This window comes from Blennius ocellaris (genome assembly GCF_963422515.1).
Source record: "Blennius ocellaris genome assembly, contig: SUPER_13_unloc_2, whole genome shotgun sequence".
Lineage (NCBI taxonomy): Eukaryota > Metazoa > Chordata > Actinopteri > Blenniiformes > Blenniidae > Blennius > Blennius ocellaris.
The window spans coordinates 559,133-631,221 of record NW_027662312.1 but is presented as its reverse complement, the minus strand read 5'-3'; the positions used below and the strand labels follow the sequence as shown (position 1 = coordinate 631,221).

Sequence of the window (72,089 nt, the reverse complement as noted above, 5' to 3'; positions counted from 1 at the left end):
ACAATGTCCAAACATCAACCTGGTCAAATACAAATACAAACAAAAGACTTTTGAAACATACAGAGAAGAAGAAATGCATTAGGGGGATGCATAAAATAGAAAACTTTCACCAACCATAATGTTTCCATGGAGGAAAAACTCAGGAGGAATCCAGGGGATCCAAGCGAGTCTATATTCATGAGCTGAAGTCTATGTTTTCAAACATTCAGCAATTTACAGGCAAAACCCTCACAAATGACGTGTGATCAGGATGTAGTTTGCACTGATCCTCACAGAGCCGTTACACTTTATTGCTGATGCTGTTTTTTGTTTCTCTTCAATTTACACTGTGTGGGACAAACCTCCTACCTTTCAACACGTTCATTTGAACACACCGTGTTAATCATCCTACATAAATGAAAACTTTAATAAAAAGGTTTTTTTATACTTGTTCCATCCAGCTGTTACTTTTGATTGTAAAATCTTCACATTAAATGCCGTTAAGAAGCTTTGAAGCTGCAGAGAAAAACGTGTGTGTTCATGTTGTGACTCTGCAGCTTGAAGACACACAGACTGAAAGATTCCTGCTCATGAAGCTCTAAAACAAACACATGAACAATTTCCTGATTGAGTCAAACATGTCATGAATCTGACTGCTCAGTTTCCTCTTCCATCAGATCTTTACTTGTTTGGGACAAACTGTCAGAACGTTTCTTTAGGTACAAACTGCTGCTCAGTGAAATCCTAGAGTTGTTCACCATGGATCACAGTGAATCGTCACTTTCTCACCACTTTGTTCATTGTTGGTGACGTTTCATGATGAAAACTGATCAGACAGTTTGATTGACAGGACAGATGATCAGAGGTGCAGAGTTTTTACCACCATCATTACGACTGGGACAGAAGATTGGGAGGAGTTTGTCAGTGAAGCAGCAGCCAGTGAAGGAGGTGATCAGAGCTGCAGCTTCTACGTCATAAAAAGAGACCAGACCCTCCTCATAATCCACAAACACCCCCACCTTCTCAGGAGCAAACCTCAGAGAGAGACGAACTGAAGGCTCTTTACGAGCCCAGTACTCATTTCCATTTATCAAGTATATTGTCCAGAAACCTTCATCAGGGCTCAGTGTGAACTTTCCCTTCCTGGTGATGGACTCTTTGATCACTCCTAAAATCCACTCAGTCTTTCCTTTAACCTGAACCTCAAAGTAAAATTGACCTGAAGAGAAACTCTGTTTTCCTAAAACATAAATATACTTAGAAAATCTCTCTGGGTTGTCTGGAAGCTTCTTCCTCACGTCACCACAACTCACTTGTTTTCCATCATCAGACAGGATGAGATGAGGATGAGCTGTATCAGGATCAAGAGTCACATCCACTGCAAACTGCTGCTTCCTCTTCAGCTCAGGATCAAACACCTTCTTCTTCATGTCTTTGCTGAGAGTCTCCTCCAGCTGAGCCACAGCTCTCACCACAGTCCCCTCATAGGATGATGGAGGGATGCTGACCTCCGTCCAGTCCTGGGTGGGTGGAGCAGCTTTCAGGGAGGAGAAGCCTTGGAGGAGGTGGAGGTGGTCTTCAGAGTGAAGGAGCTGCTCCACCTCTGAGCTCCTCTTCATCAGCTCACTGATCTCCTCTTCCAGATGTTTGATGAGACCTTCAGCCTGTTTCTCTCTGGCTTTCTCTTCCTCTTCCATTCTCTCCATCATCTGGTTCAGATCTCTCTCAACACGCTGCATCAGAGCAGTGAACACCTCAACACCTTCTGCTTTCTCTCTGTCTGCAGCAGCTTGACTCTTCTTCAGACACTCTTTGATCTCCTTGATCTTCACTCGTCTCTTCTGGACCATCTGCTGCATTTCAGCCTCAGTCTTCCTCAGCTCCGTCTTCTTCCCTTCACATTCTTCACTCAGAGGAACTAGCTGGTGAGTCTTGTGCTCTAAAACACTGCACATCATGCAGACACACGTCTGCTCGCTCTTACAGAACAGCTCCAGAGGTTTCTGGTGCTTCGGACACATCCTGCCTTCCAGGTTCTCCACAGGCTCCACCAGCTGATGTTTCTTCAGGCCTGACACTGTCAGGTGAGGCTCCAGGTGAGTCTGACAGTAGGAGACCAGGCACACCAGGCAGGACTTGAGGGCCTTCACTTTGGTTCCAGTGCAGACGTCACAGGGAACTTGTCCTGGTTTGGCAGCTTGTTGCTCTGAGCTGCTGCTGGCTTTGTGTTCAGCTTCATGTCTGAACTGAGCAACAACCTCCGAGAGCAAAGTGTTGACCCTCAGCTGAGGTCTCTTGTAGAAAACCTCTTGACACAGGGGACAGTCACATATGACCTTGGAGTTCCAGTGTTTAGTGATGCACTGGTTGCAGAAGTTGTGTCCACATGGTGTGGAGACTGGATGAGTGAACACGTCCAGACAGATGGAGCACAGGAAGTGATCTGGACTGGCAGCAGACATCTTCACACCCTGACGACAAAAGACAAGAGTTGATTGAAAGATTGATGCATCATTGTACATGTGGTTCTTTGGCCTTCTTGTAGTGGCTTTCTATAAATTATGCCTAAAACAACATTTCATCTTATAAAGAAAATTCCCTCCAGGATAAATCATTTAGATCAGGACTATTCAACTCTATTTTTGGGAGGGCCACATTTTCAGAAAGCTAAGGCCCCGGGGGCCGGACAATTCCCTGAGCTATTATTCCTGATCTCAACCTGACACGATGCTCTGCCACATTCAAAAGTCTTTTATTTTGGTACATGGCAAAAAGTACAAATCACTGACTTTATACACATCATAGTGTTTTTGTTTTGGAACAAAGGCTGTTTCAGCCCCATAAACACATATTTGAAACATCTGAAAGATGATGTATGTCTTTCTGTATAATGTTGTAAATTCTGACATCTCTACTTGTAATTTCTTTCAACAATCCACAGAAGAGAGCAAACAGACGATCAGAATTGAAAGATTAGCTGAACTTGCCAATGGATTTCATGTCACACAGTAACTGAAAATGTTGAGCATCTGACAACAAAAGCTGTTTATCGAACAGACTTAATACCACGGCTTTTTATTTTGTCTTTTTTGTTTCGTTCCATTTTTCTCTTTTCCTTTTTTTTCTTTGTTATAAAACAAACCTTTTGTTTTTGCTTTTGCTATAATTATTGTGATTATTTTGGTTTTTGCTCTGTTGTTGCTCAGGCTGGTTTCATCTCATGGCAGTTGGAAAATATTTAGATCACTGTGATTATTGTGTTATTAAAAAGAAGAAAAATGTATGTAGCACTAACAAGGGTATTGTATGTTTCTCCCCACCAAGTCTTTCTCTGTCTCTCCTCTCCTCTCCTCTCCTCTCCTCTCCTCTCCTCTTCTCTCCTCTCCTCTCCTCTCCTCTCCTCTCCTCTCCTCTCCTCTCCTCTCCTCTTCTCTCCTCTCCTCTCCTCTCCTCTCCTCTCCTCTCTTCTCCTCTCCTCTCCTCTCCTCTCCTCTCCTCTCCTCTCCTCTCCTCTCCTCTCCTCTATCCTTTCACCCCAACCGGTCCACAGAATTCCTCCACCTCTGACTCTGGTTTCTACAAAGTTTCTCCTTGTTGGAGGAGTTTTTCTTTCCACCGTCACAAACACACCTGCTGCTCATGTGGATATGTTGGGCTTTTCTATTTTCTCTATAAAAGCACATTGGAATGACTGTAATGTATTTTAAATGTCTTTCTTTAAAAAAAAAAAAAAAAAAAAAAAGTAAAAAAGTCAACAGAACTGATCTGCGGCCGGTCTGATGTCATCCGCGGGCCGGAGTTGGCCCGTGGGCCGCCAGTTGAATAGGCCTGATTTAGATTCTATTCTACTTGAGCCTTCAGAACAAGACAGTAAACATACAAAGGTCCCGATAGAAAAGGAAGGTCTGGAAATACTAGGAAATTAGCCCACATAGTCAGCATGCACATGATCCAGTCTAGAAGTTGCAGAGCCAAATGGCCCATGAGGCAAAGTTAATGCAAAGCGTGTCATGGCCTCTAGAGGGCGCCACAAAACCTAGAAGAAAAAAACATCTTCAATAAAATTATTAAAACGAATTATTACTATTAAATCTTGAACTAGAAAAGCTGACATTGATTCAATTGTAAAGCTATTATTATTGTTGTTGTTATTAATTATTATTATTGTTGTTGTTATTAATTATTATTATTGTTGTTATTGTTGTTGTTACTCCATAACGTAGCATTCGAACATGCAATATTAAATTGCAGTTTACTGCTTATCAACAATTCACTGTAATGTCAATAAAGTTGTACTGAATATGTCTATATCTATAATATGCATCAGAAAAAAATAAATTTTATATTACACATGCCTCATAAACATGTATCTGTTACGTCGTTCAGCCTGTGCAAACGTTAGGCCATCATCAACAGTAATATATATATATATATATATATATATGTGTGTGTATGTGTATGTATAAATACACACACACACACACACACGCATATATATATATATATATATATAAAGATAAGATACTTTATATTGCTTTGTATAGCGTTATTATATTTGGTTTCGTATATAGTCTGTAGTTTACTGTGTGCAAACTCTGGATATTTGAAATGTTTGCTCTGCTGATTATCTATTACTATAAATATTAATATTACGTATTCACCTATTTACATCATCTTTATTTTGGGGTGTGCGTTTTCGTATTGATTTCTAATTTATTACGTTCAATTGACATGCTATCCTATAAATTAAAGACAATACTAATAAGAATGTCTTTCCATTTCTTTATTATTTAATCCGCCACATAAAATTGTTCTTTAGGCGCATTGGCTTCTTTTATAAACACTTTGCTGACATCTTAAAGTATGATCACATTGACACTTCCTGTTTTTCCACATTTCCAATCCAATCCACTTTTATTTATATAGCACATTTTAACAACAACGTGTTCCCAAAGTGCTGCACATGTGACTGCACATAAAAAAAACAATAAAAAAAAAAACAACTAAACAGTCCAACACTAAAAAACCATAAAATAAAAATAAAAACAGATTAAAAACTACAAACACATTAAAAAACTACAAAAAAGAATACAACAATTTAAAAGAATAAATAGAAATATAAAAATGCTTAAAAGGCAATAAAAATAAATAAGAACAATAAAATAAATAAAGGACACAGGGGACCACACGACTCACGCGGTGTTAAAAGCCTGAGAATAAAAGTGGGTTTTAAGACGTGATTTAAAACAGTCCACAGTGGGGGGGCTGTTGGGACGTGGAGGGGCAGAGCGTTCCACAGCGTAGGGCCGACAACGGAGAACGCTCTGTCCCCTCTGGTTCTACACTTGGTCTTTGGACCCACGAGCTGGAGCTGGCCCTCAGACCTCAGGGGGGGGAGGGGCTGGTACATTTTGATGAGATCAGTAATGTACTGAGGGGCCAGTCCATTCAAAGCTTTAAAAACAAACAACAAAATTTGAAAGTCAATTCTAAAATTAACAGGGAACCAGTGCAAAGATGCAAGGATTGGGGTAATGTGTTCTCGTTTTTTGGTCCCTGTTAAAAGTCGTGCCGCGTTCTGGACATTTTTTACTTCCGGTTTTACTGAAGCTGCGCACCACAATCACGTTTAATCGTCAATAACACGATTTAAGCGGTAAATAACAGGATTTTCTCAAACGTCATAAACTCCTATCAGTCTCTGCTTCACTCACACTTTAAGTTGTCGTGATTTTCTCTGTTGATAAAAACCTCACAACTCCTTACAAATTCTTTGCAAAGTTTCTGTCGATGAGTTAGAAACTAACCTCAGTTTCCACCGGAGCGACTTTACAGTTTGTACTTTTCTATTATACTTGAAAGTTGGTGGACTTTGAATTCAGTGTGCTTGTAGAAACTCACCAGTACGTGACAGACTCCAGGTGAACTCCGTAGAAAGTCCAAGTTTGTCTGAATAACTTCCTATTTCAGTGGCAGAAGGAGGAGACAGGTACCTCCTCCTCCTCCTCCTCCTCTCAGTTTTACAACTGCAACTTTGGAGCCACAAGTAGTTGAATCATTTCCAAAATGACTTTTATCGCTGGGATTTTTAAAAAGGTCGAATAAATAAAACACAAAGACATTTAAAAAAGAAAATGCTAAAATGACTACAATTTCTAAAAGTGAGGGGAATACAAACTTAAAATGTCAAGAAAGAAAAGTAAAATTGCTTAGAAAATAGATAAAATGATAAAACAAATGTCGTCTTTCCCGTGAGTCCATGACGCCTCTCTGTAATCAGTGTTTGCTGTGTTTTGGTTGATTTAATCATGTGCCGCCCCTTTAAGAGAACAGAGGCATTGTGAACTCCGTTGTGCTGTGTGTCCCTTCAGACCTACCGTAGTTTTTTCTCCACAAACACGGAGCTTTGAGTGAAGCTGTTGTTTTCATTGTATACTCATTCATGGTTTCTCAGCTGTACCCTGGAAGGCACATATGTCTGTGAGTATTGATTGTTCTTGTGTGGAGCTCGCCTGTTGAAGACTCAGAAACACTTCATATTTGTGTGGGAAAACTTTAAAAACGGAGCGAGGCTAATGCGTTAGCTTGTCAATGGCGTTTTCAATGCAATGTTAGCATTAAGCTAAACGCTAATTATTTTTTGTGGTTAGTTATTCAAGAATTTAATTTGTTTATCAGTGTTTGTGTTATGTTTGATCATTGTTGTGTTAAAGAACAAAGCCAAACAACCTGTAACATTTTATTTTTTATCTTTGTATTGCAGTTTCACAGTGTATCGTCAGTAAACATCCCAAAACGCACCTGCTGACTCTGTGTTTATTGGAGATCCCTGTTAGCTATCTGCCAAGTTTACCACGGCAACAAACAAGGGCAGAATAAATCATTTGTCTGCTTATATTAGTCTATTTTAAGCCTTGGACATATTCCTGTACTTGATATTCATCGTTATTTGGTGGAAAGTAACAAAATGTGGTTCTTTTGGGGACAAAGTTTGGATCGTTCATCTGACATTACAAGAGCGTACAGCCTGCAGACGCACATCATTCAGAGCTTTTCTTTTTGACATTGTTCTTTATTCCGGACTTCCCAGCACATGACGAACATGTAGCATGGTTCCCAGCAGGGGGCGCTCCAGGAGAACGCATCAGAGGCAGCAGCTTGTACTTTGCACAGCAGAAGATGGAGCTGTTGTCTTGTTGTCATGAGCTTCTCTCAGGCATGAAATAATCTGGACTTGTCATGGCGCTGTGTCTTCCCTTGGATTGTTTCCAAACTGACGCCAGCTGCAGTGAAAGCTGCCATGAGTTGAAAACACCTTCATGTTTGAGAGGACACACGCTGGCTGATGTTGGAATTCGTTCCCGTGTTCCCATGAATTCCGCGTGTCCGTTGATCCAGGAGAGGCAGAAACAGAGTTGATTCCTCCAGAGTGAATTTATTGATCACACAAGCAAGAGAATACAAAATGCATATAGCAGAGGTTGCAGAATACGAGCTGGGTCCGTTCTTCCGAGCAAACCCACAGCATGCACCCTAGATTAAGGTGAAGAAGGCCCCGACTGCTCTGTATCACGTCTTTTATACATCCCCAGTTCCCCTTCTTCACACGATTGGTCAGATACCTTTTAGAAGTACAGAAGTACGAACTGTACAGACAACTCCTACGCTCTGATCACTGAAGCCTGCTGTACACTGGTTTGCCCTTGGAACGTTTTGGTTTTTTGGCTGATCAGCTGACAAAAGATTTCAAAAATTCCTTTCAGATGGACGCTCGTGATCAGATCTTCATGTCACTGATGAAGCTCCGCCTACATTTGCTGCAGGACGACCTTGCTGAAAGATTTCATGTGTCACAGTCACAAGTCAGCAAGATTACATCTCTGTGGTTCGACATCATGGAGGAGAAGTAGGCCAGTGTAGGCTTTGTTTATTTGTTTATTTGTACATTAAAGTTCCTCCTGAGCTCCTCAGTGCATGTGTGGTCTCTTCCCATGTCGTTGTCTCCATGTTTCTGTGACACACAGTGAAAGACAAGTCATTAGCAGAGTCAGAAAAACACAGTTTTACAAATGGAAATACAATATAACAGACTATTGGTGCAACAGAAAGTATAATAAGAGATAAAGTAGCTGTACTTTAGTTTTTACATTCATGCTTTACTGTTCTCAGTTTTAGAATAGACTAGACTACATTATCATCATCAAATGTCTGGGCCTAAGGTGATGTAGTGAGCATTCATTAAAATCTAACCCTGCTACTCCATTGGCCTTTTTGTATTAATCTGCTATTTCATATTGATTTTGTTGTGTCTGCTAATAGCAAATAGCTTTATGGTTATTTCTGTTCCTGCAGCAGCTAAATATTTCCCGACATGGACATGCTGCATATCTTTACAAAGCATGTTTTGGGTACTTTTTACTCACTGGGTTTGTTTAACAGATGCCTTAATTTCCTAAGCAAGACGCGGCTTAAGAATCGCTAGACCGGCTGGAAGCTAACTTGTTAGCAACGTTAGCCTGTCGTCTTGTAAACACTGCCAACTCCGCGCTGCGGCACGATAATGACAGCATGTAGCACTGGACACACTCTGATTTAGACTGTAGTCTGTAATAAAGTCACTCTATATGGAATATTGTGTTTCCACACTGATCGTTGCTCTTTGCTCTCCTCAGTGAAGAGGAGCTCCGTACTGAGACACAGAAGGCAAACGGGCTCTAGAAACACCTCAAAGTCATTTTCAAACTATCAACAGAAGCAATGCATCCTTTACTCGCTGGTGTACATGATCAGAGCACATTTGGCGCAAAATAACCTTCCTTATATGATATTTTAGATGCAAGTCTTCCCAGTAGTTCTCCGCTGAAACGAATGCGATTTCGCTGTAACAGGAAGTGCGTTTCAAACGGAAGTGTGGGACAGAAGTAAAAGTGGGCGGGGCGGAATAAGGTGAATAGTCATGTGTGGAAATAGCGCTTTAAATACTTCCCAGCAGTGTCACAGTGACACCTGCTGGTGGAAAAGCGAGCATGCGATGACGTGTTTCCGTTTCCGGTGTAAACAACGCTGCCAATATGGCGGCGCCCTCATCGAAGTTAAAATGACAACAACTTTCCAACGAAAAATCTGTTATTTCTTTACAACAAAGCGTTTAATACAGTCTTAGAACATACTGTGTGATCCGATCAGTGATGACAGATGGAAAGTGTTGGCTAATGAGAGGGAAGCGCGATACTTTTCACCTGTTTTGAACTGAAAAGTCACTTTAAAATGATCTATACAGGTCAGTTTAGGAAAGAACAAAACAGCTTTTCTTATTCAAACTGTACTTGATTATTTATGAACCACACATTACAGCTGCGCTTTGTTATCTTTCAAAAACTAATTGTCCAAATGAAAAAGTACATTTATTTAGACTCTTGTCGACAACCCTGTATAATATTGGAACAAATTGGAGACGGAGTAGAAACAATGTCCAAACATCAACCTGGTCAAATACAAATACAAACAAAAGACTTTTGAAACATACAGAGAAGAAGAAATGCATTAGGGGGAGAAGTAGGATCAACTTATATATGTGTGTGTGTGTGTGTGTGTGTGTGTGTGTGTTGATACGGTCGTTTGAAATGTGGGAGGTTCTTTTTTGTTGATGTGTTTGTTTTGTTCTTTCTACACTAGTGTGAAATGTACTTTTTGTTGCTCTGAGTTTGGGGGTCGGCGCTCAGAAGCTTCTTGCTTCAGCCCACTCCTTGTGAGCAGAATGTTTACTGCTCAAATTAACACATAAATAAAAGATAAAGAACATTGAATGTGTTTCCTGGCTGCTTCCTGCACTTGAGCCTCCGTCCACCCCCATAACAGTGTGTTGTGTTAATGTGGACTTTTACTGTGAAAAGTTCAGGCAAACATGAACCAATCATCAACAAAAGAGGCGTTGAAGCCCCGCCCATCAAAGACAACGTTGATTTCCACCTTTTTTTGATTTTTGTCCAAAATCCAGAAAACAAAAACATCAATTCTCATTTTTTTATTTTCTGGCTCAAATGAGAAAAAGACCAGTTTTTTGGCTTCTGATTATTATTTGTGGTTTTTTGTCGACAAATCAAACTAACAAAATGTTCCTTGGTCGGACGAGGAGGGCGATCAATAATCGATTAATCTCCCTGTGGTCGTCTTTTGTGTGTCTCAGATTCTCACACACACACACACACACACACACACACACGCACACACACACACGCACACACACACACACACACACACACACACACACACGTGTAGTTTCATTACAGAAACAACCAACAGCACCACCTTGTGGCCTGTCATGCTAACATGCGTCATTTTCAGCGTTTCTGCCGTTTCCGTATAAACGGACATCGTTCTCAAAACGTTGCCGTGGCGACACGACACAATTGTGAAGTGAAAACACCAAAACGTTTTCCGCTTTCACTTGAAAACATTGTTGTGTGAATTGGGCTTGAATTCAGGGTCATGATGGTTCCAGGTGAACATGAGAGAACGTCAAACCACCGTGTTCATTTAATACGTCATCATGTAGGCAGAGATGAAACTGTGAGCAACATGTTTCTTTTCACCATTTGCTTGGATTTTAATGGTGATTTTCAGAGTTTGAGTGTCAATATTCAGCCAGCAGACGATCACTAGTGTCTTCTCTATATCTGAGCTTTTGACTCTGAGCTTAATTTGATCTCACACATCAAAAATGTCACAAAGACTGGTTTTTATCATCTGAAGAATATATCCAGAGTCCGCCCATTTCTCTCTCAGGCAAACGTGGAGGTGCTAATGCTTTTATCTCATGTCGAATTGACTATTGTAATGCCCTGCTCTCTGGTCTCCCCAAGAAAACTTTATCGCCACTACAACTCCTACAAAACTCTGCAGCACGAGTGCTGACGAGGACCAGAGGGGGGCCCACATCACGCCTATTTTAAAATCGCTGCATTGGCTCCCCGTTCGCTTCAGGATCGATTTTAAGGTTCTTTTACTAGTTTTTAAGTGTCTTAATGGTTTTGCACCCTCTTATTTATCCGAACTACTTTTATCATATCAACCCTCGCGGACCCTGAGGTCCTCCGGCACCGGCCTTTTAATTGTCCCTCAAACGAGGACCAAGACTCACGGGGAGGCTGCGTTCAGCTCCTATGGCCCCCGTTTGTGGAACAGCCTGCTGGGGAACCTCAGGGCTGCAGAGTCCATTGAGGTTTTTAAAAAAGGGTTAAAAACTCACCTTTTTAATCAGGCTTTTAACTGATTTTATACATGTATGTGTGTATATAGTTATATATTTGATCAATGTATTTATCTACTTCTATTTATTTATTTATTTCAGATAATTATCTAATTTTTTCCCTTCTTTTTTATCTCCAGTGGTTCCTCTAGGGGGCGCTACACTGGTGGTGGCCGGTTTTGCCGCTGGTGGAGCCGTCCCGTGGGTTTCCCTGCCCGGGCACCTGGCTGCTCCCCCACTATGTGGTGGGATTGGCTGGGGGGGGGATCTGTGGGGCGGCGCCCCCTGTGGTCGGAAGTTGTGCCGCCCCCAGTGTGGACGGCCCAAATATGTCCCTTTCCTCACCTTAGTCCTCAGTGTCCTGCCATGTCTTCATGTCACCTTAGTCCTCGGTGTCCTGCCATGTCTTCATGTCACCTTAGTCCTCGGTGTCCTGCCATGTCTTCATGTCACCTTAGTCCTCGGTGTCCTGCCATGTCTTCATGTCACTAGGCATGTCTTCACCTATGGTGTGTGTCTGCATGTGTGTTCATTTGCTTTTTATTCATCTATTTTATCTTTGCACTGTTTTTAATTCTTGTTGAAGCACTTTGTGTTACTTTCATGTATAAAAAGTGCTCTATAAATAAAGATTGATTGATGTTTGAGTTCATGTAAAACCTTCCTGACCAGCAGGTTTTCTGTGACACTTTAACAACACAGCAAATTTAAGAATCTTATATACATAGCTTAGATACGATCCCATCTGATTCACCATGTTCCCGATTCGACACGATTTGATATGAATTTGATAGAGATTCAATTCTACACAATGCAATACAAAGTGATTTGGTGCGAAATGATTCAACAGGATGTAAAGCAATTATACTTAACGTATACTAATGATCACATTTTGCTGATAATCTACTACAACTGTGTCAAACTGTTAACTTGGAACTCAAGAGTGTCAACAAGTGGTTCAAACAAAACAAACTATCTCTAAATCTGAGTAAAAGCAAAATGATGATATTCGGCAACAGTAATTCCAATTGGCAGGAAGCAGTTCAGATAGAGGGTGTTGTTATAGAGCGGGTGCATGAAATCACATTCCTTGGAGTTTTTATAGATGATAGAATTACTTGGAAATCTCACATTAAATATAGATCTACGAAAATTTCAAGAAACATTGCAATAATAGCAAAAGCAAAGCACATTTTAAATATCAAAGCTTTACACACCTTATACTGTTCTCTGATTTTGCCCTATTTATATTATTGTACTGTGGTTTGGGGTAGTACTTATAAAAACACAGTAAAACCAATAGTAATGTTACAAAAAGAGCTATTCCATTAATTCATAAAGGTTCCTGGACCACACAAAGTCATTATTTTTAAAATCAAAGATCATGAAGTTTAATGACATTGTGGAGTTCCAAACAGTACAGATGTTGTATAAAGTACAGATGTTCTATAAAGTACAGATGTTCTACAAAGTACAGATGTTCTATAAAGTACAGATGTTCTATAAAGCAAGTTACAGATTGTTACCAAGACAAATACAAAGAAGGTTCCAGATCGTACTGGTCGTTATGAAATACGTGAGGAATTCAACTTTAGGACTCAGAAACATAAACACAACCCTGAAAAGTTTTAATCCGACAGTTAAAGGTGAACAATTGTGGAACAAATTGGAGACGGAGTAGAAACAATGTCCAAACATCAACCTGGTCAAATACAAATACAAACAAAAGACTTTTGAAACATACAGAGAAGAAGAAATGCATTAGGGGGAGAAGTAGGATCAACTTATATATGTGTGTGTGTGTGTGTGTGTGTGTGTGTGTGTTGATATGGTCGTTTGAAATGTGGGAGGTTCTTTTTTGTTGATGTGTTTGTTTTGTTCTTTCTACACTAGTGTGAAATGTACTTTTTGTTGCTCTGAGTTTGGGGGTCGGCGCTCAGAAGCTTCTTGCTTCAGCCCACTCCTTGTGAGCAGAATGTTTACTGCTCAAATTAACACATAAATAAAAGATAAAGAACATTGAATGTGTTTCCTGGCTGCTTCCTGCACTTGAGCCTCCGTCCACCCCCATAACAGTGTGTTGTGTTAATGTGGACTTTTACTGTGAAAAGTTCAGGCAAACATGAACCAATCATCAACAAAAGAGGCGTTGAAGCCCCGCCCATCAAAGACAACGTTGATTTCCACCTTTTTTTGATTTTTGTCCAAAATCCAGAAAACAAAAACATCAATTCTCATTTTTTTATTTTCTGGCTCAAATGAGAAAAAGACCAGTTTTTTGGCTTCTGATTATTATTTGTGGTTTTTTGTCGACAAATCAAACTAACAAAATGTTCCTTGGTCGGACGAGGAGGGCGATCAATAATCGATTAATCTCCCTGTGGTCGTCTTTTGTGTGTCTCAGATTCTCACACACACACACACACACACACACACACACACACACACACACACACACACACACACACACACACACACACACACACACACACACACACACACGTGTAGTTTCATTACAGAAACAACCAACAGCACCACCTTGTGGCCTGTCATGCTAACATGCGTCATTTTCAGCGTTTCTGCCGTTTCCGTATAAACGGACATCGTTCTCAAAACGTTGCCGTGGCGACACGACACAATTGTGAAGTGAAAACACCAAAACGTTTTCCGCTTTCACTTGAAAACATTGTTGTGTGAATTGGGCTTGAATTCAGGGTCATGATGGTTCCAGGTGAACATGAGAGAACGTCAAACCACCGTGTTCATTTAATACGTCATCATGTAGGCAGAGATGAAACTGTGAGCAACATGTTTCTTTTCACCATTTGCTTGGATTTTAATGGTGATTTTCAGAGTTTGAGTGTCAATATTCAGCCAGCAGACGATCACTAGTGTCTTCTCTATATCTGAGCTCGTCCGCCATGAGCGCCTCACGTTTTACCGCCAGATGTTTGGTGGAATCACGCCTGTTGTTGTGTTTCATCATCAGCACCAGTGACTCTGCGGCTCGTTTTCAGCAGATTTAGAGTTGAAAATGATTGATCAGAGTTCATTCATTAACTGGTGTTTCCACGCCTGCTAGTTAAATATCCTGCAAGTTTAGCGAAGCTGTAACATGTTATAATATTATTAGATGGGCCTCAGGGTTCGCTCTTGTTGTCAAGCTCAAATATACGCATATTATACATATTATATGTGTTTATATACATATACATATTATAATATGTGTTTATATGCATAGACATATTATAATATGTGTTTATTTACATAGACATATTATAATATATATAAAAATACACCGTGAACAAGTGGGATTCTGCTTGAAATCAGACGGCAGAGTGGAGAATGTAGAGTTTTTTCTACTCGTTAGTGGAGAAAGAGCTTCAGGTGGAGTAACTCCATCAAAGTTTGAATCACATTCAGATCCTCTCAGAGCTTCTCCGTGACTCAGGAGAGATTTCTCCACGTCACAATGAGTCGATCCGAGCTGGACGAAGAGGGAATGTGAGGAAAGGAACAGGAAGTGCAGCTCAGTTTGCATGGCAGTGGAATGAGACAGTGATGGTTCAGTGACCTGTGACCTCTCACCTCCATTAGAGGTCCTGCAGGCACGGTGAAGGTCAGCTCCAGGGAGTAGAACCTGCCACTTCTCTACACTTAGATCCCGGAAACCTTCTGGAACACACATTTTAGGCAACAAAGACGCCCAACAGACAACAGAGATGATCATTCACACTCTTTTGTCCTTTCTTAGTTTGTCTCAGTCGCTGCTGACGGCGGAACAGGAACCTTCATGGGGATAAATGTTTACTTTTAGTTTGAAAAAGAAACGTTTTCTCCCTGTTTCACAGCACTTCTTTATGGTTTGAATTGGTTGTGAAGGAAACGTCTCACTAAAGTAAACAATGACGACTAAATCAATATTTTAATGAAACTTTGTTGTGCAAAATGTAGTGAAACGACCAGAAGACTTCTCCTATAGTGGAGCACAAAATATTCAGAGCATAGATAAGATTTGTTAACAACACTCCCGTCGTCTCTCTGTGGAAAACAAACCCTAAACATGGAAGAAGATCTGAGGAGTCTTTGGTCGCTTGGTAAAATGAAGAATATGTTGATCTGGTGAACTGTGCAAAGGTGTGAGTGACGACTGATGCAAAGCAAGGACACTCAGAAATAGAGGTTTTATGAGCACTTCATGGTTTAAAGATGAAGGAGTGGAGGAACTCCTATCTCTCCATGTATCGCTGTCATGGAGTGTCGATAAACATTAACGTAACTAGTGTAGTTTTGTTTACTTCTTGGTTTGTTTGTTTGTTTTCCTCCCTTACCGGAGCAGCAGAATGAGCAGCGACTCTGGATGCAGAACTGTGACGTCAGAGCAGCAGAATACCCACTGCAATAATATTCAGGCAGAAAGTTTCACTTTAAAAGTTCCCTGACGAATGATTGACAAAGTGAAAGTCATTAGCTTTACTTTGAAATAGGGCTGCAACGATTCGTCGACGTTGTCGACAAAAATCGATAATAGAAATTGTCGACAATGAATTCCATTGTCGACAATCGTCGCTAGACGGGTTTTTCCAACAGAGTGAGGCATCTTACTTCATTACAATCTCTGCCGAATCGCACATGCGCAATAGCGTCTCTGACGCGCGGTAACGTACACAGAAATAATGGCGGCGTCCAACACAGCAGCTGCGCGCACGAGAACGTCAGAAGTTTGGGAGCATTGTAGCTTGGATACGGCGAAGAAAAAGATTACATCCTGAGCCTCATGTTGATTTTAAACCTGGTCTGTCCACCAGGACAGGTTTGTGTCCAGGTTGTAGCACACTGTCCATGTTTTCAACATGAATGTGGACAACTCTGAATGCTTCTTCAGCGGTGTATCTACACATGTCCGTTGTTAAAACCGTTAGATTTCAGACTGTTGACAATTGTAAAGTTCTTTTACAACTGAATGCACTTCACAAAATGCACTTTATATTTTCTTTATTTAATGTTTTACTGCTGCTAATGTGCCCTTGGTTTACAGGAAAGAAATGTTTACTTGATTGTAATTAATTTTTTTATAAAACACATTTGCCTGTCCTTGGACAGAGGTTTATTTGGATTTATGGCCTATCAGCAGCAAAGTTGAATAAAAGATGCATTTTTCATTGAAGTACCCACCTTTCTTGTGTTTATTATCATTTGCCACATAATTAAAGCAACCTCATGCTAAATTTAAGAAAAAAATGATAATTATCCGATTAGTCGACTAATCGTTTCAATAGTCGGTGACTAGTCGACTATTAAAATAGTCGTTAGTTGCAGCCCTACTTTGAAAAGCCCAATTTTACAACTGCAGCAGTAATTCTGCAGCAAAACAGCAGGTTGCCATGTTGGCTGACCAGGAACCACCAAACTGGTGTGTGTGTGTGTGTGTGTGTGTGTGTGTGTGTGTGTGTGTGTGTGTGTGTGTGTGTTCTCTCTATCTCTGGAGACAATGTGATCGTACACATGATTCCTGCCTGGTTTTCCATTGATTGTTTGAAGTTTACAAATCAGTGACCATCTTTGTGCAGTGCAACACTTTTTTGTTTTATTTAGAAAATGGGGTGGGGGGGTGGGTGGTGTTGGAGGGGCTGGGTGGTGGGGGGGGGTGGGGGGGTCTTCTGGTCTTCTAGGAGCTGGGGTGGATGCAGGAACCTTCATCCTCCCCGGCGTTGATCATCTCTGCTTCACAAAGGATGAAAAGGACAATGAAACACCTGAAAGTGCTGAGCTCATCTTCACCTTCTTGTTCTCTGGACTCTCACAGCCTCCGTCACTCCTCTTCCTCTTTCTGTTCTGCTCTCTAGTGAACCTGATGGTGGTGGGAGTGAGCAGGGTGGAGGTGAACCAGCTGGACGGATCATAGTTGTGATCCTGACAACACACAAAGAAGATTGTTGCATCTTCAAACTGAGTGTTCAGACAACAACAACAACAACAAAGAGTCCGGATCAGTGATCTTACCTTCGTCCTCATGGACTCGTCTTCTTCTCTGAAAGTGTGAAAGAGAGAAAATACAGAGACATTCAACATGTTTGTCAAGAAAATAAAGTCCCTCATTGTATCTGGATCCAGTTTGATCATCAGCTGACAGGCAGCAGAGCTCAGCTTCACCTGGTCGCCTTCGCCACCGACCATATTCAATCTGATGGTGGTGGGGGTCAGCTGGGTGGAGGTGTACCACACGGTGGAGGGCGTCACCTCACAGTTGTGATCCTGGCAACACACAACACAAGATTGTTGCATCAACAACAACAAGGACAACAAAGAGTGTGACTGCAGGAGGTCCCAAAAGAAAAGCAAGGTGTGAATGAAGTGAAGGAAAACAGGGTGAATTCATGTTCCACACCTCCACAGTGACTCAGTGTTCAGTGAAGGTTTGTTGAAGGAGTGTGGATTGTACCTGGAAGCAGCGCCTCCTCTGGCCAGAGGACGACACCAGGAGGCGGAGGCCTCGGAGCAGCTTCTGCCTGGACCTGATGCCGTCCTCCGTTGTGGGCTTGGAGCGCTGGTCCACTTTGTGATGACTGGAGAGAAAAGACACAGGTTGACTGGAGGAAGTGGTGAGACATGAAGCACAAGAACAACTGAAGGTCACAGTGAACACGTCTTCAATTCTCATTTCCAGCCTTGCTGAACAAACCTTCAGCACCGTGATCAACCTGAGGAACTGTAGGAAGTGAGCATGGGAGAAGAATTCAGGTGAAACGTGGAACATCGTGGTCTTCTCAGTACAGGATTACTTTGAACCTTATTGTGAAAGTCTTCAGCCACATGGCTCCAACAGCCTCCTGTAGTAGCAACATGACTCTACAGAAACAACTCTATGAGCCTGTCGTCTGTTCAACAAGTTCCACTGCTGCACAAGATGAAGAATGACTCTTTGGGTTTGGCGTGGTTGTTAGTTTACGGACTAATCAACCTTCACTTCAAGTACAAATGAGCCTAAATTTAGGCACCAGAAAAACTTGGGAAAAAATAAAAGTGGCAAGTCAAACTGAGAAACAATATAAATACTAAACAGTTGATTATTGAGGTGCAAAAACACTATTTACTGTAGGTTTGAAATAGCCGAGTTATGAAACTAATGCCATTTACAAAAGTATCAAAACGTCTCAGAGACGTAACTGGAGTCTTTCAACTGAGAGCAACTTGAAGAAAACCACATGATTTAAAAACAACAGGACACATACTCAGCCAGAGGTTTTTCCTCCACCAGGAGGACCGGGTCTCGGGTGGACTTCTTTTTCAGAAGGTCTTTCAGGCCCTTGAACACGTCCATCCTAGAGATAGAAACATGGTTGGATGTTAGAATGAGGTTCAGAGTCACTTTAAAGACAAACATGTTACAAGAATAATGACAGAAACACTGGCACTAATAGTTCTTAACATCAGAAATGACTGAATTCATGATTTCACAGCAGTAAATATAAACACAGTTGAAAATACTTGTAGAGAACATTAACCACAATTCAATATCTGTAGCAACAACTAATACTACAGGATAATTCACTGTAAGATAAATGTTTAAAATATACTGAAACACTACAAATTGAAGCTTCTGAGTGAAAACAGTGTGAAATGTTGCTTTTCCCACTCTGCCAGTTAAAACTAGATTGTATTTGGAGTTTCAAAAGTGGACTCAATAATCTGAGTGTCATTTACAGCAGGATTGAAAAACAGAAGCTGATGAAAACACGGAGCCACAATAAGATGAAGTGACGAGAGTTGATCAGAGAAGTCCAACAATATAAACGTCCTGTGATTAGTGAAGCTCCGCTCTGTTTTCACTTCCAGTCATGTCTTTAGGCTAAAAGCTCAAACACCTTCTAACAGCTCAAGCTGCTCACAGGCCCAGAAACATGTCAACAGCTTCACCCTGATCACTTCTCATCTCAATGTTTGTAAAAGTGCTCTCACTGCCAGACTGCACCACTAAACCTTCTGGAAATGCTCCATTTGTCCTCCACCTTTTATAGACAGGTGGAGCTGAGTGTTGAAACACAAGATAACCAAGGAGATGAAACACAACTTGAACATTTCTGAAATGAATTTGGAGTGTGGCTGCTGCTCGGTGTTAGCTAGCATCTCTAGCTAGCATCTCTGACACCGAGTCAGTTAAGGAAACAATATCTCATATGAATGTGTCTGGGAGAGACATGATATATATATAAATGTGTAATAATGACAATAATAGTGGAAAAGTATCAATAAAGTACTAGTAATAGTCAGAACGTAGTCAGAAAACTACAGTGTTTATGTGTGTCGTCATGGAGACGAGGTGTAGTTAGCTTTAGCAGCTAGCAGGACGGGATTTGTAGCCTCAAATAAATGATTATAATTCGATAGCCGAGCGACCAATTGTAAGTGTTTTAGAACTTTTCATCAGAGTTGAACTGGTATTACTGTGTTAAACCATGAAAACACTTACTCTGGTTATTGTTGATCCTTTCTGGAGACTGGAAGTTCGGCTCTGCTGCTCGGCTGCGACGGACTGAAGCTGCAGGTCCCAGCAGCACATTTAAACGTCAATAAACTACCGTAAATTCTGGACTACAGAGCCACCTGATTAAAAGCCACATGCTCTAATTTTAGAAAGAAAATAAGTTTTGTTCTTGTACAAGCTGCAGGGATTTTAAGCCACATGTGCCCCACGTTGTAATATGAGATATTAGCTCAAAAACGTTCATCATGTCTTCTTACTATTGTAAACGTGTCTTTGTTCTCTCTATTAAGACATCAAAGTGAAAAGAGACACGCCACCTGCCACACGTCCAGCTGCTGTCACTTTCACTTTTAAGTCTCAACAGAGAACCAGAAACGTTTATAATATGAGGCATTTACACAGAAAGATACTACACCTGAGGATTTTTTAACTTTTACTTTAATCAGCATGGTAACATAAACAAATACCGTACATATTGTAGATTGTTGTCCTGTAACACGGCTCCTTTAAATATATGTAGGTATTGGTAACACACACATTACGTTGCTTATGCCTTTTTACTGAACAATGAACAACATTCTACTAGGAGATATCTCCATGACGACTGGTAACAATATATACGTCTACTGCAGCCTACCAGGAACCGTCCATGATGGTCTTCATCTTCCTCCTGCACTGAAACCATCAACGTCTCTAATTCACTGTCTGAATTAAACATCCTCTTCATCACCAGCAGTCCATCCTCTTCATCACCAGCAGTCCATCCTCTTCATCACCAGCAGTCCATCCTCTTCATCACCAGCAGTCCATCCTCTTCATCACACAGCAGTCCGTCCTCTTCATCACGCAGCAGTCCGTCCTCTTCATCACGCAGCAGTCCGTCCTCTTCATCACCAGCAGTCCATCCTCTTCATCACCAGCAGTCCATCCTCTTCATCACCAACAGTCCATCCTCTTCATCACCAGCAGTCCATCCTCTTCATCACGCAGCAGTCCATCCTCTTCATCACCAGCAGTCCATCCTCTTCATCACGCAGCAGTCCATCCTCTTCATCACCAGCAGTCCATCCTCTTCATCACGCAGTAGTCCATCCTCTTCATCACCAGCAGTCCATCCTCTTCATCACGCAGTAGTCCATCTTCTTCATCACCAGCAGTCCATCCTCTTCATCACCAGCAGTCCATCCTCTTCATCACGCAGCAGTCCATCCTCTTCATCACGCAGTAGTCCATCCTCTTCATCACCAGCAGTCCATCCTCTTCATCACCAGCAGTCCATCCTCTTCATCACCAGCAGCCCATCCTCTTCATCACACAGCAGTCCATCCTCTTCATCACCAGCAGTCCATCCTCTTCATCACCAGCAGTCCATCCTCTTCATCACGCAGTAGTCCATCCTCTTCATCACGCAGTAGTCCATCCTCTTCATCAGCAGCAGTCCATCCTCTTCATCACCAGCAGTCCATCCTCTTCATCACACAGCAGTCCATCCTCTTCATCACCAGCAGTCCATCCTCTTCATCACGCAGTAGTCCATCCTCTTCATCACGCAGTAGTCCATCCTCTTCATCACCAGCAGTCCATCCTCTTCATCACGCAGCAGTCCATCCTCTTCATCACGCAGTAGTCCATCCTCTTCATCACCAGCAGTCCATCCTCTTCATCACCAGCAGTCCATCCTCTTCATCACCAGCAGCCCATCCTCTTCATCACGCAGTAGTCCATCCTCTTCATCACGCAGTAGTCCATCCTCTTCATCACCAGCAGTCCATCCTCTTCATCACACAGCAGTCCATCCTCTTCATCACCAGCAGTCCATCCTCTTCATCACGCAGTAGTCCATCCTCTTCATCACGCAGTAGTCCATCCTCTTCATCAGCAGCAGTCCATCCTCTTCATCAGCAGCAGTCCATCCTCTTCATCACCAGCAGTCCATCCTCTTCATCACGCAGTAGTCCATCCTCTTCATCAGCAGCAGTCCATCCTCTTCATCACCAGCAGTCCATCCTCTTCATCACCAGCAGTCCATCCTCTTCATCACGCAGTAGTCCATCCTCTTCATCAGCAGCAGTCCATCCTCTTCATCACCAGCAGTCCATCCTCTTCATCACCAGCAGTCCATCCTCTTCATCACGCAGCAGTCCATCCTCTTCATCACCAGCAGTCCATCCTCTTCATCACGCAGCAGTCCATCCTCTTCATCACGCAGTAGTCCATCTTCTTCATCACCAGCAGTCCATCCTCTTCATCACCAGCAGTCCATCCTCTTCATCACGCAGCAGTCCATCCTCTTCATCACCAGCAGTCCATCCTCTTCATCACCAGCAGTCCATCCTCTTCATCACACAGCAGTCCATCCTCTTCATCACCAGCAGTCCATCCTCTTCATCACCAGCAGTCCATCCTCTTCATCACACAGCAGTCCATCCTCTTCATCACACAGCAGTCCGTCCTCTTCATCACGCAGCAGTCCGTCCTCTTCATCACCAGCAGTCCATCCTCTTCATCACACAGCAGTCCTTCCTCTTCATCACCAGCAGTCCATCCTCTTCATCACACAGCAGTCCATCCTCTTCATCACCAGCAGTCCATCCTCTTCATCACCAGCAGTCCATCCTCTTCATCACACAGCAGTCCATCCTCTTCATCACCAGCAGTCCATCCTCTTCATCACGCAGCAGTCCATCCTCTTCATCACGCAGTAGTCCATCCTCTTCATCACCAGCAGTCCATCCTCTTCATCACCAGCAGTCCATCCTCTTCATCACACAGCAGTCCATCCTCTTCATCACCAGCAGTCCATCCTCTTCCTCACCAGCAGTCCATCCTCTTCATCACCAGCAGTCCATCCTCTTCATCACCAGCAGTCCATCCTCTTCATCACGCAGTAGTCCATCTTCTTCATCACCAGCAGTCATCCTCTTCATCACCAGCAGTCCATCCTCTTCATCACCAGCAGTCCATCCTCTTCATCACGCAGTAGTCCATCCTCTTCATCACCAGCAGTCCATCCTCTTCATCACGCAGTAGTCCATCCTCTTCATCAGCAGCAGTCCATCCTCTTCATCACCAGCAGTCCATCCTCTTCATCACGCAGCAGTCCATCCTCTTCATCACCAGCAGTCCATCCTCTTCATCACCAGCAGTCCATCCTCTTCATCACGCAGCAGTCCATCCTCTTCATCACCAGCAGTCCATCCTCTTCATCACACAGCAGTCCATCCTCTTCATCACCAGCAGTCCATCCTCTTCATCACCAGCAGTCCATCCTCTTCATCACACAGCAGTCCATCCTCTTCATCACCAGCAGTCCATCCTCTTCATCACACAGCAGTCCATCCTCTTCATCACACAGCAGTCCATCCTCTTCATCACGCAGTAGTCCATCCTCTTCATCAGCAGCAGTCCATCCTCTTCATCACCAGCAGTCCATCCTCTTCATCACCAGCAGTCCATCCTCTTCATCACGCAGTAGTCCATCCTCTTCATCAGCAGCAGTCCATCCTCTTCATCACCAGCAGTCCATCCTCTTCATCACCAGCAGTCCATCCTCTTCATCACGCAGCAGTCCATCCTTTTCATCACCAGCAGTCCATCCTCTTCATCACGCAGCAGTCCATCCTCTTCATCACCAGCAGTCCATCTTCTTCATCACCAGCAGTCCATCCTCTTCATCACCAGCAGTCCATCCTCTTCATCACCAGCAGTCCATCTTCTTCATCACCAGCAGTCCATCCTCTTCATCACGCAGCAGTCCATCTTCTTCATCACCAGCAGTCCATCCTCTTCATCACCAGCAGTCCATCCTCTTCATCACGCAGCAGTCCATCCTCTTCATCACGCAGTAGTCCATCCTCTTCATCACCAGCAGTCCATCCTCTTCATCACCAGCAGTCCATCCTCTTCATCACACAGCAGTCCATCCTCTTCATCACCAGCAGTCCATCCTCTTCATCACCAGCAGTCCATCCTCTTCATCACACAGCAGTCCGTCCTCTTCATCACGCAGCAGTCCGTCCTCTTCATCACGCAGCAGTCCGTCCTCTTCATCACCAGCAGTCCATCCTCTTCATCACGCAGCAGTCCATCCTCTTCATCACCAGCAGTCCATCCTCTTCATCACCAGCAGTCCATCCTCTTCATCACACAGCAGTCCATCCTCTTCATCACCAGCAGTCCGTCCTCTTCATCACCAGCAGTCCGTCCTCTTCATCACGCAGTAGTCCGTCCTCTTCATCACCAGCAGTCCATCCTCTTCATCACCAGCAGTCCATCCTCTTCATCACCAGCAGTCCATCTTCTTCATCACCAGCAGTCCGTCCTCTTCATCACCAGCAGTCCGTCCTCTTCATCACCAGCAGTCCATCCTCTTCATCACCAGCAGTCCATCCTCTTCATCACGCAGCAGTCCATCCTCTTCATCACGCAGCAGTCCATCTTCTTCATCACCAGCAGTCATCCTCTTCATCACCAGCAGTCCATCCTCTTCATCACACAGCAGTCCATCCTCTTCATCACCAGCAGTCCATCCTCTTCATCACCAGCAGTCCATCTTCTTCATCACCAGCAGTCATCCTCTTCATCACCAGCAGTCCATCCTCTTCATCACCAGCAGTCCATCCTCTTCATCACCAGCAGTCCATCTTCTTCATCACCAGCAGTCCATCCTCTTCATCACCAGCAGTCCATCCTCTTCATCACCAGCAGTCCATCCTCTTCATCACCAGCAGTCCATCTTCTTCATCACCAGCAGTCATCCTCTTCATCACCAGCAGTCCATCCTCTTCATCACGCAGCAGTCCATCCTCTTCATCACGTAGTAGTCCATCTTCTTCATCACCAGCAGTCCATCCTCTTCATCACCAGCAGTCCATCCTCTTCATCACGCAGCAGTCCATCCTCTTCATCACGCAGTAGTCCATCCTCTTCATCACCAGCAGTCCATCCTCTTCATCACCAGCAGTCCATCCTCTTCATCACACAGCAGTCCATCCTCTTCATCACCAGCAGTCCATCCTCTTCATCACCAGCAGTCCATCCTCTTCATCACGCAGTAGTCCGTCCTCTTCATCACGCAGTAGTCCGTCCTCTTCATCACACAGCAGTCCATCCTCTTCATCACCAGCAGTCCATCCTCTTCATCACCAGCAGTCCATCCTCTTCATCACGCAGCAGTCCATCCTCTTCATCACGCAGTAGTCCATCCTCTTCATCACCAGCAGTCCATCCTCTTCATCACCAGCAGTCCATCCTCTTCATCACGCAGTAGTCCATCCTCTTCATCACCAGCAGTCCATCCTCTTCATCACGCAACAGTCCATCCTCTTCATCACCAGCAGTCCATCCTCTTCATCACGCAGCAGTCCATCCTCTTCATCACGCAGTAGTCCATCCTCTTCATCACCAGCAGTCCATCCTCTTCATCACACAGCAGTCCATCCTCTTCATCACCAGCAGTCCATCCTCTTCCTCACCAGCAGTCCATCCTCTTCATCACCAGCAGTCCATCCTCTTCATCACCAGCAGTCCATCCTCTTCATCCCGCAGTAGTCCATCTTCTTCATCACCAGCAGTCCATCCTCTTCATCACCAGCAGTCCATCCTCTTCATCACCAGCAGTCCATCCTCTTCATCACGCAGCAGTCCATCCTCTTCATCACCAGCAGTCCATCCTCTTCATCACGCAGCAGTCCATCCTCTTCATCACCAGCAGTCCATCTTCTTCATCACCAGCAGTCCATCCTCTTCATCACCAGCAGTCCATCCTCTTCATCACCAGCAGTCCATCTTCTTCATCACCAGCAGTCCATCCTCTTCATCACGCAGCAGTCCATCTTCTTCATCACCAGCAGTCCATCCTCTTCATCACCAGCAGTCCATCCTCTTCATCACGCAGCAGTCCATCCTCTTCATCACGCAGTAGTCCATCCTCTTCATCACCAGCAGTCCATCCTCTTCATCACCAGCAGTCCATCCTCTTCATCACACAGCAGTCCATCCTCTTCATCACCAGCAGTCCATCCTCTTCATCACCAGCAGTCCATCCTCTTCATCACACAGCAGTCCGTCCTCTTCATCACGCAGCAGTCCGTCCTCTTCATCACGCAGCAGTCCGTCCTCTTCATCACCAGCAGTCCATCCTCTTCATCACACAGCAGTCCATCCTCTTCATCACCAGCAGTCCATCCTCTTCATCACCAGCAGTCCATCCTCTTCATCACACAGCAGTCCATCCTCTTCATCACCAGCAGTCCATCCTCTTCATCACCAGCAGTCCATCCTCTTCATCACCAGCAGTCCGTCCTCTTCATCACGCAGTAGTCCGTCCTCTTCATCACCAGCAGTCCGTCCTCTTCATCACCAGCAGTCCGTCCTCTTCATCACCAGCAGTCCATCTTCTTCATCACCAGCAGTCATCCTCTTCATCACCAGCAGTCCATCCTCTTCATCACGCAGCAGTCCATCCTCTTCATCACGCAGTAGTCCATCTTCTTCATCACCAGCAGTCCATCCTCTTCATCACCAGCAGTCCATCCTCTTCATCACGCAGCAGTCCATCCTCTTCATCACGCAGTAGTCCATCCTCTTCATCACCAGCAGTCCTTCCTCTTCATCACCAGCAGTCCATCCTCTTCATCACACAGCAGTCCATCCTCTTCATCACACAGCAGTCCATCCTCTTCATCACCAGCAGTCCATCCTCTTCATCACCAGCAGTCCATCCTCTTCATCACACAGCAGTCCATCCTCTTCATCACCAGCAGTCCATCCTCTTCATCACCAGCAGTCCATCCTCTTCATCACCAGCAGTCCGTCCTCTTCATCACGCAGTAGTCCGTCCTCTTCATCACCAGCAGTCCGTCCTCTTCATCACCAGCAGTCCATCCTCTTCATCACCAGCAGTCCATCCTCTTCATCACCAGCAGTCCGTCCTCTTCATCACCAGCAGTCCATCCTCTTCATCACGCAGTAGTCCGTCCTCTTCATCACACAGCAGTCCATCCTCTTCATCACCAGCAGTCCATCCTCTTCATCACCAGCAGTCCATCCTCTTCATCACGCAGTAGTCCATCCTCTTCATCACCAGCAGTCCATCCTCTTCATCACCAGCAGTCCATCCTCTTCATCACGCAGTAGTCCATCCTCTTCATCACCAGCAGTCCATCCTCTTCATCACGCAGCAGTCCATCCTCTTCATCACCAGCAGTCCATCCTCTTCATCACGCAGCAGTCCATCCTCTTCATCACGCAGTAGTCCATCCTCTTCATCACCAGCAGTCCATCCTCTTCATCACACAGCAGTCCATCCTCTTCATCACCAGCAGTCCATCCTCTTCCTCACCAGCAGTCCATCCTCTTCATCACCAGCAGTCCATCCTCTTCATCACCAGCAGTCCATCCTCTTCATCCCGCAGTAGTCCATCTTCTTCATCACCAGCAGTCATCCTCTTCATCACCAGCAGTCCATCCTCTTCATCACCAGCAGTCCATCTTCTTCATCACCAGCAGTCATCCTCTTCATCACCAGCAGTCCATCCTCTTCATCACCAGCAGTCCATCTTCTTCATCACACAGCAGTCCATCCTCTTCATCACGCAGTAGTCCATCCTCTTCATCACCAGCAGTCCATCCTCTTCATCACGCAGTAGTCCATCCTCTTCATCAGCAGCAGTCCATCCTCTTCATCACCAGCAGTCCATCCTCTTCATCACGCAGCAGTCCATCCTCTTCATCACCAGCAGTCCATCCTCTTCATCACCAGCAGTCCATCCTTTTCATCACGCAGCAGTCCATCCTCTTCATCACCAGCAGTCCATCCTCTTCATCACCAGCAGTCCATCCTCTTCATCACGCAGCAGTCCATCCTCTTCATCACGCAGTAGTCCATCTTCTTCATCACCAGCAGTCCATCCTCTTCATCACGCAGCAGTCCATCCTCTTCATCACGCAGTAGTCCATCCTCTTCATCACCAGCAGTCCATCCTCTTCATCACCAGCAGTCCATCCTCTTCATCACACAGCAGTGCATCCTCTTCATCACACAGCAGTCCATCCTCTTCATCACACAGCAGTCCATCCTCTTCATCACACAGCAGTCCATCCTCTTCATCACACAGCAGTCCGTCCTCTTCATCACGCAGCAGTCCGTCCTCTTCATCACGCAGCAGTCCGTCCTCTTCATCACGCAGCAGTCCGTCCTCTTCATCACCAGCAGTCCATCCTCTTCATCACACAGCAGTCCATCCTCTTCATCACCAGCAGTCCATCCTCTTCATCACCAGCAGTCCATCCTCTTCATCACCAGCAGTCCGTACTCTTCATCACGCAGTAGTCCGTCCTCTTCATCACCAGCAGTCCGTCCTCTTCATCACCAGCAGTCCATCCTCTTCATCACCAGCAGTCCATCCTCTTCATCACCAGCAGTCCATCCTCTTCATCACCAGTAGTCCATCCTCTTCATCAGCAGCAGTCCATCCTCTTCATCACCAGCAGTCCATCCTCTTCATCACCAGCAGTCCATCCTCTTCATCACCAGTAGTCCATCCTCTTCATCAGCAGCAGTCCATCCTCTTCATCACACAGCAGTCCATCCTCTTCATCACACAGCAGTCCATCCTCTTCATCACACAGCAGTCCATCCTCTTCATCACACAGCAGTCCGTCCTCTTCATCACGCAGCAGTCCGTCCTCTTCATCACCAGCAGTCCATCCTCTTCATCACACAGCAGTCCATCCTCTTCATCACCAGCAGTCCATCCTCTTCATCACACAGCAGTCCATCCTCTTCATCACCAGCAGTCCGTCCTCTTCATCACCAGCAGTCCGTCCTCTTCATCACGCAGTAGTCCGTCCTCTTCATCACCAGCAGTCCATCCTCTTCATCACCAGCAGTCCATCCTCTTCATCACCAGCAGTCCATCCTCTTCATCACCAGCAGTCCATCTTCTTCATCACCAGCAGTCCATCCTCTTCATCACCAGCAGTCCATCCTCTTCATCAGCAGCAGTCCATCCTCTTCATCACCAGTAGTCCATCCTCTTCATCAGCAGCAGTCCATCCTCTTCATCAGCAGCAGTCCATCCTCTTCATCACCAGTAGTCCATCCTCTTCATCAGCAGCAGTCCATCCTCTTCATCAGCAGCAGTCCATCCTCTTCATCACCAGCAGTCCATCCTCTTCATCACCAGCAGTCCATCCTCTTCATCACCAGTAGTCCATCCTCTTCATCAGCAGCAGTCCATCCTCTTCATCACCAGCAGTCCATCCTCTTCATCACCAGCAGTCCATCCTCTTCATCACCAGCAGTCCATCTTCTTCATCACCAGCAGTCCGTCCTCTTCATCACCAGCAGTCCGTCCTCTTCATCACCAGCAGTCCGTCCTCTTCATCACCAGCAGTCCATCCTCTTCATCACCAGCAGTCCATCCTCTTCATCACCAGCAGTCCATCCTCTTCATCACGCAGCAGTCCATCCTCTTCATCACGCAGCAGTCCATCTTCTTCATCACCAGCAGTCATCCTCTTCATCACCAGCAGTCCATCCTCTTCATCACCAGCAGTCCATCTTCTTCATCACCAGCAGTCATCCTCTTCATCACCAGCAGTCCATCCTCTTCATCACGCAGCAGTCCATCCTCTTCATCACGCAGTAGTCCATCTTCTTCATCACCAGCAGTCCATCCTCTTCATCACCAGCAGTCCATCCTCTTCATCACGCAGCAGTCCATCCTCTTCATCACGCAGTAGTCCATCCTCTTCATCACCAGCAGTCCATCCTCTTCATCACCAGCAGTCCATCCTCTTCATCACACAGCAGTCCATCCTCTTCATCACCAGCAGTCCATCCTCTTCATCACCAGCAGTCCATCCTCTTCATCACACAGCAGTCCATCCTCTTCATCACCAGCAGTCCATCCTCTTCATCACCAGCAGTCCGTCCTCTTCATCACGCAGTAGTCCGTCCTCTTCATCACCAGCAGTCCGTCCTCTTCATCACCAGCAGTCCATCCTCTTCATCACCAGCAGTCCATCCTCTTCATCACCAGCAGTCCGTCCTCTTCATCACCAGCAGTCCGTCCTCTTCATCACGCAGTAGTCCGTCCTCTTCATCACGCAGTAGTCCGTCCTCTTCATCACACAGCAGTCCATCCTCTTCATCACCAGCAGTCCATCCTCTTCATCACGCAGCAGTCCATCCTCTTCATCACGCAGTAGTCCATCCTCTTCATCACCAGCAGTCCATCCTCTTCATCACCAGCAGTCCATCCTCTTCATCACGCAGTAGTCCATCCTCTTCATCACCAGCAGTCCATCCTCTTCATCACGCAGCAGTCCATCCTCTTCATCACCAGCAGTCCATCCTCTTCATCACGCAGCAGTCCATCCTCTTCATCACGCAGTAGTCCATCCTCTTCATCACCAGCAGTCCATCCTCTTCATCACACAGCAGTCCATCCTCTTCATCACCAGCAGTCCATCCTCTTCCTCACCAGCAGTCCATCCTCTTCATCACCAGCAGTCCATCCTCTTCATCACCAGCAGTCCATCCTCTTCATCCCGCAGTAGTCCATCTTCTTCATCACCAGCAGTCATCCTCTTCATCACCAGCAGTCCATCCTCTTCATCACCAGCAGTCCATCTTCTTCATCACCAGCAGTCATCCTCTTCATCACCAGCAGTCCATCCTCTTCATCACCAGCAGTCCATCTTCTTCATCACACAGCAGTCCATCCTCTTCATCACGCAGTAGTCCATCCTCTTCATCACCAGCAGTCCATCCTCTTCATCACGCAGTAGTCCATCCTCTTCATCAGCAGCAGTCCATCCTCTTCATCACCAGCAGTCCATCCTCTTCATCACCAGCAGTCCATCCTCTTCATCACGCAGCAGTCCATCCTCTTCATCACCAGCAGTCCATCCTCTTCATCACCAGCAGTCCATCCTTTTCATCACGCAGCAGTCCATCCTCTTCATCACCAGCAGTCCATCCTCTTCATCACGCAGCAGTCCATCCTCTTCATCACGCAGTAGTCCATCTTCTTCATCACCAGCAGTCCATCCTCTTCATCACCAGCAGTCCATCCTCTTCATCACGCAGCAGTCCATCCTCTTCATCACGCAGTAGTCCATCCTCTTCATCACCAGCAGTCCATCCTCTTCATCACCAGCAGTCCATCCTCTTCATCACACAGCAGTCCATCCTCTTCATCACACAGCAGTCCATCCTCTTCATCACACAGCAGTCCATCCTCTTCATCACACAGCAGTCCATCCTCTTCATCACACAGCAGTCCGTCCTCTTCATCACGCAGCAGTCCGTCCTCTTCATCACCAGCAGTCCATCCTCTTCATCACACAGCAGTCCATCCTCTTCATCACCAGCAGTCCATCCTCTTCATCACCAGCAGTCCATCCTCTTCATCACACAGCAGTCCATCCTCTTCATCACCAGCAGTCCGTCCTCTTCATCACCAGCAGTCCGTCCTCTTCATCACCAGCAGTCCATCCTCTTCATCACACAGCAGTCCATCCTCTTCATCACGCAGTAGTCCGTCCTCTTCATCACCAGCAGTCCATCCTCTTCATCACACAGCAGTCCATCCTCTTCATCACCAGCAGTCCGTCCTCTTCATCACCAGCAGTCCATCCTCTTCATCACCAGCAGTCCATCCTCTTCATCACACAGCAGTCCATCCTCTTCATCACGCAGTAGTCCGTCCTCTTCATCACCAGCAGTCCATCCTCTTCATCACCAGCAGTCCATCCTCTTCATCACCAGCAGTCCATCCTCTTCATCACCAGCAGTCCATCTTCTTCATCACCAGCAGTCCATCCTCTTCATCACCAGCAGTCCATCCTCTTCATCACCAGCAGTCCATCCTCTTCATCACCAGTAGTCCATCCTCTTCATCAGCAGCAGTCCATCCTCTTCATCACCAGCAGTCCATCCTCTTCATCACCAGCAGTCCATCCTCTTCATCACCAGTAGTCCATCCTCTTCATCACCAGCAGTCCATCCTCTTCATCACCAGCAGTCCATCCTTTTCATCACGCAGCAGTCCATCCTCTTCATCACCAGCAGTCCATCCTCTTCATCACCAGCAGTCCATCCTCTTCATCACGCAGCAGTCCATCCTCTTCATCACGCAGTAGTCCATCTTCTTCATCACCAGCAGTCCATCCTCTTCATCACCAGCAGTCCATCCTCTTCATCACGCAGCAGTCCATCCTCTTCATCACGCAGTAGTCCATCCTCTTCATCACCAGCAGTCCATCCTCTTCATCACCAGCAGTCCATCCTCTTCATCACACAGCAGTCCATCCTCTTCATCACACAGCAGTCCATCCTCTTCATCACACAGCAGTCCATCCTCTTCATCACACAGCAGTCCATCCTCTTCATCACACAGCAGTCCGTCCTCTTCATCACGCAGCAGTCCGTCCTCTTCATCACCAGCAGTCCATCCTCTTCATCACACAGCAGTCCATCCTCTTCATCACCAGCAGTCCATCCTCTTCATCACCAGCAGTCCATCCTCTTCATCACACAGCAGTCCATCCTCTTCATCACCAGCAGTCCGTCCTCTTCATCACCAGCAGTCCGTCCTCTTCATCACGCAGTAGTCCGTCCTCTTCATCACCAGCAGTCCGTCCTCTTCATCACCAGCAGTCCATCCTCTTCATCACCAGCAGTCCATCCTCTTCATCACCAGCAGTCCATCCTCTTCATCACCAGCAGTCCATCTTCTTCATCACCAGCAGTCCATCCTCTTCATCACCAGCAGTCCATCCTCTTCATCACCAGCAGTCCATCCTCTTCATCACCAGTAGTCCATCCTCTTCATCAGCAGCAGTCCATCCTCTTCATCACCAGCAGTCCATCCTCTTCATCACCAGTAGTCCATCCTCTTCATCAGCAGCAGTCCATCCTCTTCATCACCAGCAGTCCATCCTCTTCATCACCAGCAGTCCATCCTCTTCATCACCAGCAGTCCATCCTCTTCATCACCAGCAGTCCATCCTCTTCATCACCAGCAGTCCTGCAGCTTGATTTCCTTCTTCAACCTCCAGATTGATCACCTTTAACTTAAAAGCCTCATCAGATGCTTTTCTTCATTATTTTCCATGTTGATGAGTACAAATGACTGATTTGCAATAATAAAGTGCGCTTGATTGATCAAACAATTTCATTGGACCTCTGTGAACTACTCATTCATTTGATTGGTCTACGGTTGCTAGGCAAAATCTTTTTCGCCACGAAAACAAACAAACAAAAACATGTATGAGCGCACCGTAGTAAAAGCCACAGTGCTCAAAGTGTGGGGAAAAAAGTAGCGGCTTCTAGTCCGGAATTTACGGTAACTGTCCTGCTGCAGCCTCCGTCAATGTGTCAAAATCATGACGGGAATTAATTATTATATCATATTAATAATGACATTACCATGTTAATTAATAATATGCTATATATTTTTTTTTTTTATATTATATTAACTATATATTTTTTTAACCTACCGTCAAGGGGGAGGGGGGGGGGGGGGTCTTGAGCACTGCTGTCATGCATTTGTCTGTCTGTGTACATGATTGCCTGGGAAACACCACTTTAAATTAAAAACACCTGCACCAAATACCAACAGCAGCAATCTAATCCAGAGAAAGTCAAATAAATAAATAAATAAATAAACTAAATAAAAACTAGCATCACCATCAGTTGTAGATTAAATCATCCTGCTGTAAAATGCTGCACAAACCTTTGTTGGTCTGAGTTCATCGTTTCTGGTGTCGGTCTTTTTCTTCTTCTACTCACAATTGAAAAAGGTTCTGAAGCAGGTCTTCTATCACATCATGGATCTATCTATCATCTTCTATCATATCTGAAAATCATGGCCTATATATATATATATATATATATATATATATATATATAGAGGCCATGATTGTCCTGACCTCGCTGCTTGCAGCTTTAATAATATTTGTAGTTGTGTACTGTGGGTTGTATAGTTGTAGATGTATTTTTCTCTCTACAAATACAACACCACACTTACATATCCGTAACTACAGGAGCCCAAATTCTACTTTACAAGTCGCCCATTTAAAAAACCTGACATGCTCCCATTTGTTGCAGCAAATTTGTAGAAAAACATGAATGAATGTGAAGTTTATTCCCGGACATTTGTTGTAATGAACACCGTCCCTGCCTCTCCACTATGACTATCACTATTTGATTTTTTTTTAATGTCCATTGAATACTCTAATCTGCGCAGTGCTTGTTCTGGCAAAAACATTTTTTAACAAACATAACCAGGTCATTGACGGTGGCGCTAGAAACACTATTGCAGGGGGAGGGAACCCGCGCTCCGGAGGCATGTGGCTCTTCGGTAACGTCTTCAGTAATGTTTTGGATAATATTGTTTTCAAAGCATGGAGTTATTAGTATGCAGAATGAAACATTTTTGTATACTGCTTGTTTCATGTTACTTTATTACATATTTCAATTAAAATTGTCTCCATCTGTAGGGCCTGGATATTCCTGACATTGACTGGGAAAACAGTGGACTTCCTTATGATGACCACTCCAGCATGGTTGTTCCACACACAGGATGCCCACTGACTGATGGACAAATGGCAGCTTGAAGAGCTGCAGTTCACCCAAGAGCTGCTCCAGTGCTTTGGCAGTGACATTTACATTGCTGCTGTTCAATTTTGTGATGAATTCCTTCATGTCTGAAGGAATTCATCAGAGAATCAGCTCTGAGTTTTGTATGTTGTAGCTTGAGTGTTGTAACAATGTAACAAAGACTTTCAATTGTGTAATATGGAAATAAAATCAGTGTCCACTTTATAAGTTGAATACTTGGAACATTGCATACGTCAAACTAGAGTAAGAAGGGCAAGGAATCTCACAGTGCATGGTTCAGAGAGTCGCTGGGTTGCTGTTCAACAAATGCAACAATTCAGTCAAGTCTTGGAAGTGGGATCTATGCAGTCACATTTATTTGAACAATTAACAAACATCAACACTACTTACTTTGGACAAACAAGAAATTCAACCGTTCTCATTTCTTACATTTGGATTGTATAAATGAAAAACGTATCCAGACATCCAGAGCTCTCAAACATGTAATTTAGGCTTGGAAACATGAACTTTTCACTTTACCTAAATACAGGCCCAATATAGTAACTCACACAAGACCAAATCCCGTATGGCAAGTGGCAATGCATGCCAGGATGTCGTTTTTAAAAGAGTTGTAGTCCGTATAATGTCCTGGGATGCACAAGGTCTCAGAGCAGGTGGAGGCCGTGGGGTGTCTGCCACTGATGATGTGGATGGTGAGACTTTGTGGCAGAACCTCCCGTCCAGTCCAGAGCTTCACCAGGTCATTTAATTCACTTGCAGCTGCTATAGAGTAGAGTACAATAGATTATGATCACGTGTACTCTGCGCACACTCAGACATTGGTAGCATGAGGAGGCCTTAAACCTACCATTGGCTATGAACTGTCCTACATAGCTCCACATGCAGCATTTTGCTTGAATTGAGCAATCGTCCTCATCATCACTGTCGTCTTGAGGCCATGTGATCCGCTGAAGAAGAACCTGCATTGAAAAAATAACATGATAATAACTGATCATTTATCTAGAAACTAGAACTTCAAGATAGTTTTAAACAACTGAATATCACTGGACTTTAATTGAAGTGACATAGTTTGATTAGCAGAAAAGATGACACTGTGGTGTATACAGACATTATCAAGACCTAACAACTAAATAAAACATTTCCATCAGCAAACATAAATTCAGATATGCTCATTCAATATGCCTTTAAGATATCATTTTTTGTTCAGGTTTTGTATTTCCTCAAATTATTTATTTAATATCTTAAAAACAAAGGCAGTACAACCCACCACCAATGCAGATTGACACCATTTTTGTTCACAATCATTTTATTATATCTTACAAAGTAAAACTGCACAAACGATACTTTTAATCAGCACAAACCACTTGACTATTTTCACTGATTTTCACTGGGGGGGAGGGGGGGGGGGGGGGGGCAGCTCACGTTATGTTTGTTAAAAAATGTTTTTGCCAGAACAAGCACTGCGCAGATTAGAGTATTCAATGGACATTAAAAAAAAATCAAACAGGAGACAATTTATCTATTTCCTGCATGTAAAACATTGCATACAGTAAATGTAATTTCTTTGAAAACATTTTCACACATCATTAAAAGTTCACCACATATGTTGCTTCATAACTTCTGGTGATTTGCAACGTGTGGTTTACAGACATAAATGGCAAATACTCACCGAAGCGTCACTCCCGCTGGCCTCCATGTCTGATTGAAAACCCTGGGCCTCCTGCCCAGTGTTGCACTGGTCACGTGACCAACAAAGCTTCCCCTGATTGGATGTTGGGTGAATGAGACAGGTATCGATGCATCGTCCTGATGACGCAGACATTCTGGCTGTTTTGCAGCCCAATTTTTTTTACAGCCGAATTTTTTTTTGCAGCCGAATTTTTTTTTGCAGATGAATTTTTAGACACTGAATATTTTTAGATGTTTTAGACAGCTTTTCAAATTCAAAGTCTGATTTCGATGGTAAAAAAAATTCAGAGTTAGAAACTAGAATTCAGAATCTGATGGCACAGTTTGACTTCCATAAGTGCTTTAAGTGGAAAACAACAAGTGTTGGTCCTCCCCTTGGTGACCTGCCGTCAGTCGCTCCTCTAAATATGGACAAAAACATCATATTCAGTGGCCGACAGACATTTTGTACAGCAGGTGGTAAAATAAAGGCACCTTGTGCAGCGTGTGGCTCCACCGGCTGCTTTATTATAGTAGTGTGAGATTAAACCCCCCCCCCAAAAAAAACAAGTATATGTTGTAAGTAATTGCATATTTATTTAAATATTAGAAGAATTTTAATAATTCCACCCCAAAAAAATAAAAAGAGAGAATAAGAGGGAGAAAGAGAGAAAGATGAGTGGATGTCACTACACAACATCCTCAATAAGTTCATATATACTTTTATTGTCATTACATACTCGAAAATAACAGTAACCACAACAATGACTAAGTAATAATAATGACTAATAATTAAACGGATGTATAGACAAGTCTTAAATACAGATAAGTAACAATAAAGTACAACACCACAAGTTACATAAGTATGGTCGAGAAACAACAGTGGCAAATAAAGGGTGAACAACACCAGGTGTGGGAATAGCAAGGAAACTAAACAAAACAAACAGCAAACAAACAGACAAAAAAACATCAAGAAAAAATTTAATTAAATAAAATTAGATAAAAAAAAAAAAAAGGAGTGGAGTGTGGATTGGCAACAGACAAGCACATCAATCAGGAGGCAAGGTTTGTAAAGAGTTAAAGTAGTCTATGAAAGGTTTCCATTTACGGACAAACTTAGCAGTGTTACCTTTTACAGGAAAAATGATCTTTTCTAATTTAACATAATACATAACATCTTTTAGCCAGCAGGCAATTGAGGGGGACTTCTGGGATTTCCACAGAAATAAAATACACCGTCTTGCCAACAGGGATGTAAAGGCCAATATCTCTGACTGTAGAGGGTTTATATGGGAGGAGTCAACACAAAGCCCAAATATAGCGAGGTAGGGACTCATTTTAATGTTCTTCCCCAGAACTTTTGACATAATCGTGGAATAGTCGCTCCAGAATGTCTGTAATCTGGGACAGAGGAAGAACATATGGCTTAAATTACAGTTAGAAACGTGACATTTATCACATTGGTCTAGAACATTAGGATATATTCGGGAGAGTCGAGATTTTGATAAGTGAACTCTATGCAGCAGGGTGTGCTTCAACGTATACTATTAATGGCCTCATCCCATAATTGACCTGTAAACTTCAACCCCAGCTCCTGCTCCCAAGAACTGTGAGATTTATTAGCCGAGTATTCATCAAAAATCATTAGTTGTGAGTATATTTTAGATATTAGAGATTTCTGACTGGATTTGAAAGATAGAAGAACATCCCATGGCTGGTTAACAGGAATGGATGGGTAGGAGGGGAATAGGGTGGAGGCACAATGTCTAATTTGGAAATAAAGAAACAAGTGAGACGCTGGTAAGCTGAAACCTGATGACAGGTCCGAAAAACTTGAAAAAACACCATCTTTGTAGAGATCCTTGAAGTGCTTAATGCCCCGATTCTGCCAGATTTTATATTCCAACTCTTTTTATTGACATTTTTCAAAACAAATGTAAATGAAATGGTACATTTCAAAAATAATAAAGCCCCTCATGCCCCCCTCCCTTCACCCACCCACCCCACTCAGGTCATATAACCTTAGACACATGGCACAAACCTACGATACAAACATAGACATTCGCACACACACTCATACCACGTAAAGGACAGACATTAAAGATTGGGGGGAAAAAAAAAAAAAGGGGGAGGAAAATTTTAATAAATAAATAAATAAAATAAACATATAAATAAATAAATAGAAGAGATCATTCCTCATCAGGATCTGGGGATAAATCAAGAGACTTGATGTACAACAGAAAGGGATTCCACAAACTCTGAAACGTTTCAGTAGAGCCCTTTAACGAGAACCGGAGTTTTTCTAATTTTAGATTGTAGAGGACTTCTTTAATCCAACGAGCATATGATGGGGGGTGAGCCAACTTCCAATTGTACAAAATGAGTCGCCTGGCCAACAAGGTCGTAAAGGCAACAGAATGTTTTAATGACTTAGAAAATGTGGTGTCAGGGGAGATGGTGAATATAGCTGATAACGGGTTAGGAGGAGTTGTCTGACCATATGCTCCTCCTATAGTGTTGAAAATACTCTCCCAAAAAGAACCTAGCTTAGGGCAAGACCAGAACATATGAATATGATCAGCAGGAGATTGTTTACATCGAGTGCAGATATTGCTAACAGAGGGATAGATTTTAGATAGTCTTGAATTGGTATAGTGAACTTTGTGGAGGATTTTGCATTGGATGAGGCCATGGCGGGCACATATCCAGGAGGAATGGACCAACTTCACGGCGGAGTTCCAATGTTGCTCGGTTATATTCATATTTAAATCACTCTCCCATGAAGCTCGAATTAATGATAAGGGGTTTGGGGCAATTGAACGTAAGGAGGTGTATAGTACGGAGATGCACTTTTTATGATTGGGGCCCATTGATAGCAAAGTGTCGATCAAAGTTTCCGGAGGGCGATTTGGGAAGTGTGGGAACTGCTTCTTTACAAAATCTCTCGCCTGGAAAAAACGAAAAAGGTGGGAGTTCGGTAAGTCATATTTAGAAGACAGTTCAGCGAAGGATAAAAAGATGCCATCTTTATAGAGGTCTTTCACGGTAATAATACCACGATCGTGCCAAATTGCAAATGCGGGGTCAGTACAAGAAGGTTTGAATAAGTGGTTTTTCAGTAGTGGGCTTAGTATGGAGGGGCCCTGCAAGACCAAACACTTCCTGAGCTGGTTCCATATTCTCATGGAGATCGATGCAATGGGGCTAGTACCTACAGGTTTTAAAGGAAGAGTGAGTGATGAGCATAGGGCAGAACGTAGTGAAAAGTGTGGGGTTGCAGTCTCAAGATGCACCCAGGCTGGGAGGGGCTCAGAGCCTCCATCCATCCAGTATAGGAGTTTCTGTATGTTAGCTGCCCAATAATAATGCCTAAAATTGGGGAGGGCAAGCTCTCCCTCACATTTAGGGGATTGTAGAATTGATTTGCGTATTCGAGCCGGTTTAGTTCCCCATAGGAATTTGGAAATTGATTTATCTAATTTATCGAAAAATGATTTTGTGATAAATATGGGGACATGTTGAAAAAGGTAGAGAAGTTTAGGAAGGATGATCATCTTGATCAAGTTAACCCGACCAGCGAGAGATAGAGGTAAAACAGACCAACGGGCAAAATCCTTCTCTATCTTTTCAATTAAAGGTAAAAAATTTGCCCGGAGCATGTCAGACATATTTGGAGTGACAAAAATTCCCAGGTAGCGGATCCCGTTGTCTGCCCATTTAAATGATGTTAGAGAACGTGGGAGCTGTTTAGCTAATGCGTTAACCGGAAACAGTTCACTTTTTTGATAATTAACTTTGTAGCCTGAATACATGCCAAACCGCTCCAAAATGTCGATAATCACAGGGAGAGAGGTAACAGGGTCTGAAATATACAAGAGCAGATCATCTGCATAAAGCGAGGTTTTGTGTTGAGTATTCAATCTGGTAATACCTTGAAAGCCCTCTTCTGCACGCAGCCAAAGAGCAAGGGGTTCTATCGCGATAGCGAACAGGAGTGGTGACAGCGGGCATCCCTGTCTAGTGCCTCTTTTAAGAGAGATGGGGGGAGATAATGTGTTATTCGTACGCACTGAAGCCACTGGGGACGAATATAAGAGTTTAACCCAGAGAATAAAATCTTTACTAAGACCGAACCGACCCATTACCGTAAATAAATACTCCCATTCAACCCGGTCGAAGGCTTTCTCCGCATCAAGAGATACCACCACTTCTGGCGTCATGGGATTTGGTGAATGGATGATGTTTAGAAGGCGCCGGGTATTATGTGAGGACTGCCGACCAGACATAAAACCTGTTTGGTCCAGCGAGATGATGGAAGACATCACCCGTTGGAGCCGGAGAGCGAGCACCTTGGAGAGAATTTTTAGGTCTACATTTAGGAGTGAAATTGGTCTATAACTGCTGCAGAGCAAGGGATCCTTCTCTTTTTTCAGGATAAGAGAAATAGTGGCATTTGATAAGGATTCTGGGAGACGGCGGTTTAAAAATGCCTCATTATACATGTCTCTTAGAGCTGGAGCAAGAGCATTGGAAAAAGTCTTAAAATATTCTGCACTGAAGCCATCTGGGCCAGGTGATTTACTGCTTTGCAATGATTTAATGGCTTCTGTGATTTCAACAACAGTAATGGGTTGACCCAAGCCCCTCGCAACCTCAGGTTCTACTTGAGGAAAGGGCATATCACCAAACAGTTCATTTGAAGGAGGGGGGCAGTCTGAGTCTGAGTGTAGTATAGAATGCAGCAAATGTTTCGTTAATCTTGGTTGGATCAGTAAGTAGTTCTCCCGTATTAGATCGGATAGATGGAATAAGCCTGGAGGATGCTTCCTCCCGGATACGGTGGGCTAAGAGCTTCCCAGCTTTTTCCCCAGATTCAAAAAAGCGTTGTCTCAATTTGAGTATTTGTAATTTTGCTCTGTTAACAGACATAAGGTCAAACTCTGTTTGTAAGCCAAGGCGATCTTTATACAAGGTTGGGTCTGGATTGGAAGCATACCCATCATCCAAATCTTTAATCCTTCGGAGCAATTCAGCAATGCGAGTGGTTTCTGTTTTATTTTGGTTTGAAACAAAGGATATAAGTTGACCTCTCATATAAGCTTTAGATGCTTCCCATAATATTGCTCTGCTTATTTCTGGTGAGTCGTTTAGTTCAAAGAAAATTTTAATTTGATCATGTACGAAATGCTTGTATTGTTCTTCTGCCAGTAGAGTGGAGTTGAATCGCCATTGTTTAAAGGGTCTGATTTGAGTGTACATATTAATATCAACTGATGTGGGAGCGTGATCTGAGACTACGATGCTATGATAATTACATGAATCAATTTTGGAGAGTAATCTATTGTCAAGGAGAAAAAAGTCTATGCGAGTGTAAGTGCGATGTATATGGGAGAAATAGGAAAACTGTTTAGTTGTAGGAGAGGTATGTCTCCAAGGGTCTATAAGCCCCAACTGTTTGGTGAAGGTATCTATTGTTTTAGCTGAATTGGATAAGGGAAGCAACTTATTAGATGAGCGGTCCAGTATAGGGTCTTGTACAAGGTTAAAATCCCCGCCCATAATGATATAATGGTTGTCAATATTAGGAAAGGAAGTAAATAATTTTGTCACGAACGAGCTGTCATCCCAATTGGGGCCATAGACGCAAGCGAGTATAACCAAGGTATCATACAGCTTGCCGGAGACAATAACATAACGGCCAGCTGGGTCTGCTACAGTTTTGCCGAGCTCAAATGGAATGTTTTTACGAACAAGGATAGCAGTGCCCCTGGCCCTTTCGTTGAATTTTGAGTGGAAGATATGGCCAATCCAACCCCTTTTAACCCGTGAAACCTCTCTGTTGCGAAGGTGGGTCTCCTGAAGGAAAAATATATCTCCTCTAAGATGTTGAAGATGGGTCAGAATCCTATCATTTTTGGTAACATTTCCCGCACCTCTCACATTCCATGAAATAAATCTAAGTGCATTATTGGTTCTGGTCATATCTCACCACATCCAATTAGGAGAGCAGAGCGGGCTGGTGTGAACAAGCAGACCAGATGGAGGACCGGTGAGTGGCTGTTGGAAACTGCAGAGAGTACTAGTAACGGGAGGGGGAGAACAGAAGCATAATAGGGGAAAACAAGGAAACAAGCAAACCAAAAACACAAACATAAAAACACAACATTCTCTCTCTGACACACACACACAAAAACAATAGGCAGCAGTGCCAGGTAAATCAAACCTGGCAACCCCTTACAAAACCATGGTCCCAAAACCTGAAAACCCCAATGTCGAAACTGAACTTTTAGTGTCCTTTTCACCGCAGTACGCTGTCCTTGCGCCTGCATGGAAATATCCATTTTGGCTTCCGGTATTTCCATCCCTTAAGAACAACAGTTCAGCTCAAACTGAGCCAGATCATTTTAAGGTGGTACAAAACTGCAACTAACACTCATTAAATTAACGTAGAATGTAGAATGCTCAAAGAAGTTCGAAGATCCAGAGGAGAGGAAAAAAAAAAAATATATATATATATATATATATACATACATACACATGTATGCTTAAAACAAATGTAATATTTATAATCAAACTTCAAGCCGACCCCATATAACCACAGCTAAACATGGTAAAACACAATCCTCATGAACCTGGGGAAGAAGAAGAAAGGTAAAAAAAGCCCCCAATAAAACAGTCAACACAATGTCAAATGCTCACATACAGTGAACTTCTATCAGTCCGTATGCTGATTAATAAGGCCAATAACCGGGCTATGACCCATAAGCGCTGCTATAATGGGCCAAGCTAGTGCAATGTAACTGTGCATTATGTAGCAAGCATATTTCACATTAAAGCCCTTTCGAACGATTTTAGTCATTTGTGGCACCTTGGCTGCGCTTCTGGGACTTAACAAAGTCCTGGGCATCTTCAAGAGATGTAAGCCGCCGTCTCTTTCCGTCCTTGGTCGTAACCATTAGCTTAGCCGGGTAATGGAGGGCTGGTCTGAGGCCGAGGTTGTAGAGCTCCCTCATAACGTCTCGGTACACGGCCCGCTGTTCCAGAACTTCAGGGCAGTAGTCTTCAAAAATGTGGATCGGGGAGTCCTTGTATTTCAGTTTGCCTCTAAGTTTCCGAGCTTCCCGCACCACCAGCTCCCTCATCTGGAACCTGTGGAAGCAAATCACGACGGCTCGAGGCCTCTCACCGGGGCCTGGCTTAGCTGTTAGCGAGCGGTGAGCACGGTCCAGCTCCGGGGCCGGCGTCAGCGTAGGTTCACCAAAAACCTCGACCAGGAGTTGAGAGAAGAATGTTGTTGGGTGTGGACCTTCGATATTTTCGGGTAAGCCAACAATTCGTATGTTGTTCCGGCGGCTTCTACTTTCTAGATCTATAAGTTTCACTTTTAGCCTAGCATTTTCCTCAGCTACGGAAGTTAGCTTGGTATCCATGGCGAGCACGTCTTGACTTGTCGTGTTGGCGGATAGTTCCAGCGAGGAGAGACGCTTCTGGTGATCCAGAAGTGTGGTCTGAATGTTGTCTAGTTTCTTCTCCAGTTTGGAAAAGGCGGTGTTAAATTCCGATGAAAGAGACGTCTTATGGTCCGCTAGCATTGTTGTTAGCATAGCCATAATGGCACTCGCAGCCGGATCCTCCTTTTTTTGCTCCTCTTTCTTGGCTCTGCTAGACATATTCCTGTTCAGCGCGAGGAGTTAATAGTATTATTCAAAGTCAGCAGCAGTGTCAGCGGCAGTTAGTGCTCTCAGTCGAACTGTAAAGAATAGTATTATTGATTTTAGTGGGAGCCTGGAAATATGCGACTACTCCATCTCGTCGCCAAACCGGAAGCCCGATGCGGTCTTTTTAGAGTCGTGGTGCACGCGCTTAACTCCAGGTGAAACTACTCCGAGTTCATCAAACTGATCAAAATCCGGCGTCATGAAACCGAAAACTCAGTGTTTTCTGTCTCAGTGTAACTCGACTCAGAGCTCGGTGTTAAGCCCATGGCTTCTTAAACCTGCTTCGTGAAACGGACCCATGTACATGCACTTATATTCCACCTGGTGGCAACAGGGAGGAAGGTGTGGTGTCCTCCACTCCACTGTTGCCCAGAGGCTATTATGTTAATATGTGGTGACTTCAATCATGTACATGGTGACTCCACACTTCCTGCTGTCACCCAGCATGTGGACTGCTGTATGTAAAAGTCAGAGATGTATACAGTGCCTCCCCACTGCCTGCACTGGAGGAAAGCAGGTCACGACCTCATGCTGGAGCCTCACTACACTTGATAGTGAGGCAGTTGCCTACAAGCACACGCTCATTCATGAAGTGGCCTTCAGAGCCGGAACCGGCTCCGAACGACTGCTTTGAAGAAACACACTGGGATGTTCTGCAGGACGGCAAGAACATGGAGGCGGCTGTTAACCACGCCTCACAATACACCAAGTTCTGCACGGAAGCAGAAGTTGATGCATCACAACTGACATCGAGGGCCTTCTGTATCAAAAGAAGAAGGCCGTGAAAGATCAACAGGAGCTCAAGTGCACAAGAAGCTCCTGCAGATCTTTAATGGCCTTCTACTTTTGATACAGAAGAAGAAGGTGTATATATACATATTTATAAAGAAAAACAACGTATAAAATGATCAACGGTGGTCAGGTAACATCCATGTATCCAACTTACCATTTTTTAGCAAAATTTTAGAAAAAATTGTTTTTAATCAATTAAATACATTTTTACTTACAAATAACATTTTAGAGAAGCATCAGTCTGGTTTTAGGAAGACCACAGCACAGAGACAGACCTTTTAAAGATTTTAAATGACATCAGGTACAATCAAGACTCCCAACAACTCACAGTCTTGATTTGATTGGATCTTAGCGCTGCTTCTGACACTATTGATCATTGTATTTTACTAGATAGACTTAGAAATCTGGTCGGCGTCTCTGGTAATGTTTTTAATTGGTTCAGTTCTTATCTCACAGATCGACGCTTCTTTGTAAGTTTGGATACACGTTCCTCAGGTACCCATGAAATCCACTATGGGGTTCCCCAGGGGTCGATCTTAGGCCCAATCCTTTTTAATTTATACATGCTGCCACTAGGGGATGTCATCAGGAGACATGGCGTCAGCTTCCACAGCTATGCTGACGACACACAGCTGTATGTGGCCGTGTCTCCTGATGACACACAGCTGTATGTGGCCGTGTCTCCTGATGACACAAGGCCGATTGATGCCCTTTTTAACTGTATTTTAGATATCAAGTCATGGATGGCAGCAAATTTCCTCCAGCTCAACCAGGACAAAACAGAGATTTTAGTTGTAGGTCCTGAACACCAGAGAGAGAAACTTTTACCAAAACTGCTAGATTTCAACTCATCTTCATCTGTAAAGAACCTGGAGTAACTTTTGAGTCTGAGCTTAATTTGATCTCACACATCAAAAATGTCACAAAGACTGGTTTTTATCATCTGAAGAACATAGCCAGACTCCGCCCACTTCTCTCTCAGGCAAACGTGGAGGTGCTAATGCTTTTATCTCATGTCGAATTGACTATTGTAACGCCCTGCTCTCTGGTCTCCCCAAGAAAACTTTATCAACACTACAACTCTTACAAAACTCTGCGGCACGAGTGCTGACGAGGACCAGAGGGCGGGCCACATCACGCCTATTTTAAAATCGCTGCATTGGCTCCCCGTTCGCTTCAGGATCGATTTTAAGCTTCTTTTACTAGTTTTTAAGTGTCTTAATGGTTTTGCGCCCTGTTATTTATCTGAACTACTTTTATCATATCAACCCTCATGGGCCCTGAGGTCCTCCGGCACCGGCCTTTTAATTGTCCCTCAAACGAGGACCAAGACTCACGGGGAGGCTGCGTTCAGCTCCTATGGCCCCCGTTTGTGGACCAGCCTGCCGGGGAACCTCAGGGCTGCAGAGTCCATTGAGGTTTTTAAAAAAGGGTTAAAAACTCACCTTTTTAATCAGGTTTTTAACTGATTTTATACATGTATGTGTGTATATAGTTATATATTTGATCAATGTATTTATCTACTTCTATTTATTTATTTATTTCAGATAATTATCTAATTTTTTACCTTCTTTTTTATCTCCAGTGGTTCCTCTAGGGGGCGCTACACTGGTGGTGGCCGGTTTTGCCGCTGGTGGAGCCGTCCCGTGGGTTTCCCTGCCCGGGAACCTGGCTGGTCCCCCACTATGTGGTGGGATTGGCTGGTCTGCCCGGCTGGGGGGGATCTGTGGGGCGGCGCCCCCTGTGGTCGGAAGTTGTGCCGCCCCCAGTGTGGACGGCCCAAATGTGTCCCTTTCCTCACCTTAGTCCTCAGTGTCCTGCCATGTCTTCATGTCACCTTAGTCCTCGGTGTCCTGCCATGTCTTCATGTCACCTTAGTCCTCGGTGTCCTGCCATGTCTTCATGTCACCTTAGTCCTCGGTGTCCTGCCATGTCTTCATGTCACTAGGCATGTCTTCACCTATGGTGTGTGTCTGCATGTGTGTTCATTTGCTTTTTATTCATCTATTTTATCTTTACACTGTTTTTAATTCTTGTTGAAGCACTTTGTGTTACTTTCATGTATAAAAAGTGCTCTATAAATAAAGATTGATTGATGTTTGAGTTCATGTAAAACCTTCCTGACCAGCAGGTTTTCTGTGACACTTTAACAACACAGCAAATTTAAGAATATTATATACATAGCTTAGATACGATCCCATCTGATTCACCATGTTCCCGATTCGACACGATTTGATATGAATTTGATAGAGATTCAATTCTACACAATGCAATACAAAGTGATTTGGTGCGAAATGATTCAACAGGATGTAAAGCAATTATACTTAACGTATACTAATGATCACATTTTGCTGATAATCTACTACAACTGTGTCAAACTGTTAACTTGGAACTCAAGAGTGTCAACAAGTGGTTCAAACAAAACAAACTATCTCTAAATCTGAGTAAAAGCAAAATGATGATATTCGGCAACAGTAATTCCAATTGGCAGGAAGCAGTTCAGATAGAGGGTGTTGTTATAGAGCGGGTGCATGAAATCACATTCCTTGGAGTTTTTATAGATGATAGAATTACTTGGAAATCTCACATTAAATATAGATCTACGAAAATGTCAAGAAACTTTGCAATAATAGCAAAAGCAAAGCACATTTTAAATATCAAAGCTTTACACACCTTATACTGTTCTCTGATTTTGCCCTATTTATATTATTGTACTGTGGTTTGGGGTAGTACTTATAAAAACACAGTAAAACCAATAGTAATGTTACAAAAAAGAGCTATTCCATTAATTCATAAAGGTTTCTGGACCACACAAAGTCATTATTTTTAAAACCAAAGATCATGAAGTTTAATGACATTGTGGAGTTCCAAGCAGTACAGATGTTCTATAAAGTACAGATGCTATATAAAGTACAGATGTTCTATAAAGTACAGATGTTCTATAAAGTACAGATGTTCTATAAAGCAAGTTACAGATTGTTACCAAGACAAATACAAAGAAGGTTCCAGATCGTACTGGTCGTTATGAAATACGTGAGGAATTCAACTTTAGGACTCAGAAACATAAACACAACCCTGAAAAGTTTTATTCCGACAGTTAAAGGTGAACAATTGTGGAACAAATTGGAGACGGAGTAGAAACAATGTCCAAACATCAACCTGGTCAAATACAAATACAAACAAAAGACTTTTGAAACATACAGAGAAGAAGAAATGCATTAGGGGGATGCATAAAATAGAAAACTTTCACCAACCATAATGTTTCCATGGAGGAAAAACTCAGGAGGAATCCAGGGGATCCAAGCGAGTCTATATTCATGAGCTGAAGTCTATGTTTTCAAACATTCAGCAATTTACAGGCAAAACCCTCACAAATGACGTGTGATCAGGATGTAGTTTGCACTGATCCTCACAGAGCCGTTACACTTTATTGCTGATGCTGTTTTTTGTTTCTCTTCAATTTACACTGTGTGGGACAAACCTCCTACCTTTCAACCCGTTCATTTGAACACACCGTGTTAATCATCCTACATAAATGAAAACTTTAATAAAAAGGTTTTTTATACTTGTTCCATCCAGCTGTTACTTTTGATTGTAAAATCTTCACATTAAATGTCGTTAAGAAGCTTTGAAGCTGCAGAGAAAAACGTGTGTGTTCATGTTGTGACTCTGCAGCTTGAAGACACACAGACTGAAAGATTCCTGCTCATGAAGCTCTAAAACAAACACATGAACAATTTCCTGATTGAGTCAAACATGTCATGAATCTGACTGCTCAGTTTCCTCTTCCATCAGATCTTTACTTGTTTGGGACAAACTGTCAGAACGTTTCTTTAGGTACAAACTGCTGCTCAGTGAAATCCTAGAGTTGTTCACCATGGATCACAGTGAATCGTCACTTTCTCACCACTTTGTTCATTGTTGGTGACGTTTCATGATGAAAACTGATCAGACAGTTTGATTGACAGGACAGATGATCAGAGGTGCAGAGTTTTTACCACCATCATTACGACAGGGACTGAAGATTGGGAGGAGTTTGTCAGTGAAGCAGCAGCCAGTGAAGGAGGTGATCAGAGCTGCAGCTTCTACGTCATAAAAAGAGACCAGACCCTCCTCATAATCCACAAACACCCCCACCTTCTCAGGAGCAAACCTCAGAGAGAGACGAACTGAAGGCTCTTTATAAACCCAGTACTCATTTCCATTTCTCAAGCATATTGTCCAGAAACCTTCATCAGGGCTCAGTGTGAACTCTCCCTTCCTGGTGACGGACTCTTTGCTCACTCCTAAATCCCACTCAGTCTTTCCTTTGACCTGAACCTCAAAGTAAAATTTACCTGAAGAGAAACTCTGTTTTCCTAAAACATTAATATGACAAGAAAATCTCTCTGGGTTGTCTGGAAGCTCCTTCCACACGTCACCATGACTCACTTGTTTTCCATCATCAGACAGGATGAGTTTAGGATGAGCTGTATCAGGATCAAGAGTCACATCCACTGCAAACTGCTGCTTCCTCTTCAGCTCAGGATCAAACACCTTCTTCTTCATGTCTTTGCTGAGAGTCTCCTCCAGCTGAGCCACAGCTCTCACCACAGTCCCCTCATAGGATGATGGAGGGATGCTGACCTCCGTCCAGTCCTGGGTGGGTGGAGCAGCTTTCAGGGAGGAGAAGCCTTGGAGGAGGTGGAGGTGGTCTTCAGAGTGAAGGAGCTGCTCCACCTCTGAGCTCCTCTTCATCAGCTCACTGATCTCCTCTTCCAGATGTTTGATGAGACCTTCAGCCTGTTTCTCTCTGGCTTTCTCTTCCTCTTCCATTCTCTCCATCATCTGGTTCAGATCTCTCTCAACACGCTGCATCAGAGCAGTGAACACCTCAACACCTTCTGCTTTCTCTCTGTCTGCAGCAGCTTGACTCTTCTTCAGACACTCTTTGATCTCCTTGATCTTCACTCGTCTCTTCTGGACCATCTGCTGCATTTCAGCCTCGGTCTTCCTCAGCTCCGTCTTCTTCCCTTCACATTCTTCACTCAGAGGAACAAGCTGGTGAGTCTTGTGCTCTAAAACACTGCACATCATGCAGACACACGTCTGCTCGCTCTTACAGAACAGCTCCAGAGGTTTCTGGTGCTTCGGACACATCCTGCCTTCCAGGTTCTCCACAGGCTCCACCAGCTGATGTTTCTTCAGGACTGACACTGTCAGATGAGGCTCCAGGTGAGTCTGACAGTAGGAGACCAGGCACACCAGGCAGGACTTGAGGGCCTTCACTTTGGTTCCAGTGCAGACGTCACAGGGAACTTGTCCTGGTTTGGCAGCTTGTTGCTCTGAGCTGCTGCTGGCTTTGTGTTCAGCTTCATGTCTGAACTGAGCAGCAACCTCCGAGAGCAAAGTGTTGACCCTCAGCTGAGGTCTCTTGTAGAAAACCTCTTGACACAGGGGACAGTCACATATGACCTTGGAGTTCCAGTGTTCAGTGATGCACTGGTTGCAGAAGTTGTGTCCACATGGTGTGGAGACTGGATGAGTGAACACGTCCAGACAGATGGAGCACAGGAAGTGATCTGGACTGGCAGCAGACATCTTCACACCCTGACGACAAAAGACAAGAGTTGATTGAAAGATTGATGCATCATTGTACATGTGGTTCTTTGGCCTTCTTGTAGTGGCTTTCTATAAATTATGCCGAAACCAACATTTCATCTTATAAAGAAAATTCCCTCCAGGATAAATCATTTAGATCAGGACTATTCAACTCTATTTTTGGGAGGGCCACATTTTCAGAAAGCTAAGGCCCCGGGGGCCGGACAATTCCCTGAGCTATTATTCCTGATCTCAACCTGACACGATGCTCTGCCACATTCAAAAGTCTTTTATTTTGGTACATGGCAAAAAGTACAAATCACTGACTTTATACACATCATAGTGTTTTTGTTTTGGAACAAAGGCTGTTTCAGCCCCATAAACACATATTTGAAACATCTGAAAGATGATGTATGTCTTTCTGTATAATGTTGTAAATTCTGACATCTCTACTTGTAATTTCTTTCAACAATCCACAGAAGAGAGCAAACAGACGATCAGAATTGAAAGATTAGCTGAACTTGCCAATGGATTTCATGTCACACAGTAACTGAAAATGTTGAGCATCTGACAACAAAAGCTGTTTATCGAACAGACTTAATACCACGGCTTTTTATTTTGTCTTTTTTGTTTCGTTCCGTATTTCTCTTTTCCTTTTTTTTCTTTGTTTTATGTCCTTTTGTTTTTGCTTTTGTTATAATTATTGTGATTATTTTGGTTTTTGCTCTGTTGTTGCTCAGGCTGGTTTCATCTCATGGCAGTTGGAAAATATTTAGATCACTGTGATTATTGTATTATTAAAAAGAAGAAAATAAATGTATGTAGCACTAACAAGGGTATTGTATGTTTCTCCCCACCAAGTCTTTCTCTGTTTCTGTTTCTCCTCTCCTCTCCTCTCCTCTCCTCTCCTCTCCTCTCCTCTCCTCTCCTCTCCTCTCCTCTCCTCTCCTCTCCTCTATCCTTTCACCCCAACCGGTCCACAGAATTCCTCCACCTCTGACTCTGGTTTCTACAAAGTTTCTCCTTGTTGGGGGAGTTTTTCTTTCCACCGTCACAAACACACCTGCTGCTCATGTGGATATGTTGGGCTTTTCTATTTTCTCTATAAAAGCACATTGGAATGACTGTAATGTATTTAAAATGTCTTTCTTTTTTTTAATAAAAAAAAAGTAAAAAAGTCAACAGAACTGATCTGCGGCCGGTCTGATGTCATCCGCGGGCCGGAGTTGGCCCGTGGGCCGCCAGTTGAATAGGCCTGATTTAGATTCTATTCTACTTGAGCCTTCAGAACAAGACAGTAAACATACAAAGGTCCCGATAGAAAAGGAAGGTCTGGAAATACTAGGAAATTAGCCCACATAGTCAGCATGCACATGATCCAGTCTAGAAGTTGCAGAGCCAAATGGCCCATGAGGCAAAGTTAATGCAAAGCGTGTCATGGCCTCTAGAGGGCGCCACAAAACCTAGAAGAAAAAAACATCTTCAATAAAATTATTAAAACGAATTATTACTATTAAATCTTGAACTAGAAAAGCTGACATTGATTCAATTGTGAAGCTATTGTTATTGTTGTTGTTATTAATTATTATTATTGTTGTTGTTATTAATTATTATTATTGTTGTTGTTATTGTTGTTGTTACTCCATAACGTAGCATTCGAACATGCAATATTAAATTGCAGTTTACTGCTTATCAACAATTCACTGTAATGTCAATAAAGTTGTACTGAATATGTCTATATCTATAATATGCATCAGAAAAAAATAAATTTTATATTACACATGCCTCATAAACATGTATCTGTTACGTCGTTCAGCCTGTGCAAACGTTAGGCCATCATCAACAGTAATATATATATATATATATATGTGTGTGTATGTGTATGTATAAATACACACACACACACACACACGCATATATATATATATATATATATATAAAGATAAGATACTTTATATTGCTTTGTATAGCGTTATTATATTTGGTTTCCTATATAGTCTGTAGTTTACTGTGTGCAAACTCTGGATATTTGAAATGTTTGCTCTGCTGATTATCTATTACTATAAATATTAATATTACGTATTCACCTATTTACATCATCTTTATTTTGGGGTGTGCGTTTTCGTATTGATTTCTAATTTATTACGTTCAATTGACATGCTATCCTATAAATTAAAGACAATACTAATAAGAATGTCTTTCCATTTCTTTATTATTTAATCCGCCACATAAAATTGTTCTTTAGGCGCATTGGCTTCTTTTATAAACATTTTGCTGACATCTTAAAGTATGATCACATTGACACTTCCTGTTTTTCCACATTTCCAATCCAATCCACTTTTATTTATATAGCACATTTTAACAACAACGTGTTCCCAAAGTGCTGCACATGTGACTGCACATAAAAAAAACAATAAAAAAAAAAAAACAGATTAAAAACTACAAACACATTAAAAAACTACAAAAAAGAATACAACAATTTAAAAGAATAAATAGAAATATAAAAATGCTTAAAAGGCAATAAAAATAAATAAGAACAATAAAATAAATAAAGGACACAGGGGACCACACGACTCACGCGGTGTTAAAAGCCTGAGAATAAAAGTGGGTTTTAAGACGTGATTTAAAACAGTCCACAGTGGGGGGGCTGTTGGGACGTGGAGGGGCAGAGCGTTCCACAGCGTAGGGCCGACAACGGAGAACGCTCTGTCCCCTCTGGTTCTACACTTGGTCTTTGGACCCACGAGCTGGAGCTGGCCCTCAGACCTCAGGGGGGGGAGGGGCTGGTACATTTTGATGAGATCAGTAATGTACTGAGGGGCCAGTCCATTCAAAGCTTTAAAAACAAACAACAAAATTTGAAAGTCAATTCTAAAATTAACAGGGAACCAGTGCAAAGATGCAAGGATTGGGGTAATGTGTTCTCGTTTTTTGGTCCCTGTTAAAAGTCGTGCCGCGTTCTGGACATTTTTTACTTTCGGTTTTACTGAAGCTGCGCACCACAATCACGTTTAATCGTCAATAACACGATTTAAGCGGTAAATAACAGGATTTTCTCAAACGTCATAAACTCCTATCAGTCTCTGCTTCACTCACACTTTAAGTTGTGGTGATTTTCTCTGTTGATAAACCTCACAACTCCTTACAAATTCTTTGCAAAGTTTCTGTCGATGAGTTAGAAACTAACCTCAGTTTCCCCCGGAGCGACTTTACAGTTTGTACTTTTCTATTATACTTGAAAGTTGGTGGACTTTGAATTCAGTGTGCTTGTAGAAACTCACCAGTACGTGACAGACTCCAGGTGAACTCCGTAGAAAGTCCAAGTTTGTCTGAATAACTTCCTATTTCAGTGGCAGAAGGAGGAGACAGAAGACTTCCTCCTCCTCCTCCTCTCAGTTTTACAACTGCAACTTTGGAGCCACAAGTAGTTGAATCATTTCCAAAATGACTTTTATCGCTGGGATTTTTAAAAAGGTCGAATAAATAAAACACAAAGACATTTAAAAAAGAAAATGCTAAAATGACTACAATTTCCAAAAGTGAGGGGAATACAAACTTAAAATGTCAAGAAAGAAAAGTAAAATTGCTTAGAAAATAGATAAAATGATCAAACAAATGTCGTCTTTCCCGTGAGTCCATGACGCCTCTCTGTAATCAGTGTTTGCTGTGTTTTGGTTGATTTAATCATGTGCCGCCCCTTTAAGAGAACAGAGGCATTGTGAACTCCGTTGTGCTGTGTGTCCCTTCAGACCTACCGTAGTTTTTTCTCCACAAACACGGAGCTTTGAGTGAAGCTGTTGTTTTCATTGTATACTCATTCATGGTTTCTCAGCTGTACCCTGGAAGGCACATATGTCTGTGAGTATTGATTGTTCTTGTGTGGAGCTCGCCTGTTGAAGACTCAGAAACAGTTCATATTTGTGTGGGAAAACTTTAAAAACGGAGCGAGGCTAATGCGTTAGCTTGTCAATGGCGTTTTCAATGCAATGTTAGCATTAAGCTAATCGCTAATTATTTTTTGTGGTTAGTTATTCAAGAATTTAATTTGTTTATCAGTGTTTGTGTTATGTTTGATCATTGTTGTGTTAAAGAACAAAGCCAAACAACCTGTAACATTTTATTTTTTATCTTTGTATTGCAGTTTCACAGTGTATCGTCAGTAAACATCCCAAAACGCACCTGCTGACTCTGTGTTTATTGGAGATCCCTGTTAGCTATCTGCCAAGTTTACCACAGCAACAAACAAGGGCAGAATAAATCATTTGTCTGCTTATATTAGTCTATTTTAAGCCTTGGACATATTCCTGTACTTGATATTCATCGTTATTTGGTGGAAAGTAACAAAATGTGGTTCTTTTGGGGACAAAGTTTGGATCATTCATCTGACATTACAAGAGCGTACAGCCTGCAGACGCACATCATTCAGAGCTTTTCTTTGTGAAATTGTTCTTTATTCTGGACTTCCCAGCACATGACGAACATGTAGCATGGTTCCCAGCAGGGGGCGCTCCAGGAGAACGCATCAGAGGCAGCAGCTTGTACTTTGCACAGCAGAAGATGGAGCTGTTGTCTTGTTGTCATGAGCTTCTCTCAGGCATGAAATAATCTGGACTTGTCATGGCGCTGTGTCTTCCCTTGGATTGTTTCCAAACTGACGCCAGCTGCAGTGAAAGCTGCCATGAGTTGAAAACACCTTCATGTTTGAGAGGACACACGCTGGCTGATGTTGGAATTCGTTCCCGTGTTCCCATGAATTCCGCGTGTCCGTTGATCCAGGAGAGGCAGAAACAGAGTTGATTCCTCCAGAGTGAATTTATTGATCACACAAGCGAGAGAATACAAAATGCATATAGCAGAGGTTGCAGAATACGAGCTGGGTCCGTTCTTCCGAGCAAACCCACAGCATGCACCCTAGATTAAGGTGAAGAAGGCCCCGACTGCTCTGTATCACGTCTTTTATACATCCCCAGTTCCCCTTCTTCACACGATTGGTCAGATACCTTTTAGAAGTACAGAAGTACGAACTGTACAGACAACTCCTACGCTCTGATCACTGAAGCCTGCTGTACACTGGTTTGCCCTTGGAACGTTTTGGTTTTTTGGCTGATCAGCTGACAAAAGATTAAAAAAATTCCTTTCAGATGGACCCTCGTGATCAGATCTTCATGTCACTGATGAAGCTCCGCCTACATTTGCTGCAGGACGACGAAATGTGGGAGGTTCTTTTTTGTTGATCTATTTGTTTTGTTCTTTCTACACTAGTGTGAAATGTACTTTTTGTTGCTCTGAGTTTGGGGGTCGGCGCTCAGAAGCTTCTTGCTTCAGCCCACTCCTTGTGAGCAGAATGTTTACTGCTCAAATTAACACATAAATAAAAGATAAAGAACATTGAATGTGTTTCCTGGCTGCTTCCTGCACTTGAGCCTCCGTCCACCCCCATAACAGTGTGTTGTGTTAATGTGGACTTTTACTGTGAAAAGTTCAGGCAAACATGAACCAATCATCAACAAAAGAGGCGTTGAAGCCCCGCCCATCAAAGACAACGTTGATTTCCACCTTTTTTCGATTTTTGTTCAAAAGCCAGAAAATGAAAACATCAATTCTCATTTTTTTATTTTCTGGCTCAAATGAGAAAAAGACCAGTTTTTTGGCTTCTGATTATTATTTGTGGTTTTTTGTCGACAAATCAAACTAACAAAATGTTCCTTGGTCGGACGAGGAGGGCGATCAATAATCGATTAATCTCCCTGTGGTCGTCTTTTGTGTGTTTCAGATTCTCACACACACACACACACACACACACACACACACACACACACACACACACACACACACACACACACACACACGTGTAGTTTCATTACAGAAACAACCAACAGCACCACCTTGTGGCCTGTCATGCTAACATGCGTCATTTTCAGCGTTTCTGCCGTTTCCGTATAAACGGACATCGTTCTCAAAACGTTGCCGTGGCGACACGACACAATTGTAAAGTGAAAACACCAAAACGTTTTCCGCTTTCACTTGAAAACATTGTTGTGTGAATTGGGCTTGAATTCAGGGTCATGATGGTTCCAGGTGAACATGAGAGAACGTCAAACCACCGTGTTCATTTAATACGTCATCATGTAGGCAGAGATGAAACTGTGAGCAACATGTTTCTTTTCACCATTTGCTTGGATTTTAATGGTGATTTTCAGAGTTTGAGTGTCAATATTCAGCCAGCAGACGATCACTAGTGTCTTCTCTATATCTGAGCTCGTCCGCCATGAGCGCCTCACGTTTTACCGCCAGATGTTTGGTGGAATCACGCCTGTTGTTGTGTTTCATCATCAGCACCAGTGACTCTGCGGCTCGTTTTCAGCAGATTTAGAGTTGAAAATGATTGATCAGAGTTCATTCATTAACTGGTGTTTCCACGCCTGCTAGTTAAATATCCTGCAAGTTTAGCGAAGCTGTAACATGTTATAATATTACTAGATGGGCCTCAGGGTTCGCTCTTGTTGTCAAGCTCAAATATACACATGTTATACTTATTATTTGTGTTTATATACATATACATATTATATGTGTTTATATACATATACATATAATGTATGTAGCCCAGTGGAAAATATTAATACATATTAAAACATTGATAAATATATGTCCCTGGTAGTGGGATAAATAGTTTAAAATAGATTAAAAGGTGATTTAAATACCTTTATTTTGGTTTGTTAAAAAAGGTACAACATGTAAAAGTTTATTTGAATGTTTGATGTATTTCATTTTGTGTATTCAACTGTTTATTTGTGTACTTCATGTTGTGTATTTCTTAAATGTGATGTTTCTGGGTGGAGAGATGGTGTGGGCGTGGCTGCAGCCTGCTGGCTGCTCATTGGATAATAGGGAAGCTGAGGTGAGCAGAGGGGTGCAGGGAAACAGGTGTGAAGAGGGTGTGGGTGAACCAGCCTGGAGAGAGCAGAGAAGGAGACACAGCAGCCAGAGGGAGAGAGTTTTGCTGACCAAGCAAAGTGTGGACTGAGTGAACTACGGCTGAAGTTTTAGCCCAGAACTTCCTTGTAGCCGTACGACCATCCGCCCAGTGAGCAGTGGTGGAACAGACGTCCACTCCTCGCAGTGTGTGTCCGAGCTCTCAACTGCACCTGAACTGTTTTCCTCCGAAGACGACCAGCCGTCACCAGATAGCGCTCTGAGTTCCTCTGGTCACGTGGGACCCCAGTGGCCCTCGTCTCCACCTCCTGCATCCTGCTCCTGCCCCCAGTGGCCCCTCGTCACCACCTCCTGCATCCTGCTCCTGCCCCCAGTGGCCCTCGTCTCCACCTCCTGCATCCTGCTCCTGCCCCCAGCCGCCCCTCGTCTCCACCTCCTGCATCCTGCTCCTGCCCCCAGTGGCCCCTCGTCTCCACCTCCTGCATCCTGCTCCTGCCCCCAGTGGCCCCTCGTCACCACCTCCTGCATCCTGCTCCTGCCCCCAGTGGCCCTCGTCTCCACCTCCTGCATCCTGCTCCTGCCCCCAGTGGCCCTCGTCTCCACCTCCTGCATCCTGCTCCTGCCCCCAGTGGCCCTCGTCTCCACCTCCTGCATCCTGCTCCTGCTCCCCCCTCGTCACCACCTCCTGCATCCTGCTCCTGCCCCCAGTGGCCCTCGTCTCCACCTCCTGCATCCTGCTCCTGCCCCCCCCTCGTCTCCACCTCCTGCATCCTGCTCCTGCCCCCCCCTATTCACCACCTCCTGCATCCTGCTCCTGCCCCCAGCGGCCCCTCGTCACCACCTCCTGCATCCTGCTCCTGCCCCCAGCCGCCCCTCGTCACCACCTCCTGCATCCTGCTCCTGCCCCCAGCCGCCCCTCGTCTCCACCTCCTGCATCCTGCTCCTGCCCCCAGCCGCCCCTCGTCACCACCTCCTGCATCCTGCTCCTGCCCCCAGCCGCCCCTCGTCACCACCTCCTGCATCCTGCTCCTGCCCCCAGCCGCCCCTCGTCACCACCTTCTGCATCCTGCTCCTGCCCCCAGCTCCAACTTGCACCACCTCCTGCATCCTGCTCCTGCCCCCAGCCGCCCCTCGTCACCACCTCCTGCATCCTGCTCCTGCCCCCAGCCGCCCCTCGTCACCACCTCCTGCATCCTGCTCCTGCCCCCATCCGCCCCTCGTCACCACCTCCTGCATCCTGCTCCTGCCCCCATCCGCCCCTCGTCACCACCTCCTGCACCCTGCTCCTGCCCCCAGCCGCCCCTCGTCACCACCTCCTGCATCCTGCTCCTGCCCCCAGCCGCCCCTCGTCACCACCTCCTGCATCCTGCTCCTGCCCCCATCCGCCCCTCGTCACCACCTCCTGCATCCTGCTCCTGCCCCCATCCGCCCCTCGTCACCACCTCCTGCATCCTGCTCCTGCCCCCAGCCGCCCCTCGTCACCACCTCCTGCATCCTGCTCCTGCCCCCAGCCGCCCCTCGTCACCACCTCCTGCATCCTGCTCCTGCCCCCAGCCGCCCCTCGTCACCACCTCCTGCATCCTGCTCCTGCCCCCAGCCGCCCCTCGTCACCACCTCCTGCATCCTGCTCCTGCCCCCAGCCGCCCCTCGTCACCACCTCCTGCATCCTGCTCCTGCCCCCCCCTCGTCACCACCTCCTGCATCCTGCTCCTGCCCCCCCCTCGTCACCACCTCCTGCATCCTGCTCCTGCACCCCCCTCGTCACCACCTCCTGCATCCTGCTCCTGCACCCCCCTCGTCACCACCTCCTGCATCCTGCTCCTGCCCCCAGCCGCCCCTCGTCACCACCTCCTGCATCCTGCTCCTGCCCCCAGCCGCCCCTCGTCACCACCTCCTGCATCCTGCTCCTGCCCCCAGCCGCCCCTCGTCACCACCTCCTGCATCCTGCTCCTGCCCCCAGCCGCCCCTCGTCACCACCTCCTGCATCCTGCTCCTGCCCCCAGCCGCCCCTCGTCACCACCTCCTGCATCCTGCTCCTGCCCCCAGCCGCCCCTCGTCACCACCTCCTGCATCCTGCTCCTGCCCCCAGCGCCCCTCGTCACCACCTCCTGCATCCTGCTCCTGCCCCCAGCCGCCCCTCGTCACCACCTCCTGCATCCTGCTCCTGCCCCCCCCTCGTCACCACCTCCTGCATCCTGCTCCTGCCCCCCCCTCGTCACCACCTCCTGCATCCTGCTCCTGCCCCCCCCTCGTCACCACCTCCTGCATCCTGCTCCTGCCCCCAGCCGCCCCTCGTCACCACCTCCTGCATCCTGCTCCTGCCCCCAGCCGCCCCTCGTCACCACCTCCTGCATCCTGCTCCTGCCCCCAGCCGCCCCTCGTCACCACCTCCTGCATCCTGCTCCTGCCCCCAGCCGCCCCTCGTCACCACCTCCTGCATCCTGCTCCTGCCCCCAGTTCCAACTTGTACCACCTCCTGCATCCTGCTCCTGCCCCCAGCCGCCCCTCGTCACCACCTCCTGCATCCTGCTCCTGCCCCCAGCCGCCCCTCGTCACCACCTCCTGCATCCTGCTCCTGCCCCCAGCTCCAACTTGCACCACCTCCTGCATCCTGCTCCTGCTCCAGCTCCAACTTGCACCACCTCCTCACCTCACCACCTCTAGAAGGTATTTCTTGGAGTTTGATTCCACTTGTTCAGGAGAACAAGACGGAGTTTATTTCTCCCCATGAACTCCCACTTAACTGGCAACGGGTTATTTTGATTTGAAAGACTTTTATTCCGGCTTAGCCGAGGTTTTCATGATTGTTTGTTTATTGTTGAAATGTATTTTTTTTTTGTAATAAAGTAGCATCTTGTTTGTTAACTTTTACTAAACTTTCTTTGTCATATTGTTGGCTGTGAATTGTTTTGAGGTGAAAGGTGAAAAAACCAAACAGTGAACTCTACTTACCATCATCGGCTGCCATTGATGGTTTCCTGGTACTCTTCATTTTCAAATCCCAAACTAATATTATCGTTTTTATGCTAATGAGTTCAGGGCCCTATTTCTATCTGCTTGCAGGCAATAGACGGGCTACATATATATAAAAATACACCGTGAACAAGTGGGATTCTGCTTGAAATCAGACGGCAGAGTGGAGAATGTAGAGTTTTTTCTACTCGTTAGTGGAGAAAGAGCTTCAGGTGGAGTAACTCCATCAAAGTTTGAATCACATTCAGATCCTCTCAGAGCTTCTCCGTGACTCAGGAGAGATTTCTCCACGTCACAATGAGTCGATCCGAGCTGGACGAAGAGGGAATGTGAGGAAAGGAACAGGAAGTGCAGCTCAGTTTGCATGGCAGTGGAATGAGACAGTGATGGTTCAGTGACCTGTGACCTCTCACCTCCATTAGAGGTCCTGCAGGCACGGTGAAGGTCAGCTCCAGGGAGTAGAACCTGCCACTTCTCTACACTTAGATCCCGGAAACCTTCTGGAACACACATTTTAGGCAACAAAGACGCCCAACAGACAACAGAGATGATCATTCACACTCTTTTGTCCTTTCTTAGTTTGTCTCAGTCGCTGCTGACGGCGGAACAGGAACCTTCATGGGGATAAATGTTGACTTTTAGTTTGAAAAACAAACGTTTTCTCCCTGTTTCACAGCACTTCTTTATGGTTTTAATTGGTTGTGAAGGAAATGTCTCACTAAAGTAAACAATGACGACTAAATCAATATTTTAATGAAACTTTGTTGTGCAAAATGTAGTGAAATGACCAGAAGACTTCTCCTATAGTGGAGCACAAAATATTCAGAGCATAGATAAGATGTGTTAACAACACTCCCGTCGTCTCTCTGTGGAAAACAAACCCTAAACATGGAAGAAGATCTGAGGAGTCTTTGGTCGCTTGGTAAAATGAAGAATATGTTGATCTGGTGAACTGTGCAAAGGTGTGAGTGACGACTGATGCAAAGCAAGGACACTCAGAAATAGAGGTTTTATGAGCACTTCATGGTTTAAAGATGAAGGAGTGGAGGAACTCCTCTCTCTCCATGTATCGCTGTCATGGAGTGTCAATAAACATTAACGTAACTAGTGTAGTTTGTTTACTTCTTGGTTTGTTTGTTTGTTTTCCTCCCTTACCGGAGCAGCAGAATGAGCAGCGACTCTGGATGCAGAACTGTGACGTCAGAGCAGCAGAATACCCACTGCAATAATATTCAGGCAGAAAGTTTCACTTTAAAAGTTCCCTGACGAATGATTGACAAAGTGAAAGTCATTAGCTTTACTTTGAAATAGGGCTGCAACGATTCGTCGACGTTGTTGACAAAAATCGATAATAGAAATTGTCGACAATGAATTCCATTGTCGACAATCGTCGCTCGACGGGTTTTTCCAACAGAGTGAGACATCACACTTCATTACAATCTCTGCCGAGTCGCACATGCGCAATAGCGTCTCTGACGCGCGGTGACGTACACAGAAATAATGGCGGCGTCCAACACAGCAGCTGCGCGCACGAGAACGTCAGAAGTTTGGGAGCATTGTAGCTTGGATACGGCGAAGAAAAAGATTACATCCTGAGCCTCATGTTGATTTTAAACCTGGTCTGTCCACCAGGACAGGTTTGTGTCCAGGTTGTAGCACACTGTCCATGTTTTCAACATGAATGTGGACAACTCTGAATGCTTCTTCAGCGGTGTATCTACACATGTCCGTTGTTAAAACCGTTAGATTTCAGACTGTTGACAATTGTAAAGTTCTTTTACAACTGAATGCACTTCACAAAATGCACTTTATATTTTCTTTATTTCATGTTTTACTGCTGCTAATGTGCCCTTGGTTTACAGCAGTGCTTCTCAAATGGTGGGGCGCGCCCCCCTGGGGGGGCGTGGTGGGGTGTCAGGGGGGGCGCGAGGCGGGCGCGACTTTCAGTATTAGTGTCTTTATTCATGCTTGAACAATAAAAAAAGTGCCTCCAGCCACTAGGTGGCAGCAGTGCTCACACTAATCAACAGGCTGCCTGTTCAACCAGTAGAGAAGAAGAAGTACTACACATGAACACCGGTGTACAGAGCTGGCGGAGGAGGAGGAGGAGAGGTGGAGAAGTTTCTGACAGGAGTGAAAAGAAGAAAGGATGAGGCGTCAGAGGAAAAGAAAACAGGTGAGAGTAAACATAAAGCTAGTAAGAGCAGGAGATATGACGATGCTACGTCGCCCTTGGGTTTACCGTGAACACGTCGGAAACCAGGAAACACCCGTTTGTGTTTTATGCCTAAAAACTCTGGCAGCGGAGCATGAAACCAAATAAATGAAGACGGCACCTGGAGACCATACACCATACACCTGGAGACCATACACCATACACCTGGAGACCATACACCATACACCTGGAGACCATACACCATACACCTGGAGACCATACACCATACACCTGGAGACCATACACCATACACCTGGAGACCATACACCATACACCTGGAGACCATACACCATACACCTGGAGACCATACACCTGGAGACCATACACCATACACCTGGAGACCAGACACCATACACCTGGAGACCATACACCATACACCTGGAGACCATACACCATACACCTGGAGACCATACACCATACACCTGGAGACCATACACCATACACCTGGAGACCATACCCCATACACCTGGAGACCATACACCATACACCTGGAGACCATACCCCATACACCTGGAGACCATACACCATACACCTGGAGACCATACACCATACACCTGGAGACCATACCCCATACACCTGGAGACCATACACCATACACCTGGAGACCATACACCATACACCTGGAGACCATACACCATACACCTGGAGACCATACACCATACACCTGGAGACCATACACCCGTTATGTCAGTAAGTCACTGGAGTTGTTTCATGGTAAACTCCATGAGTATGGCCAACAAGCCGGTCATTGTGTCAGCGCGGCATCAGTAAACAAAAAAGCCTGTTAGCCTCTTACAAAGTTGCCCACCACATCGCAAGGTGCATAAAACCTCACACCATAGAGATTTATTTTGATAATCAGGCGATTGTATGCAGAATGCTGGTGCAGCAACTCATACAGTGGTTTATACAGATAAATAAATACATATTATCAAGTTCTCAATGGTAGTACAATTCGGGGGGGGGGGGCCCTGAAAAAAATTCTGTCCTCTAGGGGGGGCGTGACAGAAAATAATTGAGAACCACTGGTTTACAGGAAAGAAATGTTTACTTGATTGTAATTAATTTTTTTATAAAACACATTTGCCTGTCCTTGGACAGAGGTTTGTTTGGATTTATGGCCTATCAGCAGCAAAGTTGAATAAAAGATACATTTTTCATTGAAGTACCCACCTTTCTTGTGTTTATTGTCATTTGCCACATAATTAAAGCAACCTCATGCTAAATTTAAGAAAAAAATTATAATTATCCGATTAGTCGACTAATCGTTTCAATAGTCGGTGACTAGTCGACTATTAAAATAGTCGTTAGTTGCAGCCCTACTTTGAAAAGCCCAATTTTACAACTGCAGCAGTAATTCTGCAGCAAAACAGCAGGTTGCCATGTTGGCTGACCAGGAACCACCAAACTGGTGTGTGTGTGTGTGTGTGTGTGTGTGTGTGTGTGTGTGTGTGTGTGTGTGTGTGTGTGTGTGTGTGTGTGTGTGTGTGTGTGTGTGTGTGTGTGTGTGTGTGTGTGTGTGTGTGTGTGTGTGTGTTCTCTCTATCTCTGGAGACAATGTGATCGTACACATGATTCCTGCCTGGTTTTCCATTGATTGTTTGAAGTTTACAAATCAGTGACCATCTTTGTGCAGTGCAACACTTTTTTGTTTTATTTAGAAAATGGGGTGGGGGGGTGGGTGGTGTTGGAGGGGCTGGGTGGTGGGGGGGGGGGGGGTCTTCTGGTCTTCTAGGAGCTGGGGTGGATGCAGGAACCTTCATCCTCCCCGGCGTTGATCATCTCTGCTTCACAAAGGATGAAAAGGACAATGAAACACCTGAAAGTGCTGAGCTCATCTTCACCTTCTTGTTCTCTGGACTCTCACAGCCTCCGTCACTCCTCTTCCTCTTTCTGTTCTGCTCTCTAGTGAACCTGATGGTGGTGGGAGTGAGCAGGGTGGAGGTGAACCAGCTGGACGGATCATAGTTGTGATCCTGACAACACACAAAGAAGATTGTTGCATCTTCAAACTGAGTGTTCAGACAACAACAACAACAACAAAGAGTCCGGATCAGTGATCTTACCTTCGTCCTCATGGACTCGTCTTCTTCTCTGAAAGTGTGAAAGAGAGAAAATACAGAGACATTCAACATGTTTGTAAAGAAAATAAAGTCCCTCATTGTATCTGGATCCAGTTTGATCATCAGCTGACAGGCAGCAGAGCTCAGCTTCACCTGGTCGCCTTCGCCACCGACCATATTCAATCTGATGGTGGTGGGGGTCAGCTGGGTGGAGGTGTACCACACGGTGGAGGGCATCACCTCACAGTTGTGATCCTGGCAACACACAACACAAGATTGTTGCATCAACAACAACAAGGACAACAAAGAGTGTGACTGCAGGAGGTCCCAAAAGAAAAGCAAGGTGTGAATGAAGTGAAGGAAAACAGGGTGAATTCATGTTCCACACCTCCACAGTGACTCAGTGTTCAGTGAAGGTTTGTTGAAGGAGTGTGGATTGTACCTGGAAGCAGCGCCTCCTCTGGCCAGAGGACGACACCAGGAGGCGGAGGCCTCGGAGCAGCTTCTGCCTGGACCTGATGCCGTCCTCCGTTGTGGGCTTGGAGCGCTGGTCCACTTTGTGATGACTGGAGAGAAAAGACACAGGTTGACTGGAGGAAGTGGTGAGACATGAAGCACAAGAACAACTGAAGGTCACAGTGAACACGTCTTCAATTCTCATTTCCAGCCTTGCTGAACAAACCTTCAGCACCGTGATCAACCTGAGGAACTGTAGGAAGTGAGCATGGGAGAAGAATTCAGGTGAAACGTGGAACATCGTGGTCTTCTCAGTACAGGATTACTTTGAACCTTATTGTGAAAGTCTTCAGCCACATGGCTCCAACAGCCTCCTGTAGTAGCAACATGACTCTACAGAAACAACTCTATGAGCCTGTCGTCTGTTCAACAAGTTCCACTGCTGCACAAGATGAAGAATGACTCTTTGGGTTTGGCGTGGTTGTTAGTTTACGGACTAATCAACCTTCACTTCAAGTACAAATGAGCCTAAATTTAGGCACCAGAAAAACTTGGGGAAAAATAAAAGTGGCAAGTCAAACTGAGAAACAATATAAATACTAAACAGTTGATTATTGAGGTGCAAAAACACTATTTACTGTAGGTTTGAAATAGCGAGTTATGAAACTAATGCCATTTACAAAAGTATCAAAACGTCTCAGAGACGTAACTGGAGTCTTTCAACTGAGAGCAACTTGAAGAAAACCACATGATTTAAAAACAACAGGACACATACTCAGCCAGAGGTTTTTCCTCCACCAGGAGGACCGGGTCTCGGGTGGACTTCTTTTTCAGAAGGTCTTTCAGGCCCTTGAACACGTCCATCCTAGAGATAGAAACATGGTTGGATGTTAGAATGAGGTTCAGAGTCACTTTAAAGACAAACATGTTACAAGAATAATGACAGAAACACTGGCACTAATAGTTCTTAACATCAGAAATGACTGAATTCATGATTTCACAGCAGTAAATATAAACACAGTTGAAAATACTTGTAGAGAACATCAACCACAATTCAATATCTGTAGCAACAACTAATACTACAGGATAATTCACTGTAAGATAAATGTTTAAAATATACTGAAACACTACAAATTGAAGCTTCTGAGTGAAAACAGTGTGAAATGTTGCTTTTCCCACTCTGCCAGTTAAAACTAGATTGTATTTGGAGTTTCAAAAGTGGACTCAATAATCTGAGTGTCATTTACAGCAGGATTGAAAAACAGAAGCTGATGAAAACACGGAGCCACAATAAGATGAAGTGACGAGAGTTGATCAGAGAAGTCCAACAATATAAACGTCCTGTGATTAGTGAAGCTCCGCTCTGTTTTCACTTCCAGTCATGTCTTTAGGCTAAAAGCTCAAACACCTTCTAACAGCTCAAGCTGCTCACAGGCCCAGAAACATGTCAACAGCTTCACCCTGATCACTTCTCATCTCAATGTTTGTAAAAGTGCTCTCACTGCCAGACTGCACCACTAAACCTTCTGGAAATGCTCCATTTGTCCTCCACCTTTTATAGACAGGTGGAGCTGAGTGTTGAAACACAAGATAACCAAGGAGATGAAACACAACTTGAACATTTCTGAAATGAATTTGGAGTGTGGCTGCTGCTCGGTGTTAGCTAGCATCTCTAGCTAGCATCTCTGACACCGAGTCAGTTAAGGAAACAATATCTCATATGAATGTGTCTGGGAGAGACATGATATATATATAAATGTGTAATAATGACAATAATAGTGGAAAAGTATCAATAAAGTACTAGTAATAGTCAGAACGTAGTCAGAAAACTACAGTGTTTATGTGTGTCGTCATGGAGACGAGGTGTAGTTAGCTTTAGCAGCTAGCAGGACGGGATTTGTAGCCTCAAATAAATGATTATAATTCGATAGCCGAGCGACCAATTGTAAGTGTTTTAGAACTTTTCATCAGAGTTGAACTGGTATTACTGTGTTAAACCATGAAAACACTTACTCTGGTTATTGTTGATCCTTTCTGGAGACTGGAAGTTCGGCTCTGCTGCTCGGCTGCGACGGACTGAAGCTGCAGGTCCCAGCAGCACATTTAAACGTCAATAAACTACCGTAAATTCTGGACTACAGAGCCACCTGATTAAAAGCCGCATGCTCTAATTTTAGAAAGAAAATACGTTTTGTTCTTGTACAAGCTGCAGGGATTTTAAGCCACATGTGCCCCACGTTGTAATATGAGATATTAGCTCAAAAACGTTCATCATGTCTTCTTACTATTGTAAACGTGTCTTTGTTCTCTCTATTAAGACATCAAAGTGAAAAGAGACACGCCACCTGCCACACGTCCAGCTGCTGTCACTTTCACTTTTAAGTCTCAACAGAGAACCAGAAACGTTTATAATATGAGGCATTTACACAGAAAGATACTACACCTGAGGAGTTTTTAACTTTTACTTTAATCAGCATGGTAACATAAACAAATACCGTACATATCGCAGATTGTTGTCCTGTAACACGGCTCCTTTAAATATATGTAGGTATTGGTAACACACACATTACGTTGCTTATGCCTTTTTACTGAACAATGAACAACATTCTACTAGGAGATATCTCCATGACGACTGGTAACAATATATACGTCTACTGCAGCCTACCAGGAACCGTCCATGATGGTCTTCATCTTCCTCCTGCACTGAAACCATCAAAGTCTCTAATTCACTGTCTGAATTAAACATCCTCTTCATCACCAGCAGTCCATCCTCTTCATCACCAGCAGTCCATCCTCTTCATCACCAGCAGTCCATCCTCTTCATCACCAGCAGTCCATCCTCTTCATCACCAGCAGTCCATCCTCTTCATCACCAGCAGTCCATCCTCTTCATCACCAGTAGTCCATCCTCTTCATCACGCAGCAGTCCATCCTCTTCATCACCAGCAGTCCATCCTCTTCATCACCAGCAGTCCATCCTCTTCATCACACATCAGTCCATCCTCTTCATCACCAGCAGTCCATCCTCTTCATCACCAGCAGTCCATCCTCTTCATCACACATCAGTCCATCCTCTTCATCACCAGCAGTCCATCCTCTTCATCACACATCAGTCCATCCTCTTCATCACCAGCAGTCCATCCTCTTCATCACCAGCAGTCCATCCTCTTCATCACCAGCAGTCCATCCTCTTCATCACCAGCAGTCCATCCTCTTCATCACCAGCAGTCCATCCTCTTCATCACGCAGTAGTCCATCCTCTTCATCACGCAGTAGTCCATCCTCTTCATCACCAGCAGTCCATCCTCTTCATCACGCAGCAGTCCATCCTCTTCATCACACATCAGTCCATCCTCTTCATCACCAGCAGTCCATCCTCTTCATCACCAGCAGTCCATCCTCTTCATCACGCAGCAGTCCATCCTCTTCATCACCAGCAGTCCATCCTCTTCATCACCAGCAGTCCATCCTCTTCATCACACATCAGTCCATCCTCTTCATCACCAGCAGTCCATCCTCTTCATCACCAGCAGTCCATCCTCTTCATCACGCAGCAGTCCATCCTCTTCATCACCAGCAGTCCATCCTCTTCATCACGCAGTAGTCCATCCTCTTCATCACGCAGTAGTCCATCCTCTTCATCACCAGCAGTCCATCCTCTTCATCACCAGCAGTCCATCCTCTTCATCACACATCAGTCCATCCTCTTCATCACCAGCAGTCCATCCTCTTCATCACCAGCAGTCCATCCTCTTCATCACCAGCAGTCCGTCCTCTTCATCACGCAGCAGTCCGTCCTCTTCATCACCAGCAGTCCAGCCTCTTCATCACCAGCAGTCCATCCTCTTCATCACACAGCAGTCCATCCTCTTCATCACCAGCAGTCCATCCTCTTCATCACGCAGTAGTCCATCCTCTTCATCACGCAGTAGTCCATCCTCTTCATCACGCAGCAGTCCATCCTCTTCATCACCAGCAGTCCATCCTCTTCATCACCAGCAGTCCATCCTCTTCATCACGCAGCAGTCCATCCTCTTCATCACGCAGTAGTCCATCCTCTTCATCACCAGCAGTCCATCCTCTTCATCACCAGCAGTCCATCCTCTTCATCACACATCAGTCCATCCTCTTCATCACCAGCAGTCCATCCTCTTCATCACCAGCAGTCCATCCTCTTCATCACACAGCAGTCCATCCTCTTCATCACACAGCAGTCCATCCTCTTCATCACACAGCAGTCCATCCTCTTCATCACCAGCAGTCCATCCTCTTCATCACCAGCAGTCCGTCCTCTTCATCACCAGCAGTCCGTCCTCTTCATCACGCAGCAGTCCATCCTCTTCATCACACATCAGTCCATCCTCTTCATCACCAGCAGTCCATCCTCTTCATCACCAGCAGTCCATCCTCTTCATCACACATCAGTCCATCCTCTTCATCACCAGCAGTCCATCCTCTTCATCACACAGCAGTCCATCCTCTTCATCACCAGCAGTCCATCCTCTTCATCACCAGCAGTCCATCCTCTTCATCACACAGCAGTCCGTCCTCTTCATCACCAGCAGTCCATCCTCTTCATCACCAGCAGTCCATCCTCTTCATCACCAGCAGTCCATCCTCTTCATCACACAGCAGTCCATCCTCTTCATCACCAGCAGTCCATCCTCTTCATCACCAGCAGTCCATCCTCTTCATCACCAGCAGTCCATCCTCTTCATCACCAGCAGTCCATCCTCTTCATCACACATCAGTCCATCCTCTTCATCACCAGCAGTCCATCCTCTTCATCACCAGCAGTCCATCCTCTTCATCACCAGCAGTCCATCCTCTTCATCACACAGCAGTCCATCCTCTTCATCACCAGCAGTCCATCCTCTTCATCACCAGCAGTCCGTCCTCTTCATCAGCAGCAGTCCGTCCTCTTCATCACCAGCAGTCCATCCTCTTCATCACCAGCAGTCCATCCTCTTCATCACCAGCAGTCCATCCTCTTCATCACCAGCAGTCCATCCTCTTCATCACCAGCAGTCCATCCTCTTCATCACCAGCAGTCCATCCTCTTCATCACACATCAGTCCATCCTCTTCATCACCAGCAGTCCATCCTCTTCATCACCAGCAGTCCATCCTCTTCATCACCAGCAGTCCATCCTCTTCATCACACATCAGTCCATCCTCTTCATCACCAGCAGTCCATCCTCTTCATCACACAGCAGTCCATCCTCTTCATCACGCAGCAGTCCATCCTCTTCATCACCAGCAGTCCATCCTCTTCATCACCAGCAGTCCATCCTCTTCATCACCAGCAGTCCATCCTCTTCATCACACAGCAGTCCATCCTCTTCATCACCAGCAGTCCATCCTCTTCATCACACAGCAGTCCATCCTCTTCATCACCAGCAGTCCATCCTCTTCATCACCAGCAGTCCATCCTCTTCATCACGCAGCAGTCCGTCCTCTTCATCACCAGCAGTCCATCCTCTTCATCACCAGCAGTCCATCCTCTTCATCACGCAGTAGTCCATCCTCTTCATCACCAGCAGTCCATCCTCTTCATCACCAGCAGTCCATCCTCTTCATCACGCAGCAGTCCGTCCTCTTCATCACCAGCAGTCCAGCCTCTTCATCACCAGCAGTCCATCCTCTTCATCACCAGCAGTCCATCCTCTTCATCACGCAGTAGTCCATCCTCTTCATCACCAGCAGTCCATCCTCTTCATCACCAGCAGTCCATCCTCTTCATCACCAGCAGTCCATCCTCTTCATCACCAGCAGTCCATCCTCTTCATCACGCAGTAGTCCATCCTCTTCATCACCAGCAGTCCATCCTCTTCATCACCAGCAGTCCATCCTCTTCATCACGCAGTAGTCCATCCTCTTCATCACCAGCAGTCCATCCTCTTCATCACGCAGTAGTCCATCCTCTTCATCACGCAGTAGTCCATCCTCTTCATCACCAGCAGTCCATCCTCTTCATCACCAGCAGTCCATCCTCTTCATCATCAGCAGTCCATCCTCTTCATCACCAGCAGTCCATCCTCTTCATCACGCAGCAGTCCATCCTCTTCATCACACATCAGTCCATCCTCTTCATCACCAGCAGTCCATCCTCTTCATCACCAGCAGTCCATCCTCTTCATCACGCAGCAGTCCGTCCTCTTCATCACCAGCAGTCCATCCTCTTCATCACCAGCAGTCCATCCTCTTCATCACCAGCAGTCCATCCTCTTCATCACCAGCAGTCCATCCTCTTCATCACACAGCAGTCCATCCTCTTCATCACACAGCAGTCCATCCTCTTCATCACCAGCAGTCCATCCTCTTCATCACCAGTAGTCCATCCTCTTCATCACCAGCAGTCCATCCTCTTCATCAGCAGCAGTCCATCCTCTTCATCACCAGCAGTCCATCCTCTTCATCAGCAGCAGTCCATCCTCTTCATCACCAGCAGTCCATCCTCTTCATCACCAGCAGTCCATCCTCTTCATCACCAGCAGTCCATCCTCTTCATCAGCAGCAGTCCATCCTCTTCATCACCAGCAGTCCATCCTCTTCATCAGCAGCAGTCCATCCTCTTCATCACCAGCAGTCCATCCTCTTCATCACCAGCAGTCCATCCTCTTCATCACCAGCAGTCCATCCTCTTCATCAGCAGCAGTCCATCCTCTTCATCACCAGCAGTCCATCCTCTTCATCACCAGCAGTCCATCCTCTTCATCACCAGCAGTCCATCCTCTTCATCACGCAGTAGTCCATCCTCTTCATCACCAGCAGTCCATCCTCTTCATCACCAGCAGTCCTGCAGCTTGATTTCCTTCTTCAACCTCCAGATTGATCATCTTTAACTTAAAAGCCTCATCAGATGCTTTTCTTCATTATTTTCCATGTTGATGAGTACAAATGACTGATTTGCAATAATAAAGTGCGCTTGATTGATCAAACAATTTCATTGGACCTCTGTGAACTACTCATTCATTTGATTGATCTACGGTTGCTAGGCAAAATCTTTTTCGCCACGAAAACAAACAAACAAAAACATGTATGAGCGCACCGTAGTAAAAGCCACAGTGCTCAAAGTGTGGGGAAAAAGTAGCGGCTTCTAGTCCGGAATTTACGGTAACTGTCCTGCTGCAGCCTCCGTCAATGTGTCAAAATCATGACGGGAATTAATTATTATATCATATTAATAATGATATTACCATGTTAATTAATAATATGCTATATATTTTTTTAAATATTATATTAATTATATATTTTTTGAACCAACTGTCAAGGGGGGGGGGGGGGGGGGGTCTTGAGCACTGCTGTCATGCATTTGTCTGTCTGTGTACATGATTGTCTGGGA

At 44.6% G+C, this 72,089-nt stretch overlaps 2 protein-coding genes across 2 annotated transcripts; both read right to left on the bottom strand.

Annotated features, from left to right (window-relative positions):
* Positions 1 to 501: 501 nt before the first annotated feature.
* On the bottom strand, positions 502 to 2,441 carry LOC308138919 (E3 ubiquitin-protein ligase TRIM21-like; the record flags this gene model as incomplete). Its single annotated transcript, XM_080521224.1, has 1 exon — positions 502 to 2,441. The coding sequence occupies one exon, from the start codon at positions 2,439 to 2,441 to the stop codon at positions 810 to 812; it is 1,632 nt and encodes a 543-aa protein (XP_080377350.1). The 3' UTR covers positions 502 to 809.
* A 45,181-nt stretch (positions 2,442 to 47,622) lies between these two features.
* On the bottom strand, positions 47,623 to 50,105 carry LOC308138918 (E3 ubiquitin-protein ligase TRIM21-like; the record flags this gene model as incomplete). Its single annotated transcript, XM_080521223.1, has 1 exon — positions 47,623 to 50,105. One exon carries the CDS (start codon positions 50,103 to 50,105, stop codon positions 48,474 to 48,476), a length of 1,632 nt encoding a protein of 543 aa, XP_080377349.1. The 3' UTR covers positions 47,623 to 48,473.
* Between the last annotated feature and the right edge of the window lie 21,984 nt (positions 50,106 to 72,089).